The 70,546-nt window shown below is 53.0% G+C and overlaps 1 protein-coding gene and 2 long non-coding RNA genes across 4 annotated transcripts; 2 read left to right on the top strand and 1 right to left on the bottom strand.

Annotated features, from left to right (window-relative positions):
* Positions 1 to 3,343: 3,343 nt before the first annotated feature.
* On the bottom strand, positions 3,344 to 6,098 carry LOC130266408 (uncharacterized). The gene is made up of 3 exons (XR_008842877.1): positions 6,007 to 6,098; positions 5,200 to 5,320; positions 3,344 to 4,094 (listed from the first exon to the last, which is right to left on the bottom strand). It is a non-coding gene; the product is annotated as an uncharacterized LOC130266408 (long non-coding RNA).
* A 5,244-nt stretch (positions 6,099 to 11,342) lies between these two features.
* LOC130266406 (zinc finger protein 501-like) lies at positions 11,343 to 64,383 on the top strand (the record flags this gene model as incomplete). Its single annotated transcript, XM_056515680.1, has 4 exons — positions 11,343 to 12,486; positions 16,004 to 16,088; positions 16,259 to 17,217; positions 63,823 to 64,383. Coding segments are annotated over exons 2-4 (1,578 nt in total), but the record flags the coding sequence as incomplete, so codon positions are not given.
* On the top strand, positions 36,534 to 39,903 carry LOC130266407 (uncharacterized). 2 transcript variants are annotated; one of them, XR_008842876.1, is made up of 3 exons: positions 36,534 to 36,684; positions 37,411 to 37,476; positions 38,966 to 39,903. It is a non-coding gene; the product is annotated as an uncharacterized LOC130266407 (long non-coding RNA). The 2 variants fall into 2 exon arrangements; XR_008842875.1 differs by having other exon boundaries at positions 37,363 to 37,476.
* Positions 64,384 to 70,546: the final 6,163 nt, after the last annotated feature.

The following is a 70,546-nucleotide window of genomic DNA, read 5'->3' as shown; positions in this document are numbered from 1 at the left end:
CACCCTAAAATCAGAGCCCTTTGTCTCATGGGCGTCATGCCAGCTGCTCACTGCCATATTTTGGCATCCAAACTCACCTACCCTCCCGGCAATTCTCACAATTGGACCCTGAATTTCCAAATATTCCCTAAGGCGACCCCAGGAATTTCCTGTAGAGAACCCAAACTTCCCATGCTTGGACCCAAATTTGCCTATAAAGACGACAAAAATTCCTTATGAGATCATCCAAAATTCAATTTGAGGACCCCAACATTGCAAAAATTCTCAATAGAAATCTAAAAATTCCCATGTTTGTACACAAAATTAAAAAAAATAAATTCCTGGTGTAGACCCCATCATTCTCTCAGAGTGCCTTTAGGGAAAACCCAGTGCCCCGAAATCCCCTATAGACAAGCCCAAATTCCCTATACAAAACCCCTAAAAACCCCAAGGGCGGTAAAGCCCCCTCCAGGGTCCTATAGCTTCCCTATGGACCTCCTAAATCCCCTGTAGGGACCCCGAAGAGTCCCCATTGCCCTTTGCAGACCCCCAGAAATGCCGCAGGGGTGTAAAGCCACGCCAGTCCCCTACAGATCCCCTATAGATCCCGTATATATCCCACACAGATCCCCTTTAGATCCCCTATAGATCCCCTATAGATCTCCTACAGATCCCCCCCCAGCCCCACCGCTGCTCTCAGACACGCTGCAGCCGGGCTGGGGACCAGCAACAAAGATGGCGGTGAAGCACTTTTGGGTGTTCTGAGCATGGGCGGGGTGAATGCGCCAGGAGATGGGCGGGGCTTAGAGGGAAATGGGGCGGGGCAAACACAAGGGCTCGGTCCGAATAAAAGAGGAGAGGTTAATGATTGACAGGGGCTGTAAGTGTATTGGGCAGGGCTAATAAACGGGCAGAAACCATGGGGAAAGGAGCGGGGTTAGAAAAGGGCAGGAACTGTGAGGGGAAAGGGGCGGGGCCAAAGGGCTGGGCGGTCCCTAATGGGCCTGATTTGGCCTAAAATCACCAAAAAAGCCCCCCAAATGCAGCCTAAATCAACCAGGTTTGCCCAAAAAAATCAGCTAAAGGGACCTCAAATCCACACAACAGTGATCTAAAATCATACAAATTTGCCTAACATTGTCCAAAAGGGCCCTAAAATCCAGTTTAAAATCCCACTTTGGCATAAAATCAGCCAAATGGGCCTAAAATCATTGGAAGCAAGACCGAGACCACCACCAGAACCAGCACCAGCATCAATACTGAGACCAACATCAGAAAGGAGACCGAGACCAGGACTGGGAACAGAATCAAGACCAGAACTGAGACCAGCACCACTCCAGAACTGGAACTAAGACTGGGACCAACAGCGAGACTGGGCCCTGAATTTCCACTGGGACCAAGACTGAGACCAGCACCAACACTGGGATGGGCACCAGAAGAGCTCCAGGACTGAGACTGAGAGCGACACTGGCACCAGAACTGAGACTGGTACCGCTCCATGATTGGGTCTGAGAGTGAGATTGGCACTGGGAACACTCTGGGATTAACACTGGCACCAGTACCAGCACTGGGACCAGAACCATGCTGAGATTGAGACCAAAACTGAAAACGAAACCAGCACCAAGACTGGCACCGCTATAGGACCGTGACTGAGCCTGAGACCAGAACCGCTCCGGGACCAGACTCAGCACCAGGAGCGCTCCAGGACTGCTCCAAACTGAGCCTGAGACTGGGACCAGGACGGAGACCGACACCGGGAGCGCTCTGGGACCTCCTTGTTCACTGTGGGGAGTTTTGGCTGCGCCCCCACACGGGACTGGGCAGGACTGGGAGGGACCCTGGGAGGGGCGGGACCGTCTCAGTTCACATCGTTCTGTAGCAGCCACCCCAGTCCATATGGTCCCAGTGTGTACAATCCCAGTCCATATGGTCCCAGTTTGTACAATCCCAGTCTGCATGGCCCTGATCCATCTGGTCCCAGCCTGTGCTGTCCCAGTCTGGAGGATCCCAGCCCCCATGATCCCAGCCTGCATGGTCATGCATGGCTCACACTGCCAGGATCTGGAATTCCAGTTCCCAGCATGGAAAAATTGTTCCTTCTCATCCTGGTTTTGGTTCTCCAGTTTGAGATTTCCCGGCCAAGGCACCCATTTATGTCACAGCTTTAGCGTCCCAATCTTGCTCCTAATCCTATTCCAAATCCCTATATCATTCCCCTTTTTATTCTCAATCTTCTTCCTGTTCCCCTTCCTGATGCCGTCCCCAGTCCTGTTTCTGGTCCTGATCTAATTCCTATTCCCATTCCAATCCTAATCCCATTCCTGTTCCCAATCCCTATCTCATTCCCATTCCCAATCTCGTTCCCCTTTCTGATTCCGATCTCATTCCCAATCTCGGTACCTTTTTCCCAATTCCAAACCTTTTCACATTCCCAATCCCTCTTTCATTCCCATTCCCAAGCCTGGTCCCATTCCTGATCGTATTTCCATTCCCAATCCAGGTCCCATTGCCTTTCCCAATGCCGTTCCCAATCCCCTTTCCCATTCTCAATCCTGTTCCCAATCCCCAATCCCAATCCTTTTCCCATTCTCAATCCTGGTCTCATTCCTGTTTCTAATCCCTCATTCCTAGTCTCGTTCCTATTCCAAATCCCTAACTTGTTCCCAATCCCAAACCTCTTCCTGTTCCCATTCCCATTCCCAATCTCATCCCGATCTCATTTGCCATCTCGATCCCTTTCCCAATCCTGATCCCATTCTCATTCCCAATCCCTATTTCATTCCCAATCCTGATCCTGTTTCCAATCCTGTCCCCAATCCTAATCCCTATTTCATTCCCATTCCCGATCCTGTTCCCAATCCCGATCCTGCCACTGTTTTCAGGGAATCATTTTGATCTCAACCTCTACCCCTCAAAATTGGGGGTCAAAACCCCCAAACGCTAAATTTGGGATCAAAACCCCCAATTCCCAAACTCTGGGGTTTGAAATATTTTGGGTGTCCAGCCGCCCTGATCTCAAAATTCTGGGGTCAAACCCCCTCATCCCAAACCCTGGGGTGTCAACACCGCCAAACTTTAGGATCAAACCTTGCATATCCCCAAACTTTGGGGTCAAACCCACCAGACCCCAAACTCCCCTCCAAAACCACTCCACCCTGGGGGGCACAGCAGGGGTCATTTGGGGATTATTTGGGGTTGGTTTGGGATTGATTTGGGGTTGATTTGGGATTGATTTGGGGTGAGGGCAGGTCCAGATGCAATGTCTGCAGAGAGACCCTGGGTACAATCCTGGGGGTGGGAAAAACCCCAAAACCCCATGGGAAACCCCCAAAACACCTGAGGAATTCTAAAAAGGGGATTTGGGGTTGGTTTGGGATTTAATTGCTGTTGATCTGGGATTTATTTGGGGTGGGGGCAGCGCCAGGTGCAATGTCTGCAGAGACCCTGGGTACAATGCTGGGAAAAACCCCAAAAACTCCTGGGAGACTCTAAAAAACGGATTTGCAGTGGAAAAAGGAGATTTTGGGGTAAAAGGGGAAGGATTTGGGATGGAAAAATGAGATTTTAGGATGGAAAAGGAAATTTGGGGGAGGAAAAGAGGGTTTTGGGTGGGTTTTGAGGATTTGAGGTCAGGATTTCGGTGGGAAAAGGGGATTTGGGATTGAAAAAGGAGATTTTGGGTGAGAAAAGGGAATTTTGGATGGACAGGAAAGGATTTGGGGTGGGAAAAGGAGATTTTGGGTGGGAAAAGGGGATTTGGGTTGGGAAAAGGAGATTTTGGGGTAGGAAAAGGAATTTGTGATGCACAAGATTTGGGGTATGAAAAGGAGAATTTGGGGTCTGAAAAGGACATTTGGGGTGCACAAATGTCACAGCCCGAGGTGTCTCCTTAGCCCCGAGATCACCTCAGGAGGACATGCAGTGGTTCAAATCCTGGTTTTCCCAAAGCCGCCGATGAGAGATTGCAGCAGACGGTTTCAGAGGCTCCAAGGATTGTTCATTGTTTCCTGTCTCAGGAACTCTTTGCCCGGCTGACAGCGCTCTGTCCAGCCGGGCATCCAGGATGGATCTGCCTGCTGAAGGCAGGGCTGCTCTTGGATAGTCTGCATGACCTGCTAAATGTTTATAACAACTTTCCAATACAATACAACTTTGTTCAACAGTCCAGCTCTGTCCCCATCCACTCTGAAAGTGCCAGCATGTCACCCAGCATGGATGACACGGAGAAGGAGGAGGAAGAAGTATCCACACCCCAAATTCTCCATTTTGGCCACGTGTCCCTTATCATGAACATCCCCAAAAGTCTATTTATCTACGTTCTAACAGTCTAATTTACACTGTACTAATTTTGGTGGCTTGTTTCCATTCCCTCTGTGTTGGTAATTTCCCCCAGGGGTTTGAATTCAGCGCCTGAGACACCTGGGTGTCACTCAGGGGTCTTTGAGACCCTCGCCAGGGGGGTTTGAGACCCCCAAGGAGGCCAGGGGAACACCCAGGGTTCCCACAGGAGGGATTTCAGGGGATTTTGGGGGAATTTGGGCAGATTTCAGGGAATTTGTGGAGGGATTTTGAGGGATTTTGGGAGATTTGGGGAAATTTGGGGGGATTTTGGGGATTTCAGGGGATTTTTAGGAGATTTCAGGGGGATTGGGGAGGATTTGGGGATGGTATGTGGAGGATTTGGGGGGATTTTGGAGAGATTTTGGGGTTTTCAGGGAATTTTGATGGATTTTGGGGTGGATTTGGGGGGATTTTGGAAGATTTTTGGGGGATTTGGGGGGATTATGGGGGGATTTCAGGGAATTCTTGGGTGGATTTTAGGGAGATTTGGGGGGAATTTGGGGGGAATTTGGGTGGATTTCAGGGAATTCTTGGGTGGATTTTGGGGAGATTTTGGGGAGATTTGGGGGGAATTTGGGGGACTTCAAGGGGGATTTCGGAGGGATTTCGTGAGGGGATTTGGGGGTTTTGAGGCAATTTAGGGGAGATTTTAAGGTTTTCAGGGGATTTTGAGGGATTTTGGGAGATCTTTGGGGGTTTTGGGAGAATTTGGGGAGATTTGGGGAGATTTCTGGGGGATTTTAGGGGATTTCAGGGAGTTTTGGGGGATTTTAGGGTTTCTCCAGATCCCCCCCAGATCCCCCCAGCCCCCGCAAAAACCCCTCCAGACCCCCCTAAAACTCCTCCCAGCCCCCTCCCCCCCGAAGCCCCCAGACTCACTGGGGCCCGTCCTGGATCAGGCGGGCACGGGCCGGTGGAACAGGAGCCACTTCCAGGGACCCTGGAGAGTTTCTGGGGAGGGAGCACCTTGGGCACCCCTCCAAACTGAGGGGGGATCCCCCTGCCCCCAAAACCCCCCAGATCCCGGTCAGGGTGGGGCTGGGACCCCCCCCCCAGGAACCCCAAATCATCCCTGGGACCCCCAAATCTGCCCCGGGCCCTACTCCCCCCCCCCCCCCCCCCCCCGAGAACCCCAAAACCCTCCCAGGACCCCCAAACCTCCCCTGGGACCCCCCCAGGAACCCCAAAACCCCCTAGACCCCCCCAAAATCCCCTCCAGACCCCTCCCAAAAACCCCTCAAGGACCCCCCAGGACCCCTCCCTAAATGCCCTCAGAGCCCCCTCAGACCCCCCCCAAGCCCCCCAGACGCCCCCAAAATCCCCCCAACCCCCCCAAACCCTCCAGCCCCCCCTTAGAACCCCCCACCCAAAACCCCCCAGACCCCTTCTAGGACCCCCAGACCTCCCCAAGACCCCTCCGCCAAGTGCCCCCCAGAGCCCCCCTCAGACTGCTCCCCAAAACCCCTCTTAGGAACCCCAGACCCCCCTCAAAACCCTCCAGAACTCCCCAGACGCCCCCAGACGCCCCCAGGACCCCTCCCCAAAACCCCCTAAAACCCCTTCAGACCCCTCCCCCCAAACCCCCAGACTCCCCCAAAACCCCCCTGAGCCCCTCCCCAAATGCCCCCCAGACCCCCCTTTAGCTCCCCACCCCCCACCCCTCACCCCGCCCCGCCCCTCCCGTACCTGTCCCTGCGCCGCCTCAGCAACTCCCGCAGCCCCTCGTCCTCTCCCGGCGCCTGCCCCGCTCTCTGCAGCGCCTCCCTAAGCGCCCGCCCGGGGCCACTCCCGCCTGGCTTCTCATTGGCTGCAGCGCGCGCGGGAGGCGGGTGTTGCTGAGGGGAGCCGTGCGCTGATTGGTTGGTTCGGGGAGAGGCGCGCCGCTATTGGCTGGGAGGAGCCCGCGCACGCGGCGGAAAGAGCGTGAGGGGAGAGCGGCTGTGTAGGAAGCTGAGGTAGGGCTGTGGGGAAAAGCGGGGAATTGGGGGGGAATCTGAGGGGAATTGAGGGGAATTGAGGGGTCTGAGGGGAACTGAGGGGTCTGAGGTGGGTCTGGAATGAATTTGGGGGAGTTTGGGGGGAATTGAGGGGTCTGACGTGGGTCAGGAGGGAAGTGGGGGGGTTTGAGGAGGGGTCTGAGTGGAATTGAGGGGTCTGGGGTGCTTTTTGGGGGGGGTGCTTTGGTGGGAAATAGGAAATCTGAGGTGGAGTCGAGGAGACATGGAGGAATTTGGGGGGAATCTGAGGGGATTTGAGGAGTCTGAGGTGCTTTTGGGGAGGCTTTGGGGGGAAACGGGCGGATTTAGGGGATCTGATGGGAATTGAGGGGTCTGAGGTGGGCCTGGAATGGATTTGGGGAATTTGGGGGGGGGGTCTGAGGGAAATTGAGGGATCTGAGGTGGGCCTGGAATGGATTTGGGGGAATTTGGGGGGGGGGTCTGAGGGAAATTGAGGGATCTGAGGTGGGTCTCGAATGGACTTGGGGGAATTTGGGGGGAATTGAGGGGTCCGAGGTGGGACCGGGGGGGAAATGAGGTGCTTTGGGGGTCTCTGAGGGGAACTGAGGGGTCTGGGGAAGCTTTGGGGGGAAATGGGGTATCTGAGGTGAAGCCGGAGGGACATGGGGGAATCTGGGGGGGTCTGAGGGGAATTGAGGGGTCTGAAGTGGGTCCCGAATTAATTTGAGGCGATTTGGGAGTGTCTGAGGGGAATTGAGGGTCTGAGGTGCGTTTGGGGAGGCTTTGGAAAACTGCCCCGAAACACCCCAAATCTCAGAGCAACGCCCCAAAATCCCTGAGACACGCCTCAAAACTGCCCCTGAGTACCTCAAAATACCCTAAAATCCCGGAGCAATACCATGAAGATCTTGATCGCCAAAAAGTGACCCAAACCCACCTCAAACACCCCCAAACCCGAAAAAAATGGGCCTGGAATACCCCAAAATTCCAGAGAAATGCCTCAAAACTGCCTCTCAATACTGCAAAACTGCCCCAAACCACCCCAAATCCCTTCAGGCTGCCACAGAATCGACTAGAAACACCCCAAAATCCCATAGAAACACCCTAAAATCCCTCCAAACCACCCCAAAATGCCTCAAAGCTGCCCCCAAATATTCCAAAATTGCTCCAAACCACCAAATATCTCAGAACACTACCCCAGAAATGGTCCTGACCCTGCCCCAAACCTCCCACCTGCCCCCACTCCCCCGGGTAAGTTCAGCTAGGACCAAATCCTCCTTTTTTATCCCAAATCTTTTTTTTTTAAACCACCAAATCCTCCTTTTTCCAACCTCAAAATCCTTCCTTGTGCACCCCAAATGTCCTTTCCAGACCCCAAATTCTCCTTTTCCCAGCTCAAATTCTCCTTTTCACGCCCCAAAATTTTTGTACATCCCAAATCCCTTTTCCCACCCCAAAATCTACCTTTTCCCACACCAAATCCCCTTTTTCCACCCCAAATCTATTCCTGTCCACACAAAATCCCCTTTTCCCACCCAAAATCTCCATTTTCAATCCCAAATCTCCTTTTCCCACCGAAATCCTGACCTCAAATCCTCAATCCCCCTCTAAATCCTTTTTTCCTTCCCCAAATCTCCTTTTCCCAAGCCAAATCCCCTTTTTAGGGTTCCCCAGGTGTTTTTAGGGTTTCCCAGGGGTTTTTTGGGTTTTTCCCACCCCCAGCATTGTACCCAGGGTCTGTCTGCAGACATTGCACCTGGACCTGCCCCCACCCCAAATAAATGCCAATCAACCCCAAATAAGCCCCAAATGACCCCTGCTGTGCCCCCCAGGGTGGAATGGTTTTGGAGGGGAGCTGGGGGTCAGGTGGGTTTGACCCCAAAGTTTGGGGATATGCAAGGTTTGCTCCTAAAGTTTGGGGAGGTTTGACACCCCAAGCTATAGGATCAGGGGGTTTGACACCAGAATTTTGAGATCAGGGCAGTTGGACACCCCAAATATTTCAAACCCCAGAGTTTGGGAATTGGGGGAGTTTGACACCTCAAGGTTTGGAGTCTGAGAGGGTCTGACCCTAAAATTTGGGGTCAAGGGTGTTTTACACCTCAGGATTTGGGGTTTGTAGGGGTTGATCCTAAAGATTGGGATTTGGGGGGGTTGGACAACAAATTATGGGGATTTTGGGGGTTTAACCCCAGCGTTTGAGAATTGCGGGGGGGTGGGCGATCTAAAATTTGAGATTTGGAGGTATTGACACCCCAGGGTTTGGGTTTTGGGGAGTTTTGACCCCAGAATTTGGGGATCAGGGGGCTTTAACCCCAAATTGTGGGATCAGAAGGGTTGGACACCCCAAACATTTAAACCCCAAGGTTTGGAGATTGGGGGTTTTGATCCCAAATTTGGCGTTTGGGGGTGTTTGACCCCAGGATTTGGGGGGGTTTTGACCTCATCCAGGTTTGGGGTAGAGGTTGAGATCAAAATGATTCCCTGAAAACAGCGGCAGGATCGGGATTGGGAACAGGATCGGGACTGGAATAAAATAGGGATTGGGAATGGGATTTGGATTGGGGACATGATTGGGAACAGGATCGGGATTGCAAATGGGAACAGGTCAGGATTGGGAAAGGGATCGAGATGGCAAATGAGATCGGGATCAGAAACAGGGATGAGATTGGGAATGGAAACGGGAACAGGTTAGGGATTGGGAACAGGTTAGGGATTGGGAATAGGAACGAGACTAGGACTGAGGGATCAGAAACAGGAATGAAATCAGGATTGAGAATGGTATGAGGACTGGCATTGGGGTTTGGGAACATGATTGAGAATGGGAACGGGATTGGAACTGGGAAAGGCCATAGGATCAGGACTGGGAATAAAAGCAGGATCAGGAATGGGACCAAGCTTGGGAATGGGAATGAAAGAGGGATTGGGAATGTGAAAAGGATTGGAATTGGCAAAAAGGGGGGTCGAGATTGGGAATGAGATCGGAATCAGAAAGGGGAACGAGATTGGGAATGGGAACAGGAACAGGAGTGGGAATGGGAATGAGATAGGGATTGGGAACAGGAAAGGGATTAGGATTGGAATGGGAATAGGAATTAGATCAGGATCAGGACCAGGAACAGTACTGGGAACGGTAAGAAGATTGAGAATAAAAAGGGGAATGATATAGGGATTGGGAATAGGATTAGGAACAAGATTGGGACGCTAAAGCTGTGACATAAATGGGTGCCTTGGCCAGGAAATCTCAAATTGGAGAACCAAAACTAGGATGGGCAGGAACAACGTTTCCTTGCTGGGAACTGGAATTCCAGATCCTGGCAGTGTGAGCCATGCACGACCATGCAGACTGGGATCATGGGGACTGGGATGACATGGACTGGGATCCTTTAGACTGGGACTGCACAGACTGGGACCAGATGGATCAGGGCCATGTAGACTGGGATTGTACAAACCGGGACCATATGGACTAGGATTGTACAAACTGGGACCATATGGACTGGGATTGTACAAACTGGGACCATATGGACTGGGGTGGCTGCTCCAGAAAAATGTGAACTGAGAAGGACCCGCCCCTCCCAGGGTCCCTCCCAGTCCTGCCCAGTCTTGTGTGGGGGCGCAGCCAAAACTCCCCGCAGGGAACAAGGAGCTCCCAGAGCACTCCTGGTGTTGGTCTCCATCCTGGTCCCGGTCTTAGTCTCAGTTTGGAGCAGTCCTGGAGTGCTCCTGGTGCTGATTTTGGTCCCAGTCTGAATCTTGATGCTGGAGCGGTTCTGGTCTCAGGCTCAGTCACGGTCCTATAGAGGTGCCAGTCTTGGTGTTGGTTTAGTTTTCTGTTTTGGTCTCAGTCTCAGAGCGGTTCCGGTCCCAGTGCTGGTACTGGTGCCAGTGTTGATCCCAGAGTGCTCCCAGTGCCAATCTCACTCTCAGAGCCAGTCATGGAGTGGTGCCAGTCTCAGTTCTGGTGCCGGTGCCGCTCTCAGTCTCAGTCCTGGAGCTCTCCTGGTGCCCATCCCAGTGTCGGTGCTGGTGTCAGTCTTGGTCCTAGTGGAAATTCAGGGTCCAGTCTCGCTGTTGGTCCCAGTCTCAGTTCCAGTTCTGGAGCGGTGCTGGTCTCAGTTCTGGTCTTGATTCTGTTCCCAGTCCTGGTCTCGGTCTCCTTTCTGATGTTGGTCTCATTATTGATGCTAGTGCTGGTTCTGGTGGTGGTCTCGGTCTTGCTTCCAATGATTTTAGGCCCATTTGGCTGATTTTATGCCAAAATGGGATTTTAGACTGGTTTTTAGAGCTCTTATGGACAATGTTAGGAAAATCTGGATGATTTTAGATCACTGTTGTGTGGATTTGAGGTCCCTTTAGCTGATTTTTTGGGCAAACCTGGTTGATTTAGGCTGCATTTGAGGGGCTTTTTTGGTGATTTTAGGCCAAATCAGGCCCATTAAGGACCGCCCGGCCCTTTGGCCCCGCCCCTTTCCCCTCACAGTTCCTGCCCTTTTCTAACCCCGCTCCTTTCCCCATGGTTTCTGCCCGTTTATTAGCCCTGCCCAATACACTTACAGCCCCTGTCAATCATTAACCTCTCCTCTTTTATTCGGACCGAGCCCTTGTGTTTGCCCCGCCCCATTTCCCTCTAAGCCCCGCCCATCTCCTGGCGCATTCACCCCGCACATGCTCAGAACACCCAAAAGTGCTTCACCGCCATCTTTGCTGCTGGTCCCCAGCCCGGCTGCAGCGTGTCCGAGAGCTGTGGTGGGGCTGGGGGGGATCTATAGGGGATCTAGAGGGGATCTATAGGAAACCTATAGGGGATCTATAGGGGAACTGTAGGGGACTGGCGTGGCTTTACGCCCCTGCCTCATTTCTGGGGGTCTGCAAAGGGCATTGGGGGCTCTGTGGGGTCCCTACAGGGGATTTGGGAGGTCCATAGGGAATCTATAGGACCCTGGAGGGGGCTTTACCGCCCCTGGGGTTTTAGGGGTTTTGTATAGGGGATTTGGGCTTGTCTATAGGGGATTTGGGGGCCACTGGGTAGTCTGTAGGGGATCTGTCGGTGACTGGGGGGGGCTGAGGATCTCTATAGCAGCTTTGAGTTTGTCTGTAGGAGATTTCGTGGTCCCTTAAGGGGGATTGGGATTTCTATATGGGATTTGGGGGCACTGGGTTTTCCCTAAAGGCACTCTGAGAGAATTATGGGGTCTAGACCAGTCAGTTTTTTTAAAATTTTGTATACAAATTTGGGAATTTTTAGGTTTCTATTGGGAATTTTTGTAATTTTGGGGACATCAAATTGAATTTTGGAGGATCCCATAGAGAATTTTTGTGGTCTCTATAGTCAAATTTGGGTCTAAACATGGGAAGTTTGGGTTCTCTACAGGAAATTCCTGGGATCTCCTTAGGGAATATTTGGGAATTCTGGGTCCAAATGTGAGAAATTCTGGGTGAGTATTTTGGGTGCCAAAATACGTCAGTGAGCAGCTGGCATGGAGCCTATGAGACCCAGGGCTCTGATTTTAGGTGATTTTGGCTCCCTTGGGGGGTTTCAGGCCAGTTTGGGTGTGTTTAGGTCCATTTGGGTGATTTTAGGGAAATCGAGGTGGTTCTAGGGTGATTTTAGGCCCATTTTTGTGATTTTTGGCAAAACCAGGAACTTTCTGGGTGGATTTTACGCACAATTAGGTGATTTATAGGCAACTTGGTGTGGGTTTTCAACCACTTTTGGCAGTTTGAGACCCTTTGGTGAGATTTCAAACCCATTTGGCTGATTTCAGGCCAAAGCTGATGAGTTTTAGGCTGGATTTTAGGCCCCTTTTTAAACAAAATTAGGCACATTTCGATGATTTTACATCTCTTGGTGTGGATCTGAGGCCTCTCTGGTTGATTTTAGGCCAAACTTGGTGGATTGAGGCTGCATTTGGTGTCTTTTATTGGTGATTTTTGGGCAAACCGAATCGTTTTAGGACATTTGTCCCCGCCCCTTTCCCCTCACAGTTCCCGCCCTTCCCTTGACCCCGCCCCTTTCCCCTCACAATTCCCGCCCTTCCCTTGACCCATCCTCTCCCAGTTCGGGTTTCGGAAAGGGGCAGGAGGAGGAGGGAGGGAGGAAGAGGCGGAGCCGCAGCAGAAGCAGGAGGGGACAAGGAAGGATTCGAGCGCCATCCCGGAGCTGCCTGAACTCGCAGCGCCCCCGGGACCATCGCCCCCCATCCCGCAGGTGCCCGGGGAGGGGGACCTTGCCCCAAATATCCCAGGGGGATCCCTGGGTTTGGGGATTTTTGGGGAGAATTTTTAGATCTTGCCGGGCTCCAGAGGCGCAGATGGCCATCGGGGGGACATCGGGGAGTCCCCGGGAGGTGTTTTTGGGGGTCCCGGTGGGTGCGGGCAGAGCCCAGTTGTGGGGCGGGGGGATGCGGGTCCCTGCAAAGAAAATTGAAAGCCTCTTAGGGCAAAGGCAAAAAAAGCCTCCTGATTAAAATTACAGAAAAATTTTGAAACATTTTCCAAGACCAATTTGGTCCAGTCTGTTCCCAGTTCTCCCAGCTGCCCCTGGCACAGTCCCAATCACTCACAGTACTATCACAGTTTGAGTCCAGTATGATGCCAGTCTCTGCCAGCGGGGTCCCAGTCACTCACACTTGCACCTAGTTGCCCCAGCATGGTCCCAGTTTTACCCCCAGTACACTCCCAGTCTCTCCCAGTTAGGTCCCAGTCACCACCCCTATGGTCTCAGACACTCCCAGTATATCCCAGTTGCCCTGAACAATCTCATAGTCATTCCCAGGCCCTCCCCGTTACCTCAGTGTGGTTCACTTGCCCCCAGTTTTATCCCAGTCGCCCCTGGAATAGTCCCAGTACCTCTCAGCATTATTTTGGGTTATTTTGGGTGCGGAGGGGAATGTTTGGAGAATGCAGAACTCGGAATCTGATCCCAGTCAGTCCCTATTATGATGCAGCTTCGCTCTTGCGATGTCCCAGGTATTCCCAGTTCCTCCCATTTTCATTCAGTGTCTTCCCAGCTCTCCCAGTTGCCCCCAGTATAGTCCCAGTCTCTCCCAGTACGCCATGGCCCCCAAGTGCTCCCTGTCAATGCCAGCATGACCCCAGTAGCCTCCAGTATAATCCGTGTGACTCCCTGTCTCTCCCAGTATATCCCAGTCACCCCCAGCATGTTGCCAGTCACTCTCACTTCTTCCCAGTTGCTTTCAGCATGATTCCAGTTGTTCACAGCCACTCCCAGTCCATCCCAGTATGATTCCAGTCACCCTCAATGTGATCCCAGTCTCACCCAGCATGGGCTCTCCCTGTCATCCCAGGATGATCCCAGTTGCTGCCAGCATTGTTCCAGTTGTTCCCAGTTCCTACCAGAATGATCCCTAGAATAGCCCCAGTCTCTCTCAGCATTGTCCCACTATCTCCCAGTTGCCCTCTAGTGTGGTTCCAGTCGCCCCAGTATGGTTACAGACACTCTCATTACATCCCAGGTACTCCGGTAAGGTTCCAGTTGTCTCAGAATGATCCCAATCTTTCCCAGATACTCCCAGCTGTCTCCAGCCAGATCCCAGTTTCTCTCAGCGTCCCATACTCCCAGTTGCTCCCAGTATGATCCCTGTTCTGGCCTCAGTCCCCTCAGCATGATTCCAGTACCCTCCAGTTGATCCCAGTTGCTCCCAGTGTATCCACATTTTCCTCCCGTCATGGGCCCAGTAGCTCGCAGTAAGCCCCAGCCAGGTTCCATTCCCACCCTCTTTAATTCCAATGGCTCCAAGGATGATCCCAGTACGACCTGTAGTCACTCCCAGTATGGTTCCATTAATCTCCAGTATGACCCCAGTCACTCCCAGATGCTCCCAGTATTCTTCCAGTCATGCCCAGAGTGAATCCCAGTCAATCCCAGTATGGTTCCAGATGTGACCAGCCCTTCTCCATCATTCCCAGTCTGACTGCATTATGATCCCAATTATTCTCAGATATTCCCATTACATTCCCAGTCACTCCCAGTACTACCCCAGCCATTTCCAGTAGGATCCCAGTACGACTCTGACATGGGCACAGCTGCTCCCATTATCATCCAGTGTGGTTCCAGTTGTTCCATTTCCCCTCACTGTAGTTTCAGTCTTTCCCAGTTCAACCCAGTTGTCCTCAGCTGCTTCCAGACTGATCCCCGTTGCTCACTGCATCTCCCAGTCACCCTCAGTGCAGTCCCAGTTCCTGCCACTATGATCCAGTATGATCCCAGTATTTCTGAGCATGGTCACAATTGCTCCCAGTTTCTCCCAGTGTGATCCCAGTTTCCCCATTTGCCCCTAGCATAGTCCCAGTAACTCTATAGATGATCCCAGTCCCTCCCCGCATGGTCCCAGTCATGTCCAGTTCCCCCAGTACAGAGTAGTAGCTGCCACTGACTCTCAGTGTCCCTCAGCATGGTCCCAGTTCTCCCCAGCGTGGTTCCAGTGAATCCAGTAAGGTCCCAGGCACTCGCAGAAGATCCCAGTTGCCCTGAACATGCTCTCATTCATTCCCAGTCACTCCCAGTGTCCTTAGGAAGGTTCCAGTTCCCCCAGTACAGCCCAGTCCCTCCCAGTGGTGCCACTCCTGGGATCCCCCACACGTCTCTGCAATCCCAGATCCCCTGAGAAGAGGCCCAAGTTCTGGAAGTTGCCCCGCCAGTGTTCCCAGCAAGCCCCAGTTTGGATCTGCTGACCCCTAGTTTTCCCAGTTTCCCTCTCCTTTTCCCCAGGCCGGGTTCTCCCTGGCCCCAGCGGGTGGGAGCAGCCGAGAGCCCCGCGCTGCCCATCCCAACCTGTCCCGGCTCCATCCCCACTCCTCCCGTGGGCTGCGAGGGCTTCGGGAACGGGGCACCGAGGGTGTTGCTGCTGCTGGAGGAGGGGGAGGAGGGATGGGATAGGAGGGATGAAGGAGGAGAGCGAGAAGTGAAGGAAATAGGGGAAGGAGGGGGAGACATGGAGAAGGAGAGATGGAAGAGGAAAGACAAAGGAGGATCAAGAATAGAAGGAGGAACAAGTTCGGGTGCTCCCTGAATTCAGAGGTCCCCATCCTTGGGATCATCGCCCCCGCAGGTCACTGGGGAGGGGGAGCTCGTCCCAGATATCCCAGGGGGTCCCTTTTCAGTGAAGGACAATGTTTGGAGAATTCACAACTGCAAAGCTGAGCAGAAAATGCCACTTGGGGGGACACTGGGGGGTCCCGGTGGCGGCTGCCAGCAGCGACAGCCTGGAGGAGCAGAGCCCTGTGTCCCCCAGGACCCCAAAATGGAGAGCCCAGAGAGGGGGGAGCGCCGCCATTGGCGGGACCCTCAACAGCCTGGAGAGGAGCAGGGGGGACTCCTTGGACTCCCTGCACCCCAAAGCAGAGAATAAGGGGAAAAGTGATCCCGGGATTCTAAAATCCCCCAGCATCCCTAAATGGGGAGAGGGAAGAGGGGGGATCTTTTTGGTTTGCTGGGACTCCCAGCAGCCTGGGGAGGGCAGGGACCAAGTAGATGGGGGACCCCCAATACAAGCATGACCCCCAGCACCTGGGACAGGGGGGAACCCTCGAACACCAAAGAGGAGGGACCATTACCAGGAACTCCTGGGAGGCATTTTCAGTGCTGAATGTTGGTGTTTGGGAGGTTTTGATGGACCCCAGATGCCCGGGGACTTCTAGAGATGAACTTTGGCAGGAGGAACCCCCAACACAACGTGCCCATCCCTTGTTTTTCCCCAAACAAGGATTTCCCAATTTTAGCCATTGGCCCGATGGAGGAGGAGGAGGAGGCTGCGAGGAAGAGGAAGATGGCCCGGGAGCCCCAGGCAGGTGAGGAGGAAGTCAGTGCCCCTTTCTCCCTCTGACCTACTCCATCTCCCAGCCCAGCATGGCCCCCTCGTACCGACGCCATCCTGTTGAGGATGCGCTGGGGGGATCTCCTTCCCCTTCCCTCTGGCATGGAGGCAAATCCCATCTTCTCCTTGTCCTTCCTCGCGCAGACAAGGAGCTGAGCATGGAGAGCAGGGAGGAGAAATCCCCGCGGCACAACCTTGTGGAAGAGGCCGTTTGCAGCGGCTCTACAGCGCAGGAATCCAACGGGGAGGAAAAGCCGTGGAGATACCGCACCAGGAGGGGCAGCAAACGCAGATCGCAGGGATCTGAGGAGGAAAGACCCAGCCTGGGTCGGGCAGGTGGCCGGAGATGGAGCCAGAGCTCGGACCTTGTCCATGAGCAGCTTCGTGATGGGAAGAAGCCCCACAAGTGCTCAGAGTGTGGGATGAGCTTCAGATGGAGGTACCTCCTGATCTGCCACCAGAGGATCCACACTGGGGGGAGGCCCTTCGAGTGTGGGGAGTGTGGGAAGAGGTTTCACTCCAGCAGCCATCTCCTCAGGCACCAGCGCACGCACACAGACGAGAAGCCCTTCCGCTGCCCTGATTGCGGGAAGGGATTCAGGGATAACTCCCACCTCATCTCCCACCGGCGCATCCACACCGGGGAAAAGCCCCACGAGTGTGAGGAGTGTGGGATGAGCTTTGGCCAGAGATACACCCTGATCCGCCACCAGAGGATCCACACAGGGGAGAGGCCCTATGAATGCGGAGAGTGTGGGAAGGGCTACATTGAGCGCGCCCAATTGATCCGCCACCAGTACATCCACACTGGGGAGAGGCCCTACAAGTGTGAGGAGTGTGGGAAGGGCTTCAGGCAGCGTGCCGACCTAATCCTTCATCAAAGGACCCACACTGGGGAGAGGCCCTATGAGTGTTCTAAGTGTGTGATGAGGTTTACCACCAGCTCCAAGCTCCTCCAACACTACCAGACACACACGGAGGAGAGGCCCTATGAGTGTCTTTACTGCGGGAAGGGCTTCAGGAAAAACTCCCACCTCATCATCCACCGGCGCATCCACACCGGGGAGAGGCCCTACGAGTGTGACGAGTGTGGGAAGAGCTTCTCCCATAGCTCAGCCTTGACCCAACACCAACGGAGGCACCGATAAGGGAAGCCCTGCGAGTGCCCCGAGTGCAGGAAGAGCTTCATGCACTGCTCCAACTCCATCCCCCACTGCAGGACCCACGATGGGCAGAGCCCTGTTGACCCACATTCCCTGGGATCCATGTTGGGAAGACAGCTGCCTGGTTATCCTTTTGTTTTGGCGTTGGTTTTTGTCTCTTCTCCATCTCTTTGTGCTCCAAAAGCCAAGAGGGACTGATCTGTCACCTCAAAACCTTCCAAATCCAAGTAAAAACACCTCAATTTTGACTCAAAAGGATCAATCCAACCTCAAAGTGCCTTGTTCACTCCTTAAAACCGCTCAATCCCACACGAACCTTACTGGATTCCAGAGCCAGAAGGGTGAGAAGGGGCTGGAAGGAGATTTGGAGAAGTAGGATCCAAATTTGGAGCGGTGGGATAGGGGTTGTGTGTGGTGTCTGGGTGGGATGCATTTGATAGTAAATAAAACTTTGACAATTCCTCATTTCTGTCCCATTCTCTTTCAGTTAGTTCCAGTTCTGTTTTCTGTGGCACCTTCTCATCTGATTGTGTTTGTGTCCTCATTTCTCTCCTGCCTCTCTCTGCCTGCTCTGTTTCTCTCTCAGGGTCTGCCTCGACCCAGGGCAGCTCCCACCAAAGACCCTGCTCGATTAAATTCCCAGTGCAGGAGCTGCAGCAGCCATTGGTGAAGTTATGCAGGCTGGCAGTGAAATGTCCCTGTAAGATCTTGCTGCACTTGGCTTTTGGCCCCTTCTGAAGAGCTTTGCCTTCAAGGGCAGGAACATCTTTTCCTGGCTGGGAACTGGAATTCCAGAGCCTGGCAGTGTGAGCCATGCAGGACCATGCAGACTGGGATCATGGGGGCTGGGATGACATGGACTGGGATCCTCCAGACTGGGACTGCACAGACTGGGACCAAATGGATCAGGGCTATGCAGACTGGGATTGTACAAACTGGGATCACAGGGATTGGGATTGTACAAACTGGGATCGCATGGTCTGGAATTGTGCAAACTGGGACCATATGGACTGGCATGGCTGCACCAGAATGATGCAAACCGAGATGGTCCCTCCCAGTTCTGCCCAGTCTTGTGTGGGGACGCAGCCAGAACTCCCCACAGTGGATGTGGAGGTTCTGAAGCGCTCCTGGTGTCAGTCTCTGTCTCTGTCAGTCCCGGTCTCAGTCTCAGTTTGGAGCAGTCCTGGTGCCGATTCCTGTCCTGGTCTGAATCTCGATCCCAGAGCCACCCTGGCCTTGGTCTCAGTCTTGGTCATATACTGATGTCAGTCTTGGTGCCAGTGCTGGTTCTGGTTTCAGTCTCGGTCTTTGTTTTGGAATGGTTTCAGTCCCAGTGTTGGTGCTGGTTCCAGTGTTGATCCCGGTGTGCTTCCAGTGCTAATTTCAGCCTCAGGCCCAGTCCTGAAACAGTGCCAGTCTCAGTTCTGCCGGCGGTGCTGCTCTCAGTTTTAATTCCGGTGGTCTCCCTGTGCCATTGCTGGTCCCGGTCCCAGAGCCGTCCTGGAGCGCTCCCACTCCAATCACAGTGTACATCATGGTCTCAGTCTTGGTCCCAGTGCCAGTCTGGGGACAGTTTCTGTCTCAGTCCGAGTCCCTGTGCACGTCTTGAAGAGGTGCCACTCTCAGTTCCGGTGTTAGTTCTGGTCCCAATCTTGATCACCATCCTGGTTCTCATGATGGTCTTGGTGCCGATCCCAGGGAATTTTATTAATGATTGAAAGACAGGGACTACTGACTCATGATCAGAATCCAAATTTTTTTTGGGCTACATTTGCTCTATAAGCAAATGGTAGGTAGGCAGTTATTTTTTTACTACATTCATTGGGTTAAACATCACCCAGACAAACTTTACATTTCTCCTTATTTAGTTCAATCTTCTTTCCTGTCGCCAGCCTCAATCCAATCTTCTTGTAATCGTCAAAGTTCTGTTTGTTCTTGCCAAGGCATCCTGGTTATCAAACTGCAAATGCCAATTAAATCCACAGCACTCTCTGTCTCTGCTTCCACAGTGCTGGTCTCAGTCTGGGTCCGACAGCAGTGCGAGTCTCATTGCCGGTGCCGGTTCTGTTTTCAGTCTTGGATCAATGTCGGTCTTGGTCTTGGTTTTAGAGCGGTCCCAGTCCCAGTGCTGGTACCAGTGCTGGTGTTGTTCTCAGAGTGCTCCTAGCGCCAATCTCAGTCTCGGTTCTGGTGCCAGAGCAGTGCCAATCTCAGTTCTGGTGCCGGTGCCAGTCTTGGTTCCAGTCCCAGTGCAGTTCTGGATCTCTCCTGGTGCCAGTCCCAGTGTAAGTGCTGGTCCCAGTCTTGGTCCCAGTGCAAATTCTGGGCCTGGTTTCAGTCTCAGTCTGTGTCCCAGTCTCAGTTCCAGTTCTGAAGCGGTGCTGATGTCAGTTCTGGTGTCGGTTCTGTTCCCAGTCTTGGTCTCTGTAATGAATGGGCAGGAGACCAGCTCCTTTTTCAAGGCCTTTATTGAAAATCAGCTCTGGATGGGGCCCGAGGAGTCACGCACAGCGCTGCTGCTCCTGATGGGCAATGCAGAGGAGGAGTTCAGCTTTGCTGTGCAGCAGAGCCAGGGCTTCCATCCTTGGGAGAGTCCCTGGGGAGATATTTGGTGGCTATTGGTCTAGGGGTGTCATGGCGGGTGAGTGCTGTTCACGTCATGGTGACAAGGGGAAAAACCTCTGGTGGGTAATTTCATCTTCTTCACTGTTTTCTCAACCTGGGAGTACCATTTTTTAGTCTCAGATGTTTTACTGGCTCGTTGTTTTTAGGGGTTTTTAGCATTGAATGCTATGGTATACTTGCTGTTGCACCATTTTGGAGGGGGTAGTGGAGGTGGGCGTGGATCCAAGAGTGGGGATGGGGGAAGGGACAAACAGCTGGGAGCATTAACAATTTACAAAGGCATAAAACATTAACAATAAAGAGTCAACACAAACATCAATTATAGTCAACTGGGCAGGCAGACATCAACAGCACCAACTGCTGGGTAGACACCTTGTAGGGAAAAATTTGCATTTGGGGATTTATTCCCCACAGTGTCTGTCTCCATTCTGATTTTTGTCTCATTCTTGGAGCTGTTACCAGTTTTGGTGCTGGTCTTGGTCTTGGCCCAAAATTTTTAGGCGCGTTTGGGTGATTTTATACCAAACTGGGCAGTTTTAGACTGGATTTTGCACCCCTTTTGGACAATGTTAGGCCAATTTGGATGATTTTAGACTCCATTTGTATGGATTTGACCTCCCTTTGGCTGATTTTACACCAAACCTGGTGGATTTAAGGTGTATTTGAGGGACTTTTGGGTGGTTTTAAACCTAACCAGGCTTTTTTTGGATTAAGCGGCCCTTTCGCCCTACGGCCCTTCCCCTCACAGTTCCCACTTTTTCCTTGACCTCGCCCCTTTCCCCTCACAGTTCCCACCCTTTTCTGACCCAGCCCCTTACCCCTTCGTTTCTGCCCATTTATTAGCTCCACCCCTTTCTATTCACAGCCCATGTCAATCATTATCCTCTTCCTTTCCTTCAGACCGAGCCCTTGTGTTCGCTCCACCCTTTTCCCATCTCCTGGCCGGTTCTCTCCCAGCATGCTCAGAACACCCATTAGTGCCTCCTGTGCGGTGCCATCTTTGCTCCCGGTCCCTCCGTCCGGCTCCAGCGTGTCCAAGAGCTGCAGTGGGGCTGGGAGAGATCTATAGGGGATCTATAAGGGATCTATAGGGGATCTATAGGGGATCTGGAGGGGATCTTTAGGAGACTGGCACGGCTTTAAGGCCATTGGGGGTTTCTGGGGGTCTGCAAAGGGGATCTGGGGGCTCTGTGGGGTCCATAAAGGGAGTCTGTGAGGTCTATAGGGGATCTGTAGGGGACTGGGGAGGGCTTAGTGTCTCCGTAGAGGATTCGGGCTTGTCTTTAGGGAATTTGGTGGGGTCCCTTATAGGAATTGGGATTTGTATGATGAGTGTGTTTAATGAGTGTGAGAGAGGTTTGTCCACAGAGATAGAATGCAGGAGCACCACCATAAAATGCGCTGGAAGACCCTTGAGGAAGGGATGCAGCAGCTGAGAGAAGTGGCAGTATTAGAGGTACTCTTTGGGAGGGATGGACAGCTTGACAATGACCTTGACAAGGTCAGGTGAACAGGGCAGATGCTGTGGAATCTGGCAACCCTGGGGCCATCTCAATATACCACCTTCATTGCAATGATTAATGCTGATAACTACCAAGAGACAGTGGGTTCTGTTGCCAGCAAGCTCAGAAATTTTGAGAGTATGATGAATGGTCCAATTCAGGCTCATGTCTCTGCTGTGGTCAAGAACCTCTAAGAGGAGATGAGGGAGGTGAGGGAGGAGGTGAGGAAGATCAGTGTGGCACCAGTACGAGTCACAGGCCCCCAAGTTAGAGCCCAATGCCCCCCAGCTAGGGAGAGAGGGTACACCCCAGGAGCAGACCTGTTCTTTCTGTGTGACCATGGGGAAGACATGGGAAAATGGGATGGGAAACGCACTGCTGTCCTGGCAGCACAGGTGCATCAACTCAGGGAGGGAAGTAGTAACCAAGGGAGTTCTACTAAAGTGAAGGTAGCCTCTACCTCCCATAACCAAGGTGCAGGATATTACAGTAGGTAGGATGGTCTGACAGATCCCCTGAAAGGAACCTCCAATACATTTGCCCGGGAAGGAAATTATAACCAGGGCTAGAGGGGCTCTGCCTCTAGCCAGGGGGAGGCGTGAGATGACAGAGAGTATTGGACAGTGTGGGTGCGATCATAGCCAAAAAACCCATAGAGTGTTAGTTGATACTGGTTCACAATGCACCCTGATACCATCAGAACATGTGGGGGAAGAACTTGCCTCCACTGGTGGGGTAACGGGGGGATCACAGGAATTGACTTGGCTGGAAGCTGAGATTAGCCTGACAGGGAAGGGATGGCAGAAACATCCTATTGTAACTGGCCCAGGGGCACTGCACATTCTAGGCATAGACTTCCTCAGGAACGGCTACTACAAAGACCCAAAGGGGTTCAGGTGGGCTTTTGGAATAGCTGCTGTAGCGACACAGAGCATTAAGCAATTGAACACTTTGCCTGGACTGTCAGAAAATCCATCTGCAGTGGGACTTCTGAAAGTGACAGAGCAACAGGTACCAATTGCCTACTTGACAGTGCACCGCCGGCAGTACTGGACAAATCGAGATGCTGTGATCCCCATCCACAAGATGATCCAAAAGCTGGAGAGCCAAGAGCTGGTCAGCAAAATGCATTCACCCTTCAACAGCCCCATCTGGCCTGTGCACAAATCTGATGGAGAATGGAGATTAACTGTGGACTATCGTGCATTGAATGAAGTGACTCCACTGCTGAGCGCTGCCGTGCCGGACATACTGGAACTCCAGTATGAGCTGGAGTCCAAGGCAGCAAGGTGGTATGCCACCATTAACATTGCCAATGCATTTTTCTCCATTCCTTTGGCAGCAGAGTGCAGGCCTCAGTTTGCTTTCACCTGGAGGGGCGTGCAGTACACCTGGAACCGACTGCCCCAGGGGTGGAAACACAGCCCCATCATCTGCTACGGACTGATCCAGGCTGCACTGCGAAAGGGTGAGGCTCCAGAACATTTGCAGTACATTGATGACATCATTGTGTGGGGGAACACGGCAATGGAGGTATTTGAGAAGGGAAAGAAGATCATCCAGATTTTGCTGGGAGCTGCCTTCGCCACTAAAAAGAGGAAAGTCAAAGGACCTGCCCGAGAGATCCAGTTCCTGGGAGCGAAGTGGCAAGACGGACGGTGCCAGGTCCCCACTGAGGTCATCAATAAGATCACTGCAATGTCTCTACCAACAAGCAAGAAGGAGACACAAGCTTTCCTAGGTGCCATAGGCTTTTGGAGAATGCACATCCCTGAGTACAGCCAGATTGCGAGCCCTCTCTACCTGGTCACCTGCAAGAAGAACAATTTTCACTGGGGCCCTGAACAACAGCAAGCCTTCGCCCAGATCAAACAGGAGATTGCTCATGCAGTAGCCCTTGGCCCAGTCAGGACGGGGCCAGAGGTAAAGAATGTGCTTTACTCTGCAGCCGGGAACCATGGTCTGTCCTGGAGCCTTTGGCAGAAGGTGCCTGGTGAGACCCGAGGCCAACCCCTGGGTTTCTGGAGCAGAAATTACAGAGGGTCTGAAGCCAATTTCACTCCCACAGAGAAGGAAATCCTGGCTGCCTGTGAAGGAGTTCAAGCTGTCTCAGAGGTGATTGGCATGGAAGCACGGCTTCTCCTGGCATCCTGACTGGCAGTGCTGGGGTGGAAGTTTAAAAGAAAGGTTCCCTCTACCCACCACAGCACCGATGCCACATGGAGCAAGTGGATTGCCCTCATCATACTATGCTCTCGTATTGGCAACCTGAATCGCCCTGGGATTTTGGAGATAATTACAAACTGGCCAGAAGATGAATAGTGTCGTCTCGCCGATGAAGAGGAGCAGGACCAAGTGACTCAGGCTGAAGAAGCTCCACCATACAACCAGCTGCCAGCAGATGAAACACTCTACACTCCTTTCACCGAGGGTTCCTGCCACATTGTGGGGATGAACCGGAAATGGAAAGCAGCCGTATGAAGCCCCACACGACAGGTTGCACAAGCTACCGAAGAAGGTGGATCAAGTCAACTTGGTGAACTCAAAGCTGTTCAGTTGGCCTTGGACATTGCTTAAAGAGAGAAGTGGCCAAAGCTCTATTATTACACTGATTCATGGATGGTAGCCAATGCTCTGTGCGGTTGGCTGGAATGGTGGAAAAAGGCTAACTGGCAACGTAGAGGAAAACCAATCTGGGCTGCTGATGACTGGAAAGACATTGCCACTCGGGTAGAGAAGCTACCCGTGAAAGTCTGTCATGTGGATGCCCATGTTTCTAAGAGTCAGGCTAATGAAGAACACCGACACAATGAGCAGGTAGATCAGGCTGCACAGATAGAGATGTCAAAGATAGACTTAGATTGGCAACACAAGGGAGCATTGTTCCTGGCTTGATGGGCCCATGATGCCTCAGGTCATCAGGGCAGAGACACCACCTATAGTTTGGCACGAGACCGAGGAGTGGATCTAACCATGGACAGCATCTCTCAGGTTATCCATGACTGTGAGACATGCGCTGCCATCAAGCAAGCCAAGCGGGTGAAGCCCCTCTGGTATGGGGGGCAGTGGTCCAAATATAAGTACGGAGAGGCCTGGCAGATTGACTACATCACACTGCCTCAAAACAGCCAAGGCAAGTGCTACGTGCTGACCGTGGTGGAAGCCACCACTGAGTGGTTGGAGACCTACCCTGTGCCTCACGCTACTGCTCAGAACACCATGCTGGGCCTGGAAAAGAAAGTCCTCTGGAGGCATGGCACCCCTGAGAGAACAGAGTCGGACAACAGGACCCATTTAAAGAACGGCCTTATCAACGCCTGGGCCAGAGAACATGGCATTGAATGGATGGATCATATCCCTTACCATGCACCAGTTGCTGGGAACGTTGAACAGTGCAACGACCTACTCAAGACTACCCTGAAGGCACTTGGTCGGGGAACCTTCAAGAATTGGGAAACAAACTTACCAAAGGCCACCTGGATGGTCAACACCCGAGGGTCCATCAATCAAGCTGATCCTGCCCAATCTGAACCCTTGCACACAGTGGATGGAGATAAAGTTCATGTAGTACACATGAAAGGCATTTTAGGGAAGACTGTTTGGATTAGTCCCACCTCTGGCATGGATAAACCCATCCGTGGGATTGTCTTTGCTCAAGGATTTGGTTACACTTGGTGGGTAATGCAGAAAGATGGAGAAACCCATTGTGTACCGCAGGGAAACCTAATCTTTAGTGAAAACTGTGTGTGAAGATTTAATTATGCAGATGGCACTAGAATAAGGGGTGGATAATGTGTTGGGTTGATGTGGCCAGAAATGTGTATTCTATTACCATCTGTTGAAGCCAGGTGGGGTATTGATTTCCATATCTCTGTGGCACATACTGTTTGCTAATGGGCCATCTTTAAGACGAGGTGAAGCAATCATCTTTAACTTTTCCACAACCCATCCTCCCTCCAGGAAGATATCACCTGCTGCTGAGCCATTAAGTCCCACTGTATGACTGATAAAATTACATCATCCCATTGGGAGATGCTCCAGCCAGGGGGAAGAACCAAGCCTTTGCTACTTAGATAAAAAATCTGAGATTTTGAACAGCAAATTATCCATCTTTCCACTGGATTCCAGAGGAACACCAGACCTTTCCACATCATCTCTGGACCTTCAGAGGAAAATTGCACTTTTCTACAGGACCACTGCTTCAGCTGAAGCACATCTGCCACTGCAGGAGGACTGTAGCCACCATTTAATTGGACTGCTACCAACACCCTGACTGACAGGGTGTCAGGTTGTATTCTGTCAGGGTTGGGATTGTTCTTTGTAACACTGTATTTCTATTTTAATTTTCCTAGTAAAGAATTGTTATTCTTAATTCCCCTATTTTTGCCTTAGAGCCCCTTAATTTCAAAATTATAATAATAATTTGGGGGAATGGGGTTTACATTCTCCATTTCAAAGAGAAGCTTCTGCCTTTATTGGCAGACACCTGTCCTTCAAACCAGGACACCAGCACAGGAAATATCAATGTTAGAGGAAAGATGTGTGCTAATGTGTTTACAAATCATTTGATGGGTGGAGGGATGGGTGTTAAGGTCTGTGAAATGGGTCATAAGATTTCTACTGAGTTTGGGCAGCAGGTTTGTTACCGGGCCTAGACAGCTTGGCTCCTGAAACAGCAAGGATCTGCACAAGCCTAAACTGCCGAACTTTGGGGGGAAATGCCAGATTCAAGAGGAAATATGGGGCAGGATGGTCAGGAAGGCTGTACCTTCCTAGTACCTCGGCCAATAGGGAAAGGAGGAGGGCAGTGTGTGGCCAGGCGTTTAGGATAAAAGGAGTCTGCACTCTGAAACCCCAAGAGAGAAAACCCCGTGGGTGTGTCCACAAGGGGGCAGCAATCCTCGGTGGGGGAGGGGTGCTGGAGTATCATGCTGTGTCTACAAATGGCCAGGACTACTCGGGAGGGGGACTGCAGTACCAGGTTTTGTAAGGGGGCAGCACTGCTTGGAAGGGAAGGGCTGCAGTACCATGCTGTGTCCACACGGGGGCAGAACTGCTCAGGGAGTGGGTGGCTGCTGTTCGGTCTTTTGTCCACAAGGGAGCAGCACTGCTCGGGGGAGGCTACAGTTCCATGCTGTGTATACCAGATGGCAGGACTTCTTGAGGGAAGTGACTGCAGTACCATGCTGTGTCCACAAGGGTCAGCACTGCACTGAGGCGGGGGGGGGGCTGCAGTACAGTGTTTTGTCCACAAAGAGGGCAGCACTGCTTGGAAAGCAAGGGCTGCAGTACCATGGGGTGTCCACAATGGTGCAGCACTGCTCGGGGTGGGGGCTTGCCATATCATTCGGTGGTTACAAGGGTTCAGCGCTGCTTGGGGGAGGTGGAGGCTGCAGTACCATGCTGTTTTCACAAGGGGGCACAACTGCTATGAGTTACGGGACTGCAGTACTGGGCTATGTCCACATGGGGGCAGCACTGCTCAGGGGGCGAAGCTGTATTACCATGATGTGTCCTCAAGGCGGCAGCACTGCTAGGAGAAGGCAGAGGCTGCAGTACAATGCTGTGGCCACAAGGGGGCAAAACTGCTCAGGGAGTGGGCAGCTGCTGTACAGTCTTGTGTCCACAATGGACACAAGCAGCACTGCTCAGGGGAGAGGCTGCTGTTCCATGATGTGTCCACCATATGGCAGCTCTTCTCGAGGGAAGGAACTGCAGTACCATGCTGTGTCCACAAGGGGGCAGCATTGCTCGGGGGGAGGGACCACAGTACCGGGTTGTGTCCAAAAGGGAGCAGCACTGCTCAAGGGGGGAGGGACTGCAATACCAGGCTGTGTCCACAAGAGAGCAGCACTGCTCTAAGAGGGGCTGGCTGCAGTACCGGGTTGTGTCCACAGAAGGGCAGCAGTGCCAAAGGTGAGGGCTGCAGTACCAAGCTCTTTCTGGAAGAGGTCAGCACTCCTCAGAAGGGAGGGAGGGAATTGTATACCCAGGCTGCGTCCACAAGGGGGCAGCACTGCTTGGGAGGGGAGGCTGCAGGACCAGGCTGTGTCCAGAAGGTGGCAGCATTTCTCAGAGTCTGAAAGGGCTGCAATACTGCCTTGTGTCCACAAGGGGACAGCACTGCTAAAGGAAAGGGGGGCCTGCAGTTCCAGATTGCATCCAGAAGAGGGGAGCACTCCTTGGGAGGGATGTTCAGGTGGGGTGGGGCTACAGTATCATGCTCTGTCCACAAGTGGTCAGCACTGGACCTGGTGGGTGGGCTGCAGTACCATGCTGTGTCCACAAGGGGGAAGCACTGTTGGAGAAGATGAAACTGAGGAATCTTGCAAATATGAATGCTCAGATTCTGGGAATATAGAAACCATGGATGAAATTGAAATGAAAGCCACGTTTGAGATACCAAGCCCTAGTTACTAAATAACCAGGTATACAATAGGATGGCTCACCGAAGCTAATCCACTCTTAACTAAACAATGCTTTTGGCCAGAGGGCAAGGCCAAAAGACACAAAAGACTGACCCGCACCCAAAGATTAGATCTTAGAGTTTAGAATGTCACATGCTATGCTAATGTAACATTTCCTATAGGCTGTATGTAAATGCTATAGAATTAGTATTTTGTATTAGATTGGTTTTTAGGGATTAGAATATTCATGATGGAAGTGGATTTATTGTGTTACAAACGGGAAGTCACTCTCCTCCTCTCTCCTCTCCTCTCCTCTTCTCTCTTCTCTCCTCTCTTCTCTTCTCTTCTCTTCTCTTCTCTTCTCTTCTCTTCTCTTCTCTTCTCTTCTCTTCTCTTCTCTTCTCTTCTCTTCTCTTCTCTTCTCTTCTCTTCTCTTCTCTTCTCTTCTCTTCTCTTCTCTTCTCTCTTTCTCTTCCTATCTTTACTCCTTGCTCTTCTTCTCCCACCTCTCCTCTCCTCTCCCTCTCCCTTTACCCAAATACCCTTTTATCCCATTACTCTTCTCCTCTTCTTCCTCTCTTTTCTCTCTTTTCTTTTCCTCTTCTCTTCCCCTCTTTACCTTCTTTACTCTCTCTCTTTACCCTCCTTCTTCTCTCTTTCTCTCCCCCTTTTTATCTCTTTAATCTGCACGTGGCTGTGCCGGGCAGCTCCTTGCAGACTCCCTTATAATAAACTGCAACTGTAGCTTTTAGCATTTACAGAGCGTCTGAGTCTTGTTCCTCGCGTCCACCCTGATACAAAGAGTCCAGGAGTCCCCCGCAGAGTGGCGCCCAACGTCATTTAAAGAACCAGCTCACCCGTTTTTGGTTGCGGGACGTTTTTTCCTGGACGGTAACTATTAAACCTACTTTTACCTACTTTCCTCGCTTGCCGTGAGCACAGCTTTGCGTTGGTTCAGCAACGTATTGGGCTGGAGCTCTTAAAATATTCTTACTGTCGAGAAAGCCGTGGAGTAAGGGGAGCCAAGCTTTGCACGGACTTTCTGACAGCCCTCGAGCACACAGTTACTGCCGGTCAGTACTGCCTGGAGCTCTCTGAGGGAACCGCCGCGGCACTCCCCGCCGTGGCATCGAGTTCAGCCACACGCTGCCTGGCGGTGTGTGAGCTGTAACTCAGTGGAGGGAGGTCCCGAGTCCGCTACGCCGTTGCACAGCGACGCATAGAGCGGTGCTCTGAGAGGGGACCGGAAATACAGTGTCTTCCACCCAGAAAGGACGCCTGGCCAGCGCTTTCGTGGGACTCCGGAAATTTTACACTGTATCAGCGGCAAACCGAGGTTAGTAGTTAAAAGTTAATATAAAAGTTAGTAGTTAAAAGTTAATATAAAAGTTAGTAGTTAAAAGTTAATATAAAAGTTAATAATGGGACAGACTCATTCTGCTCAAGAGAGAGACCTGTATAAGCAGTTGAAACATTTATTAAGTTCTCATCACCATGACCTGCCTAAGCACGAGTTAAAAAATCTTTTGGAGTGGACTTTACTTAATTTTCCTCATGCAGACCGTTCCGTAATTTTTACCGCAGATTTTTGGGAGAAAGTAGGGGTTAAACTTTTTAACCGCATTTCTCGCCGAGATATGGCTGTAGCAGAACTAGTCCCGGCATGTCGCGCGTTGCTTGAGTTGTTTGTGGACAAGTCCTCAGCAGCCACCTCCCCTCATGCCCCTGCGGTTCCCCCCTCCGTTTCTACAACCCCGATTCCCGCGGCACCGGTTCCCCTGCTCCCCCGAGTCCCGGCCGCAGCGCCTCCAACCCACGTGGTCCCAGAACTCGCTCCCCCAGTCCATCCATCTTCCCCGGACCCCGCGCCTCTCCCGCTGCTCCCGCCGCCCCGGCGGGCACCATCCCCCACGCCCCCGGGGCCCCTCCCCCCGCGGTTTCGGTAACCCCGGGCCCCGCAGCTCCGGTCTCCCTGCTTCCCCGAACTCCTGCCGCCACGCTTCTGACCCACGTTGCTCCTGCCCCTCCTCCCCCTGTCTCCGCTCCCGTATCCCCAAACTCCGTCCCCGTAAACCCACCCGCCGCGTCCGCACCCAATCTTGCTAATCTCCCTCCCGTCCCGGTAACTACGACCGTTCCTGTCTCTCATGCTTCCTCAGTAACCCCAAATCCCGCCCCTCCTCTCGCAATCTGCACTTTCCCCACCCCCGGTCCTGGCCCGTCCCCGTCCCTTACCCCCGCTCTCTCCGCCCCCGCGCCCGTCACGGCTTTGGCCCCGCCCGTTGGCTCCGCCCCTGCACGCCCACCCGCCAACGTCATCGCCTCTGCCCCGCCCCTCGCTGATGGCGTCACGCCGACCCCGCCCCCCTCCCTCGCTCCCGCGAGTCCCTCAGCCCCTCCCCCAATACCCGGCGCCGCCGCCATGACGCCCGTGGCTGCGGCTCCCTTCGTTCCCACCCCGTTGCAGACACACCGGTCCGCTAAATCCATAGTCCCTGCAGTTACGGCATCGGTGCGGTCCAGCGTCCTGACGGACCGGGCTGCGCCGCTCGGCTCCACACCGGCGCTGCCGGCGGCAGCACAGATGCTCCCCGTTCCCAACCCAGGAGCTGCCTGGCGCGGAGTGAGCCCGACGTCGGAGCTGGCCCGCGCCGATGCACCGCTGCCTGCGCGCAGCTTCACGGATGCGCGGAGCACAACGTCAGCGCTGACCGCGGTCCCGGAGTGCCGAGACGTGCCTGTCGCTCCCACGCCAGCGCTGCAGGCTCCGGCCAGCCCAGTCCTCGGGCAGGCGGTGGGGGACGCTCAGCCTGGAGCTCCCCCACCTCCTGTGCCGCCTCGAGCCACTGCGTTCCTGCCTCAGTTCTGTCCGGTGACCATCGCAGCTCACCCCCTGAACTCCCGGTGCTCGGCAGTGCCCCACCCCCAGTCGGCAGCGTTCACCGAAAAGCCGTCAGCAAGCAGCCCGCCACAATCACAGATGCCATGCCTGTCCACATAACACTGGACACGAACACCCCCCATGCCCACAACTCGCCAGCGCCTCCTGCATCTGCACTGTCCCCGTCTCTCCTATGTCCCAAAGCGTCCCTTCAGCAGTACCCCTCCGCAGCCCGCTGTCCAGTACTCTATATGCCTACCGCACCAAAGCCAGATCCACCGCCGGACTTATCCACTTCAGCCCTGTTATCGCAACCTGGCACACATATTATGCAAAACAGAGGGGGAATTGACGGCATTGCACCCTCCGGTTTTGGTTAAAAACTCAAAAACACCTCAAGAAAAAAATTGGAATTTTATCGTTTGCTCAAATGCATGTTAAATTTCTTCCTTTGTTTTAGTTTTTATAGTGAAACCTTATCTGTAAATCAACCTAAGATAAATGCCTGGGTTGCTTTAGCCAAATCCGCAAGCTATGATATCATCTGTCTATTTAACACATGTAAAAAATTTCACAAATTTGCTGCATAAAGTTATCAAACTATTTTGCAAAATTTAAAAAATTTGGCTGACCAAATTACAAAAAGTTACTACCTAGCTGAACAGTTTGTTCAAAGTTAAGGCTTTGCCTCTTGGCTAAAGAAACTCTGTTTAACTCTAAAATAAGTTTGTTTATTCTAGTAGTAATAATTGTAGTTGTAATATTTGTACCCTGCAAATACTAATCAAAGCAATATCCAATGTATTAATTGTTGAACAAAACGGGGGAGATGTTGGAGAAGATGAAACTGAGGAATCTTGCAAATATGAATGCTCAGATTCTGGGAATATAGAGACCATGGATGAAATTGAAATGAAAGCCACGTTTGAGATACCAAGCCCTAGTTACTAAATAACCAGGTATACAATAGGATGGCTCACTGAAGCCAATCCACTCTTAACTAAACAATGCTTTTGGCCAGAGGGCAAGGCCAAAAGACACAAAAGACTGACCCGCACCCAAAGATTAGATCTTAGAGTTTAGAATGTCACATGCTATGCTAATGTAGGATTTCCTATAGGCTGTATGCAAATGCTATAGAATTAGTATTTTGTATTAGATTGGTTCTTAGGGATTAGAATATTCATGATGGAAGTGGATTTGTTGTGTTACAAACGGGAAGTCACTCTCTCCTCTCTCTCCTCTTCTCTTCTCTCTTTCTCTTCCTATCTTTACTCCTTGCTCTTCTACCTCTCCCTTTACCCCAATACCCTTTTATCCCATTACTCTTCTCCTCTTCTTCCTCTCTTTTCTCTTTTCTTTTCCTCTCCTCTTCCCCTTTTTACCTTCTTTACTCTCTCTCTATACCCTCCTTCTTCTCTCTTTCTCTCCCCCTTTTTATATCTTTAATCTGCACGTGGCTGTGCCGGGCAGCTCCTTGCAGACTCCCTTATAATAAACTGCAACTGTAGCTTTTAGCATTTACAGAGCGTCTGAGTCTTGTTCCTCGCGTCCACCCTGATACAAAGAGTCCAGGAGTCTCTCGCAGTAAAATCCAGTCTAAAATCCCACTTTGGCATAAAATCAGCCAAATGCGCCTAAAATCTTTGGAAACAAGACCGAGACCAACACCAGAACCAGCACCAGCATCAATACTGAGACCAACATCAGAAAGGAGACCGAGACCAGGACTGGGAACAGAATCGACACCAGAACTGAGACCAGCACAGCTCGAGAACTGGAACTAAGACTGGGACCAAGACCGAGACTGGACCTCGAATTTCCACTAGGACCAAGACTGACACCAGCACCGACACTGGGATGGGCACCAGGAGAGCTCCAGGACTGAGACTGAGAGCGGCACCGGCACCAGAACTGAGACTGGCACCACTCCATGACTGGCTCTGAGAGTGAGATTGGCACTGGGAGCACTCTGGGATCAACACTGGCACCAGTACCAGCACTGGGACCGGAACCGCTCTGAGACTGAGACCAAAACTGAAAACTAAACCAACACCAAGACTGGCACCGCTATAGGACCATGACTGAGCCTGAGACCAGAACCACTCCGGGATCAAGATTCAGACTGGGACCAGAATCAGCACCAGGAGCGCTTCAGGACTGCTCCAAACTGAGACTGAGAACGGGACCATGACAGAGACCGACACCAGGAGCGCTTTGGGACGTCCTTGTTCACTGCAGGGCGTTTTGGCTGTGCCCCCACATAAGACTGGGCAGGACTGGGAGGGACCCATGGGAGGGGCGGGACCGTCTTAGTTCACATCGTTCTGGAGCAGCCATCCCGGTCCATATGGTCTCACTTTGTACAATCCCAGTCCTTGTGATTCCAGTTTGTACAATCCCAGTCCATGGGATCCCAGTTTGTACAACCCCACTCTGCATGGCCCTGATCCATCTGGTCCCAATCTGTGCAGTCCCAGGCTGGAGGATCCCAGTCCTTGTGATCCCAGCCCCCATGATCCCAGTCTGCATGGTCCTGCATGGCTCACACTGCCAGGCTCTGGAATTCCAGTTCCCAGCATGGAAAAGCTGTTCCTGTTTTGATTCTCCAATTTGAGATTTCCAGCCAAGGCACCCATTTATGTCACAGCTTTAGCATCCCGATCCTGTTCCCAATCCCTATCTCATTCCTGTTTTTATTCTCAATCTTCTTCCCATTCCCCTTCCTGATGACGTTTCCAGTCCTGTTCCTGGTCCTGAGCCCGATCTCATTCCTATTCCCATTCCAATCCTAATTCCATTCCTGTTCCCAATCCCTATCTCATGCCCAATCCCTATCTCATTCCCATTCCCTATCTGTTCCTGTTCCCATTCCCAATCTCGTTCCCATTTCCAATCTCGTTCCCCTTTCTGATCACGATCTCATTCCCAGTCTCGATCCCTTTCCCAATTCCAATCCCTTTCACATTCCCATTCCCTCTTTCATTCCCATTCCCAAGCCCGTTCCCATTCCTGATCCTGTTTCCATTCCCAATCCCAATCCCATTGCCTTTCCCAGTTCCAATCCTGTTCCCATTCCCATTCCCAATCCCCAATCCCAATCCCATTGCCTTTCCCAGTTCCAATCCCATTCCCATTCCCAATTTCCAATCCCAATCCTTATCCCATTCTCAATCCTGATCTCATTCCCGTTTCTGATCTCTCATTCCCAGTCTCATTCCTATTCCCAATCCCAAACCTGTTCTTGTTTCCATTACCATTCCAATCTCATCCCTGTTTGTGATACTGATCTCATTTACCATCTCTATACCTTTCCCAATCATGATCCCATTGTCATTCCCAATCCTTATTTCATTCCCAATTCCGATCCTGCCGCTGTTTTCAGGGAATCATTTTTATCTCAATCTATACCCTAAACCTGGGGGGGGGTCAAACACCCCCAAACTCCAAATTTGGGGTCAAAACCCCCAATTCCCAAACTTTGATGTTTGAAATATTTGGAGTATCCAACCGCTCTGATCCCAAAATTTGGGGTTAAAGCCCCCTGATCCTGAAATTCTAGGGTCAAAACTCCCCAAAACCCAAACCCTGGGGTGTCAATACCCCCAAATCTCAAATTTTAAGATCATCCATCCCCCTGAATTTCCAAACTCTGGGGTTAAATTCCCCAAATCCCCATAATTTGGTGTCCAATCCCCCCAAATCCCACACTTTGGGACCAACTCCCCCAAACCCCAAATCCTGAGGTGTGAAACACCCTAGAGCCCAAATTTTAGGATCAAACCCCCTCAGACTCCAAACCTTGGGGTATCAAACCCCCCCAATTCCTAAACTCTGGGGTTTGAAATATTTGGCGTGTCCAACCCCCCAGATTCCAAAATTTTGGGGTCTAAACCCCTGATCCCAAAGCCTGGGGTGTCAAACCACCCCAAACTTTAGGATCAAACCTCGCATATCCCCAAACTTTGGGGTCAAACCCACCTGACCCCAAACTCCCCTCCAAAACCACTCCACCCTAGGGGGCACAGCAGAGCTCATTTGGGATTTATTTGGGGTTGGTTTGGGATTGATTTGGGGTTGATATGGGATTTTTTTGGGGTGGGGGAGGTCCAGATGCAATGTCTGCAGAAAGACCCTGGGTACAATGCTGGGGTGGGAAAAACCCCAAAAAACTCCCTGGGGAACCCCAAAAACCCCTGGGGAACCCTAAAAGTAAATTTGCGGAGGGAAAAGTAGATTTTGGGGCAAAAGGGGAAGAAATTGGGATATAAAAATGAGATTTTGGGATGGAAAAGGAGATCTGGGGAAGAAAATAGGTTTAGAGTGGGGATTGAGGATTTGAGGTCAGGATTTCAGTGGGAAAAGGGGATTTGGTGGATTGAAAAAGATTTTGGGTGGGAAAAGGGGATTTTGGGTGGACAGGACAGGATTTGGGGTGGAAAAAACAGATTTGGGGTGGGAAAAGGGGATTTTGAGCGGGAAAAGGAGATTTTGGGATGGGAAAAGGAATTTGGGAGGCACAAAATATTTGGGATATTAAAAAAGAATTTGGGGTCTGAAAAGGACATTTGGGGTGCACAAAGAAGGATTTTGTGGTTGGAAAAAGGGAGGATTTGAGATTTAAAAAATGACTTGGGATAAAAAAGGAGGATTTGGTCCGAGCTGAACTTACCTGAGGGAGTGGGGGCAGGTGGGAGGTTTGGGACAGGGTCAGGACCATTTCTGGGGCAGTTTTCTGGGATTTTTGGTGTCTAGGGCTGTTTTTGAGAAATTTTGGAATATTTGGGGGCAGCGTTGAGTGATTTTGGGGTGGTTTGGAGGGATTTTAGTGTGTTTCTATGGGATTTTGGGCTCTTTCTAGATGATTTTGAGGCAGCCTGAAGGGACTTTGGGGTGTTTCGGGGCAGTTTTGGGGTATTGAGGGGCGGTTTTGAGGCGTTTCTTTGGAATTTTGGGGTATTCCAGGCCCATTTTTTCGGGCTTTGGGGGTGTTTCAGATGGGTTTGGGTCACTTTTTGGCGAAGGAGATCTTCATGACGTTGCTCTGGGATTTGGGGAGTTTCGGGGCAGTTTTGCCAAAGCCTCCCCAAATGCGACTCAGACCTCTCACTTCCCCTCAGACCCCTCGAGTTTCCCCCATGTCCCCCCGGCCCCACGTCAGGTACCCCATTTCCCCCCAAAGTTTCCCTAGACCTCTCAGTTCCCCTCAGAGAGCCCTAAAGCACCTCATCTCCCCCCGGCCCTACCTCGGACCCCTCAATTCCCCTCAGAGCCCCCCACATCCATTCCAGACCCACCTCAGACCCCTCAGTATCCCTCAATTCCTCAATTTCCCTCAGGCTCCCCCCAAATTCCCCCAAATCCTTTAAAGACCCACCTAAGGCCCCCTAAATACCCCCATTTCCCCCCAAAGCCTCCCCAAAAGCACCTCAGACTCCTCAATTCCCCTCAGATTCCCCCCAAATTCCTCCATGTCCCCCCGGCTCTACCTCAGATACCCTATTACCCACCAAAGCCCCCCACAAAAGCACCCCAGACCCCTCAATTCCCCTCAAACTCCCCCAAATCCATTCCAGACCCACCTCAGGCCCCTCAATTCCCCTCAGACCCCTCAAGTTCCGCTCAGATTCCCCCCAAATTCCCCCATTTCTCCCCGGCCCTACCTCAGCTCCTTCCTCAGCCGCTCTCCCCTCACGCTCTATCCGCCGCGCGCGCAGGACCCTCCCAGCCAATAGCGGCGCGCCTCTCCCCGATTCAACCAATCAGCGCAACGCTCCCCTCAACAACACCCGCCTCCCGCGCGCGCTGCAGCCAATGAGAAGCCAGGCGGGAGTGGCGCCCTCTGCCCCGGGGCCGGCCATGGAGAGGGCGGCCCCTCCCCCCGGCCCCTCCCCGGGCTCGGGCGGGCGCTGAGGGAGGCGCTGCAGAGAGCGGGGCAGGCGCCGGGAGAGGACGAGGGGCTGCGGGAGCTGCTGAGGCGGCGCAGGGACAGGTGGGGGAGGGGCGGGGTGGGGGTGGAGGGTGGGGTGCTAAAACGCGGTCTGGGGGGCATTTGGGGAGGGATCTTGGGGGGTTTTGGGGGAGTCTGGGGGTTTGGGGGGAGGGGTTTGAGGGGGTTTTAGGGGGTTTTGGGGAGGGGTCCTGGGGGCGTCTGGGGAGTTCTGGAGGGTTTTGAGGGGGGTCTGGGGTTCCTAAGAGGGGTTTTGGGGGGTTTTGGGGAGCAGTCTGAGGGGGGCTCTGGGGGGCACTTGGCGGAGGGGTCTTGGGGAGGTCTGGGGGTCCTAGAAGGGGTCTGGGGGGTTTTGGGTGGGGGGTTCTAAGGGGGGGCTGGAGGGTTTGGGGGGGTTGGGGGGATTTTGGGGGCGTCTGGGGGGCTTGGGGGGGTCTGAGGGGGCTCTGAGGGCATTTAGGGAGGGGTCCTGGGGGAGTCCTTGAGGGGTTTTTGGGAGGGGTCTGGAGGGGATTTTGGGGGGGTCTAGGGGGTTTTGGGGTTCCTGGGGGGGTCCCAGGGGAGGTTTGGGGGTCCTGGGAGGGTTTTGGGGTTCTCGGGGGGGGGGGGGGGGGGGGGAGTAGGGCCCGGGGCAGATTTGGGGGTCCCAGGGATGATTTGGGGTTCCTGGGGGGGTCCCAGCCCCACCCTGACCGGGATCTGGGGGGTTTTGGGGGCAAGGGGATCCCCCCTCAGTTTGGAGGGGTGCCCAAGGTGCTCCCTCCCCAGAAACTCTCCAGGGAAGTGGCTCCTGTTCCACCGGCCCGTGACCCCCCTGATCCAGGACAGGCCCCAGTGAGTCTGGGGGCTTCGGGGGGGGCCGGGGGGGGTTTAGGGGGGTCTGGAGGGGTTTTTGTGGGGGCTGGGGGGATCTGGGGGGGCTCTGGAGAAACCCTAAAATCCCCCAAAACTCCCTGAAATCCCCTAAATCCCCCCCAAATCTCCCCAAATTCCCCCAAAACCCCCCAAGATCTCCCAAAATCCCTCAAAATCCCCTGAAAACCTTAAAATCTCCCCTAAATTGCCTCAAAACCCCCAAAATCCCTCCCAAAATCCCTCCCAAATCCCCATTGAAATCCCCCAAATTCCCCCCAAATCTCCCCAAAATCCACCCAAGAATTCCCTGAAATCCCCCCAAAATCCCCCCAAATCTCTCCAAAATCCACCCAAGAATTCCCTGAAATCCCCCCAAAATCCCCCCAAATCCCCCAAAAATCTCCCAAAATCCCTCAAAATCCCTGAAAACCTTAAAATCTCCCTAAATTGCCTGAAAACCCCCAAAATCCCCTCAAAATCCCTCCCAAATCCCCCTTGAAATCCCCCTTGAAGTCCCCCAAATTCCCCCCAAATCTCCCCAAAATCTCCCAAAAATCCACCCAAGAATTCCCTGAAATCCCCCCAAATCCCCCAAAAATCTCCCAAAATCCCTCAAAATCCCCTGAAAACCTTAAAATCTCCCCTAAATTGCCTGAAAACTCCCAAAATCCCCCCCAAAATCCCTCCCAAATACCCCTTGAAATCCCCCTTGAAGTCCCCCAAATTCCCCCCAAATCTCCCCAAAAATCTCTCCAAAATCCACCCAAAATCACCAAAATCCACCGAAGAATTCCCTGAAATCCCTGCAAAATCCTCCCTAATCCCCTAAAAATCTCCAAAAATCTCTCCAAATCCACCCCAAAATCTCTCAAAATCTCCTGAAAACCCCACAATCTCTCCAAAATCCCTCCCAAAATCCACCCCAAACCCTTCCCAAATCCTCCCCAATCCCCCTGAAATCTCCTAAAAATCCCCTGAAATCCCCCAAATCCCCCCAAATTTCCCAAAATCTCTCCAAATCCCCCAAAATCCCTCCACAAATTCCTGAAATCCCCAAAATCCCCTGAAATCCCTCCTGTGGGAGCCCAGGGTGTACCCCTGGCCTCCTTGGGGGTCTCAAAACCCCCCTGGCAAGGGTCTCAAAGACCCCTGAGTGACACCCAGGTGTCTCAGGCGCTGAATTCAAACCCCTGGGGGAAATTACCAACACAGAGGGAATGGAAACAAGCCACCAAAATTAGTAAAGTGTAAATTAGACTGTTAGAACGTAGATAAATAGACTTTTGGGGATGTTTATGATAAGGGACACGTGGCCAAGATGGAGAATTTGGGGTGTGGATACTTCTTCCTCCTCCTTCTCCGTGTCATCCATGCTGGGTGACATGCTGGCACTTTCAGAGTGGATGGGGACAGAGCTGGACAGTTGAACAAAGTTGTATTGTATTGGAAAGTTGTTATAAACATTTAGCAGGTCATGCAGACTATCCAAGAGCAGCCCTGCCTTCAGCAGGCAGATCCATCCTGGATGCCCGGCTGGACAGAGCGCTGTCAGCCGGGCAAAGAGTTCCTGAGACAGGAAACAATGAACAATCCTTGGAGCCTCTGAAACCGTCTGCTGCAATCTCTCATCGGCGGCTTTGGGAAAACCAGGATTTGAACCACTGCATGTCCTCCTGAGGTGATCTCAGGGCTAAGGAGAAACTAGGGGCTGTGACATTTGTGCACCCCAAATTCTCCTTTTCATACCCCAAACCTTTTGTGCATCACAAATTCCTTTCCCTGCCCTAAAATCTCCTTTTCCCACACCAAATCCTCCTTTTCCCACCCAAAATCCTTACCTGTCCACCCAAAATCCCATTTTCCCACCCCAATCCCTTTTCCCACCCAAAATCTCCTTTTTCAATTCCAAATCCCCTTTTCCCACTGAAATCCTGAAATCAAATCCTCAATCCCCACCCGAAACCCTCTTTTCCTCCCCCAAATCTCCTTTTCCATCCTAAAATCTCATTTTTCCATCCCAAATCCTTCCCCTTTTACTCCAAAATCTCTTTTTCGCACCCCAAATCCACTTTTTAGGGTTCCTCAGGAGGTTTTGGGGTTTTTCCCAGCATTGTACCCAGGGTCTCTGCAGACATTGCACCTGGCGCTGCCCCCATCCCAAATAAATCCTAGATCAACAGCAATTAAATCCCAAACCAACCCCAAATCCCCTTTTTAGGGTTCCCCAGGGGTTTTTGGGGTTCCCCAGGGGTTTTTTTGAATTTTCCCACCCACAGCATTGTACCCAGGGTCTCTCTGCAGACATTGCACCTGGACCTGCCCCCACCCAAAATAAATCCCAAACCAACCCCAAATAAACCCCAAATCAATCCCAAACCAACATGAAATAAATCCCAAATGACCCCTGCTGTGCCCCCCAGAGTGGAATGGTTTTGGAGGGGAGTTTGGGGTCAGGTGGGTTTGACCCCAAAGTTTGGGGATATGGGAGGTTTGATTCTAAAGTTTGGGGGAGTTTGACACCCCAGGGCTTTGGTCAAGGGGTTTGACCCCAGAATTTTGGGATCAGGGATTTGGAGACCCCAGATATTTCAAATCCCAGAGTTTAGGAATTGGGGGGGTTTGACACTTAAAGGTTTGGAGTCTGAGGGGGTTTGATCCTAAAATTTGGGGTCAAGGGTGTTTTACACCTCAGGATTTGGGGTTTGGGGGTGTTGGTCCGAAAGATTGGGATGTGGGGGTGTTTGGACACCAAATTATGGGGTTTGGGGGGGTTTAACCCCAGAGTGTGGAAATTCAGGGGAAGTGGACGATCCTAAAATTTGGGATTTCGGGTTTGGGTTTTGGGGAGTTTTGACCCCAGAATTTGGGGACCAGGAGGCTTTAACCCAAAATTGTGGGATCAGAGGGGTTGGACACCCCAAATATTTGAAACCCTAACATTTGGAGATTGGGGGTTTTGATCCCAAATGTGGGGTTTGGGGGTGTTTGACCCCAGGATTTGGGGGGTTTTGACCCCCAATTTTTGGGGGTAGAAGTTGAGATCAAAATGATTCCCTGAAAACAGTGGCAGGATCAGGATTTGAAACAGGTTCGGGATTGGGAATGAAATAGGGATTGGGAGTGGGAATCGGATTGGGATTGGGGACAGGATTGGGAACGGGATCGGGATTGGGAATGAAATAGGGATTGGGAATGAGAACGGGATCAGGATTGGGAAAGGGATTGAGGTGGCAAATGAGATCGGGATCAGAAACAGGGATGAGATTGGGAATGGGAACAAGAACAGGTTTGGGATTGGGACTAGGAACGAGACTAGGAATGAGGGCTCAGAAAGGGAATGAGATCAGGTTTGAGAATGGAATAAGGACTGGGATTGGGGATTGGGAACAGGATTGGGAATGGGGATGGGAACGGCATTGGAACTGGGAAAGGCAATGGGATCGGGATTGGGTATGGAAACAGGATCAGGAATAGGAACAGGTTTGGGAATGGGAATGGGAATGTGAAAGGGATTGGAATTGGGAAAGGGATCGAGACTGGGAATGAGATCGGGGTCAGAAATGGGAACGAGATTGGGAATGGGAACAGGAACAGGATTGGGAATGGGAATGAGATAGGGATTGGGAATGAGATAGGTATTGGGAACAGGAATGGGATTAGGATTGAAATGGGAATAGGAATGAGATCCGGATCAGGACCAGGAACAGGACTGGAAACGTCATCAGGAAGGGGAACAGGATGAAGATTGATAATAAAAACAGGAATGAGATAGGGATTGGGAATAGGATTAGGAACAGGATTGGGATGCTAATGGTGTGACATAAATGGGTGCCTTGGATGGGAAATCTCAAATTGGAGAACCTAAACCAGGATGAGAAGGAACGACTTTTCCATGCTGGGAACTGGAATTCCAGAGCCTGGCAGTGTGAGCCATGCAGGACCATGCAGACTGGGATCATGGGGGCTGGGATCACAAGGACTGGGATCCTCCAGCCTGGGACTGCACAGATTGGGACCAGATGGATCAGGGCCATGCAGAGTGGGATTGTATAAACTGGGATTTCATGGACTGGGATTGTACAAACTGGGACCATATGGACCGGGATGGCTGCTCCAGAAAAATGTGAACTGAGAAGGACCCGCCCCTCCCAGGGTCCCTCCCAGTCCTGCCCAGTCTTGTGTGGGGGCGCAGCCAAAACTCCCCGCAGGGAACAAGGAGCTCCCAGAGCACTCCTGGTGTCGGTCTCCGTCCTGGTCCCGGTCTCAGTCTCAGTTTGGAGCAGTCCTGGAGAGCTCCTGGTGCTGATTCTGGTCCCAGTCTGAATCTCGATCCCGGAGCGGTTCTGGTCTCAGGCTCAGTCATGGTCCTATAGCGGTGCCAGTCTTGGTGTTGGTTTAGTTTTCAGTTTTGGTCTCAGTCTCAGAGCGGTTCCGGTCCCAGTGCTGGTACTGGTGCCAGTGTTGATCCCAGAGTGCTCCCAGTGCCAATCTCACTCTCAGAGCCAGTCATGGAGTGGTGCCAGTCTCAGTTCTGGTGCCGGTGCCACTCTCAGTCTCAGTCCTGGAGCTCTCCTGGTGCCCATCCCTGTGTCGGTGCTGGTGTCAGTCTTGGTCCTAGTGGAAATTCAGGGTCCAGTCTCGGTCTTGGTCCCAGTCTTAGTTCCAGTTCTCGAGCTGTGCTGGTCTCAGTTCTGGTGTCGATTCTGTTCCCAGTCCTGGTCTCGATCTCTTTTCTGATGTTTGTCTCAGTACTGATGCTGGTGCTGGTTCTGGTGTTTGTCGTGGTCTTGTTTCCAAAGATTTTAGGCGCATTTGGCTGATTTTATGCCAAAGTGGGATTTTAGACTGGGTTTTAGGGCCCTTTTGGACAATGTTAGGCAAATTTTGACGATTTAGATCACTTTTGTGTGGATTTGAGGTCCCTTTGCCTGATTTTTAGGCCAAAGCTTGTGGATTTAGGCTGCATTTAGGGCCCTTTTTTAGTGATTTTAGGCCAAACCAAGCCCTTTTAGGACAGCCTCGCCCTTTGGCCCCGCCCCTTTCCCCTCACAGTTCCCGCCCTTTCCTAACCCCACCCCTTTCCCTTCAGTGCCCGCCCATTATTTAGCCCCGCCCATTATACTCACAGCCCCTATCAATCATTATCCTCTCCTCTTTTATTCGTACTGAGCCCCTGGGTTCGCACCGCCACATTCCCCTCTAAGCCCCGCCCATCTCCTTGCACAGTCACCCCGCGCATGCTCAAAACACCCAAAAGTGCTTCACCACCATCTTTGCTGCTGGTCCCCAGCGTGGCTGCAGCGTGTCCGAGAGGTGCGGTGAGGCTGGGGGGATCTATAGGGGATCTGTAGTGGACTGGCGTGGCTTTACACCCCTGCCTCGTTTCTGGGGGTCTGCAAAGGGCACTGGGGGCTCTGCGGGGTCCCTAAAGGGAGTTTGGGAGGTCTATAGGGGATCTATAGGAGCCTGGAGGGGGGCTTTACCGCCCTAGGGGTTTCTGGGGTTCTGTAGAGGGGATTTGGGGTTGTCTATAGGGGATCTATAGGCAATCTGGCGGGGACTGGCAGGGGTATGAGGGTCTCTATATCAGATTTGGGCTTGTCTGTAGGAGATTTCAGGGGTCCCTTAAGGGGGAATTGGGATTTCGATAGGGGATTTGGGGGCACTGTTTTTTCCCTAAAAGCACTCTGAGAGAATTATGGGGTCTACACCAGGAAGTTTTTTTAAAATTTTCCATACAAGGATAGGAATTTTTAGGTTTCTATTGGGAATTTTTGAAAATTTGGGGACATCAAATGCAATTTTGGAGGATCCCATAGCGAATTTTTGTGGTCCCTATAGGCAGACTTGGGTCCAAACATGGGAAGTTTGGATTCTCGACAGGAAATTTTTGGGATCGCCTTAGGGAATATTTGGGAATTCAGGGTCCAAATGTGGGAATTACCAGGGAAGGTGGGTGAGTTTAGGTGCCAAAATATGGCAGTGAGCAGCTGGGATGAAGCCCATGAGACACAGGGCTCTGATTTTAGGATAATTTTGGCTCTCTTGGGGGGTTTCTGGCCAGTTTGGGTGTGTTTAGGTCCATTTGGGTGACTTTAGGAAAATTGAGGTGGTTCTAAGGTGATTTTAGGCCCATTTTTGTGATTTTTGGCAAAAGCACGCAATTTCAGGGTGGATTTTACACACATTTAGGAGATTTAAACGTGATTATAGACAACTTGGTGTGGGTTTTCAACCACTTTTGGTAGTTTGAGACACTTTGGTTAGATTTCAAACCCATTTGGATGATTTCAGACCAAAGCTGATGGGTTTTAGGCTGGATTTTAGGCCCCCTTTGAGACAATATTAGGCCCATTTGGATGATTTTACACCCCTTTGTGTGGATTTGAGGCCTCTCTGCCTGATTTTAGGCCAAACATGGTGGATTTGGCCTGAATGTGAGACCTTTTATTGGTGATTTTCAGCAAAACATATCCTTTGTCCCCGCCCCTTTCCCCTCACAGTTCCCGCCCTTCCATTGACCCATCCCCTCCCAGTTCGGGGTTCGGAAAGGGGCAGGAGGAGGAGGGAGGGAGGAAGAGGCGGAGCGGCAGCAGAAGCAGGAGGGGACAAGGAACGATTCGAGGGCCAGCCAAGAGCTGCCTGAACTCGCAGCGCCCCCGGGACCATCGCCCCCCATCCCGCAGGTGCCCGGGGAGGGGGAGCTCGCCCCAAATATCCCGGCGTGTTCCCTGGGTTTGGGGATTTTTGGTGGGATGTTTGGATCTTGTCAGGCTCCAGAGGGGCAGGTGGCCGTCGGGGCGTCCCCGGGAGGTGTTTTTGGGGGTCCCGGTGGGTGCGGGCAGAGCCCCGTTGGGGGGCGGGGGGATGCGGGTCCCCCCGCGGTGGGGGTTGGGCTTCCCGGGCCGGGCCCTGCGAGCTCTGCCGGGGCCACGTGGGGAGCGCGCGGGAGCGGCGGGGGGACAGCGGTTTTGGGGAGCCCCGGGAGAGGCGCGGCTTCCCTGAGCGGGAGCGCAGACACAGGAGAGCCCCAGAAGGGCAAAGCGGGGAGCCCGAGAGGGGGGGACCCCTGGCATTGCCGGGACCCCGGCGGGGGGTGCTGGGGCTGGAGGGGCGGCATGGCCGGGAAAGGGCTTCGGGGCTCCCGGTGCCGCCAGTGGCTGCTCCCAGCATGAGCCCAGTTGCTCCCCGCGTGTCCTTCCAGTTTCCTCGGCACTCCCAGCATGAGCCTGGTCACTCCCGGCCATTCCCATTGGAATTTGCCCCCAGCACGGTCCCAGTTGCTCCCATTTTCTCCCAGTGTCACCGAAATTCAGAGTGTTACAGATAAAAACGGGATCAAGCTGAATTAAATATCATTAAAATGAGCGATATTTATTTTGCGACCGAAACACGGTCCTCGATAGCCGCAATTAAAAAGGACAATGCCGAGCCCGGGGTCGGCATTGGGTGAACACACAATGATTGGAACTCTATAGCTCCGAATCCCCAAATGTTCATACAGCAGCTTTGGTTAGTCCAGTTTTTATACAGTCTTTCCTTGCCCAGAGCCGAGGATTTTGTCTTCTCTTGTCGTTCACCATATTCATGTACTTTTCTTTTACCGTGTTGTGATGGACAAAATATCCTGGGAGATGATGAATTCTGATGAAGGCATGTTCAGGTTTACAGGAAGATGGAATTGAGATGTTTTGGTTTACTGGAAACGGGCATTCAGATGTCTTTTTCTTGCTGGCTCTGATTACCTTAATTTTGGGTGCTTATCGGGCTCTTATCTTTTGGGTGTTCCCTGGACAGATCCATTTCCACCGCAGCTAGATCTATTATCTTGCTAACCCAGCTCTTCAGCCTTTCATGGAAGATACAGTGTTGCGATTCAGCAATCTGATCCTCCTTTTGCAGCTTTTAGTTTCTAAGTTTTTTATTACTTTTCTCATACAGACATTGCTTATTTTGCTTTAATTTGCAACTTTACACGAATTATATTATATACTACAAGAGAAAAAACAAAATCGTCCTGCAAAAATTTTAAATTTAGATTGAAGGCATTACTTTATTAACTGGGCAGGGTGTTGTGGCCAGGATGTAGCACAGAAATCTTCTCATCCACACATAACCCGTGTGTGCAGAGAGAATCATTCCATGACACTCCGTTGTTAGGAAATTTTTCAGTTCTTTTATACAGCCATAGAAATTAATTGGGTCAGTCTTATTTGGTCTCAAGTTGCAAACACTCAGTTCCCAATATTTGGTCTCCTTCTGGATCGGGATTTCTCCCCTTCTGATGTTAATTAGATCTTAATTCCCTGATTTTATCAGTCTTTTCAGAGGAGGTGTCTGCAGTTTGCCAGAGACAGAGTCTGGCATGGATGTTCCTGAGTGGCCACTGATGTTCTGTTAATGGCCGCTGATGACCCTTGAGCATTCCAGCTACTCCCAGTGTGTTGATGTGTTGAGTTCATCCAACCCCAGTTGGTGCAGCAATGCCCTGCAAAGAAAATTAAAAGTGTTTTCGGGAAAAGGCAAACAAAATATCTTGGTTAAAATTACAGAAATATTTTTAAACGGATACATTTTTCAACACGACTTTGGTCCAGTGTGTTCCCAGTCCTCTCAGTTGCCCCTGGCACAGTCCCAGTCATTCCCATTACTATCTCAGTATGAGTCCAGTATGAGTCTAGTCTCTGCCAGCAGGGCCCCAGTCACTCACACTTGCCCCCAGTTGCCCCAGCATGGTCCCAGTTTTCCCCCCAGGACATTCCCAGTCACTCCCAATCAGGTCCCAGTCACCACCCCTATGGTCTCAGACACTCCCAGTATATGCCAGTTGCCCTGAACAATCTCATAGTCATTTCCAGGCACTCCCACTTCCCTCAGTGTGGATTAGTTGCCCCCAGTTTTATCCCAGTTGCCCCTGGAATACTCCAGTGCTTCTTAGCATTATTTTCAATTTTTTTCCGGATGGGGTGGGGATTGTTTGGAGAATGCAGAACTCAAAAGCTGATCCCAGTCACTCCCAGTCATTCCCTATTATGATGCACCTTCCCCTTTGCACGTCCCCAGTTGCTCCCAGTGCCTCCCATTTTCATCCAGTGTGTTCCCAGCTCTCCCAGTCACCACCCACGTATAGTCCTAGTCTCTCCCAGTATGAGGCCATGGCCCCCAAGTGCTCCCTGTCAATGCCAGCATGGCCCCAGTAGCCTCCAGTATAATCCCTGTGACTCCCTGTCTCTCCCAGTATATCCCAGTCACCCTCAGCATGCTGCCAGTCACTCTCACTTCTCCCACTTGCTTTCAGCATGATTCCAGTTGTTCACAGGCACTCCCAGTCCATCCCAGTATGATTCCTGTCACCCTCAGTGTGATCCCAGTCTCACCCAGCATGGACCCAGCTGCTCTCCCTGTGATCCCAGGATGATCCCAGTTGCTGCCAGCATTGTTCCAGTTGTTCCCAGTTCCTACCAGAATGATCCCTAGAATAGCCCCAGTCTATCTCAGTATTATCCCACTATCTCCCAGTTGCCCCCAGTGTGGTTCCAGACACTCTCATTATATCCCAGTTTCCCCAGTAAGGTTCCAATTGCCTCAGAATGGTCTCAGTCCTTCCCAGTTCCTCCCAGTTGTCTCCAGCCCGATCCAGTTTCTGTCAGTGTCCCATACTCCCAGTTGCTCCCAGTATGATCCCTGTTATGGCCTCAGGGCCCTCAGCATGGTTCCAGTACCTTCCACTTGATCCCAGTAGCTCCCAATTTGTGCATATTTTCCTCCCATCATGGGCCCAGTAGCTCCCAGTACCCCCCCGCCAATTTCCATTCCCACCCTCTGTAATTCCAATGGCTCCAAGGATGATCTCAGTAGGACCTGTAGTCACTCCCAGTATGGTTCCAGTCATCCCCAGTATGACCCAAATCACTCCCATATGCTCCCAGTATTCTTACATTCATGCCGAGAGTGAATCCCAGTCAATCCCAGTATGGTTCCAGTTGTGACCAGCCCTTCCCCATCATTCCCAGTCTAATTGCATTATGATCCCAGTAATTCTCAGATATTCCCAGTATGATTCTGGTCACTCCCAGTATGATCCCAGCCATTTCCAGCAGGATCCCAGTATGACTCCTACATGGGCACAGCTGCTCCCATTATTAACCAGTGTGGTTCCAGTTGCTTCCATTTCCCCTCACTGTGGTTTCAGTCTATCCCAGTGCACCCCAGTTGCCACCAGCATGTTCCCAGTCACTCCCAGTTGTCCTCAGCTGCTTCTAGACTGATCCCAGTTGCTCACAGCCTCTCCCAGTCACCCTCAGTGCAGTTCCAGTTGCTGCCAGTATGATCCAGTATGATCCCAGTATTTCTGAGCATGCTTCCAGTTCCTCCAACTGTGATCCCAGTTCCCCCATTTGCCTCTAGCATAGTCCCACTCACTCCATAGGTGATCCCAGTCCCTCCCAGCATGATCCCAGTTTCTCCCAGTTTCTCCCAGTATAGAGTAGTAACTCCCACTGACTCCCAGTGTCCCTCAGCGTGGTCCCAGTTCTCCCCAGCATGGTCCTGATTTTTCCAAGTGTGGTTCTAGTGAATCCAGTAAGGTCACAGGCATTCCCAGTAGATCCCAGTTGCCCTGAACATGCTCTCATTCATTCCCAGTCACTCCCAGTGTCCTTAGGAAGGTTCCAGTTCCCCCAGTACAGACCAATCCCTCCTAGTGGTGCCACTCCTGGGATCCCCACCCCTCTCTACATTCATGGATCTCCTGAGAGGAGGCCCAAAGGATGGAAGTCTCCCCCAAGCTGTTCCCAGCAAGCCCCAGTTTAGATCTGCAGTCCCCGAGTTTTCCCAGTTTCCCTCTCTGTCACATCCCGAGGTGTCTCCTTAGACTTGAGATGACCTTAGGTGGACATGCAGGTGGTCTGGAACCCAGCTTTTTCCAACGCCCATCAATGAGAGACTGCTGGAGGCTGTTCTTAGAGGTTTTCATGGTTGTTTATTCTTCCTTATCTCAGGAATGCTTTGTCCAGCGAACAGCGGTCTGCTCGCCAGACGTTCAGGGCAGAATCTGCCTGGTAGAGGCAGGACTTATCTTTTATAGTCTAAATTACGTACTAGGTATTTACAAATTACCCCCAATACAATACAATCTTGTTACATGGTCCAGCTCTGTTCTCATCCAATCTAAAAGTGCCAGCGTGTCACCCAGCATGGATGACACAGAGAAGAACGAGGAAGAGGTATCCACACCCCCAATTCTCCATCTTGGCCATGTGTCCCTTATCACAAACATTCTAGAAATCTGCTAATTCTACATTCTAACAGTCTAATTTACACTCTGTTTATTTTTGCGGCTTGCATTTCTTCTCTCAATGTTGGTAAATTGTTCCAAGGAGCTAAATCCAGCCCTTGAGACACCTTGGTCTCATTCCAGGGTCTTTGGGGACTCCGCCAGGGGGTCTTAAAACTTCGAGGGAAGCCAGAGGAATACTCTGGACTCCCACACCTCTCCTTTTCCCCAGGCTAGGTTACCCCCGGCCCCAGCGGGTGGGAGCAGCCGAGAGCCCCGCGCTGCCCATCCCGACCTGTCCCGGTTCCATCCCCGCTCCTCCCTTGGGCTGCGAGGGCTTCGGGAACGGAGCACTGAGGGTGTTGCTGCTGCTGGGAGAGGAGGAGGAGGGATGAGAGAGGAGGGATGAAGGAGGAGAGCGAGAAGGGATGGAAATAGGGGAAGGAGGGGAAGACATGGAGGAGGAGGGATGGAAGAGGAAAGACAAAGGAGGATGAAGAATAGAAGCGCTCCCTGAACTCACAGGTCCCCCATCCATGGGACCATCGCCCCCACAGGTGACCGGGGAGGGGGAGCTCGGCCCAGATATCCCAGGGCGTCCCTGGGTTGGGTTTTTTTGAAGGGATGTTTGGAGAATGTAGAACTCCAAAGCTGGTGTCAGTCTCGGTATCGGTTCTGATCCCATTGTCAATCTCAGTCTTGGAGCAGTCCCTGAGTGCTCCCTGTGCTCATTCCAGTCCTGGTATTGATCTCGATCCCAGAGCAGTGCTGGTCTCAGTCCCAGTGGGTCTTACAGTCGCGCCAGTCTCGGTGCTGGTTCCAGTTCCGCTCTCAGTGTCAGTCCCGGAGTTCTCCCAGTGCTGGTTCCAGTTCCAGGGCAGTCCTGGAGCTCTCCTTGTGCCTGTCCCAGTGGCAGTGCTGGTCTTAGTTTTGGTCCCAGTGCAAATTTGAGACTGGTTTCAGTCTCAGTCTTCGTCCAAGTCTCAGTTCCACTTCTGGTGTGGTACTGGTCTCAGTTCTAGTGTTGGTTCTGTTCCCAGTCTTGGTCTCTGTAGTGAATGGGCCAGCAGACCAGCTCCTTTTTCAAGGCCTTTATTGAAAATCAGCTCTGGCTGGGGCCCAAGGGGTCGCGCACAGTGCTGCTGCTTGGGAGGAGAGGTTCAGCTCCCTGCGGCGCCTCACCACGGTACAGCAGTGACGGGGGTGTCACTGGGGATGGGGGCAGCTGTGGGTTCAGCAGAATCTCCTCGTCTGACCTTGATCTCGTTTCCATCTCTGTTGCTGTTTCCATTGCTGGCTTTGTCCTCTCTATCTTCATCTCCATCTTTGTCTTCATCTTTGCCTCCATCTTTGTTTTCATCTTCATCTCCATCATCAACTCCATCCCTGTCTCCATCTCCATCATCTCCATCACCGTCTCCATCATGTCCGTCTCCATCATCTCCATCCCCATCCCCATCATCTCCAAACATCTCTATCTCTGTATGCATCATCTCCATAATATCCAATCAGTGTTGCCATCTTCATTTCCATATCGTCTTCAACCCTCCCATCTCCATCATTTCATACCCATCTCCATCACCTCCATCTCCATCTCCGTCTCCATCCTCTCCAATCATCTCTATTTCCATCTCATCTCTGTCATCTCTATCACCTCCATTTCCACCTCCATCCCCATCTTATCTCCATCACCTCCATCTCCGTAATTTCTGTCTCCATCCCCATCTCCATCACCTTCATCTCTATCCTCACTCCCATCTCCTATAATTTCAATTTCCATTATGTCCATCACCTCCATCACCATCTTCATCATGTCCATATCCACTCCACCCAATCCCATTCCACAGATCGGAAAGCTCAAGGCCAAGCAGAACAAGCAGCCACCTGACACCGCTCCTGACCCACAAATTTTTGGGAGAACTCCCGGGAGATGCCGACCCTCACCAGCTGGAGCCGCACGTCGCCTACGTCCAGGCACGAGCTGCGGCCAGAGCGCCTCCAGCCCAAGCTTGACCGCATCCAGACTCTGACAACCAAGGGAGGACCCTCTGAGCCACCCCCGGCCACCCCCGCCGTCACCGCGGCCACCCCCGCCGAGCCCCCAGTGGCCCCCAAGTCCAAGCAGCTCGGTGAGGTCAGGTCGGTGCTGCCGGAGCGGCGCCAGGAGCGCTGGTTGAAGCGCCAGGAGTCCAGTAAGCTGGAACTGCCACGGCACAACTGGAAGAGCGGTAGGTGAGCGAGGCGACGCTATGGGGACACCACAGGGACACCGTGGGGACAGCAGGGAGGGGACGAGGCTGAGGTGACCTCACCATGGTCCCAAAGTGTCCCCTGCGGCAAAGCCACCTTGGCTGACATCATGGAGCAGCTGCAGGAGAAGGAGGCAGGCGGGCCCCTGCCGTCTTTGGTGAGTCCTTGGTGAACCCTTGGTGAGCCTTTGGTGGCTCCTTGGATTCCTTCTTGTGTCCCTTTGGATTCCACTCAGTGTCCCCTGAATGTCCCCTCCATGTCCCACCGGACATCCCTCAGTGTAGCCTCCATGTTCCCTCCATGTCCCACTGGAGATCCTGGAGATCCCCTCCATGTCCCCCTGGATGTCCGCTGGATGTCCCCTCCACGCTCCTCTGGAGATTCCTTCCATGACTACCCAGAGATCCCTCAGGGTCCTCTCAGTGTCCCCGCCATGTCCCACTGAAGATCCTCAGTGTCCCCTCATTGTCTCCTCCATGTTCCACTGGACATCTCTCATTGTCCCATTGGAGATCCCCTCAGTTCCCCTCTGGAGATCCCTTCATGTCCCCATCAGTGTCCCTTCCATGTCCCCTGGATATCCCCTCAGTGTCCCCTCTATGTACCACCCGCCACCACTCACCGTCCCCTCCTGTCCCCAGCCCCATGACCGCGACTCCCCTGCCCGTCTCCCCACTGGCCCCGAGGCTCTGCTGTAGAGGACCCCGAGGCCGGACCATCCGTGGGTGTGGGACCGGCCGAAGCTGTGGATCCGGCCACGCCCTAAGGACTCGGCGCAGGCTCCGGTGGAGCCGTGGCGCTCGCAGTCGGCACCGGCACAGGGCAGCGCACCACCGCCGCTGCCCCCCACGCACACGGTGACGCACGAGGGGTTCCTGCTGCGCAAGCACGAGCTCGATGACACCGGCAAGAAGGCGTCCAACAGGTCTGGAGGTTCTCCAGGGGTTGGGGTTCATGGGTGATGCATTGGAATTTGGGAGGTCATGAAGGGTTGTGGTTTATTGATGGAAGGAGTTCTACAAGGGTTGGGGTTCATCAAGGGTTGGGGTTAATCAATGGAAGGGACTCACCAAGGGTTAGGGGATCACCAATGTTCCATCAGAATTTGGGGGGCCATCAAGGGTGGGGGTTCATCAAGTGTTGGGGTTTATTGATGGAAGGAGTTCTACAAGGGTTCATCAAGGGTGGGGGTTCATCAAGGGTTGGGGTTCACCAAGAATTTGGGGTTCACCAACGGATGTGGGGCATCACTGGAAGGAGTTCTCCAGGGGCTGGAGTTCATTGATGATCCACTGGAATTTGGGGGTTCATCAAGAGCTGGGTGTTCATGAAGAGTTGGGTGTTCATCAAGAGTTGGGGTTCATCAATGTTCCACCAAAATTTGGGGGTTCATCAAGGGCTGGGGGTTCATCAAGGGCTAGGGGTTAACCAAAAGTTGGAGGTCCCTCAATGGAAGGCGTTCACCAAGGATTGGGGTTCACCAAGTGTCAGGGTCCACACCACATGCAGAGTCCTCATAGGTTCTTTTAGGGATCTCAAAGCGCAAAAGACACAGCAGGGGACAAAACCAGTTTACTTTTGCAAAAGATGCACTTTTATTTAGTGCCAACAAAATGCAATAGAGGGATGGAGAGAGAGAGACAGAGAGAGACAGAGAGAGACAGAGAGAGAGAAAAGGGGTTGGGATTATAGCTACCAGACGGGCAGACGATCCTCGTGGAACCAGCCAATAGATGTCTGTTGCCGTCCGGGGAGATCTCGGGGGTCTTTAGTTTGAGCATGTCTATTATACTCTTTTTCCAAGGCGTCGGGCGACTGGCCAAACAGGTGAGGACTTTCATGGACGCTTTGGGTTCCGTGGGGGGAACAAACCCACAACAAGCCCAAGCGAGTCCTTGTCGGCGAAACAAACACAGGGCACTCCATCTCTGACCAGTTCATTGTTCTCGCACCTGTGGGAGCCTTGTCGACTAAACACAGTTCAGTGCACCGTGACTATCCGTAAACCAGTCTCCTGAGAAACCAGTCCTGGTTCGATGGGCACCACCTGCGAACAATGGCTTGGCGTTCCTCCCATCCCTGGCCAGCGCCTTTAAACTGCAGTTTGAGGGGTCTTCTTAGGCCTCAGATGAGGGTCGTTGGGCAGAGCAAATGAGAGGCTCTTAGATGGACTCTTACACCAAGTGTTGGGGTTCACCAAGAGTTGAGGGTTCTCCAAGGGTTGCGGTCCATCAATGGTGGGATTCACCAAGGGTTGGGGTTCATCAGATCCACCACAGTTTGGGGGTTCGTCAAGAATTGGGGGTTTTCCAAGGGTTGGGATCCATCAATGGAAATGATTCACCAAGATCTGGGGTTCACCATGAATTGGAGGTTCTCCAAGGTTGGGGGTCAATCAGTGATGGGGTTCACCAAGAGTCAAGGGTCCATCAATGGAAGGGTTCCATCAATGAAAACTATGCAACAAGGGTTGGGGATTGTCCAAGGGTTGGGGTCCATTAATGGAAAGGACTCACCAAGAGTTGACGGTCCATCAATGATGGGGTGCACCAAGAGTTGGGGTTCACCGAGAATTGGGAATTTTCGAAGAATTGGGAATTCTCCAAGGGTCAGGGTCCATCAATGGAAGATCTTCAACAAAGACTGGGGTTCACCAAGAGCTGGAGGCTTCACCAAGAATTGAGGGTTCTCCAAGGGTTGGGGTCCATCAATGATGGGGTTCACCAAGAGTTGGTGTTCACCAAGAGTGAGGGTTCACCAAGAGTTGGAGATCTCCAAGGGCTGAGGGTCCATCAATGGAAGGGATCCACCAGATTTCGAATTTTGGTCAACCAACAAAAGCCACTGACTGAAATCCGCGATCCACCAACGCTACGAACATTCCAAACCAAAGAAAAATTTGTTTTGGGGTTCCACCCAACACCGTGAGCAGGTCCTGGGTGAACCTCTACTGCGTGCTGGCCAAGGGAGGCCTGGGCTTCTACGTGGCAGCGACTACAAGGAGAAGAAAAACGTCTTCAAGCTCAAGTGAGTGCCGGGCTGCGGTGGTTTTTGGGAAGCTGGTGTCGTTTCTGGGGGGCGTGATGTCACTTTTGGGATCTCATGTTGATTTGGATGGGTTCTGATGTGATTTTTGGCATCTCCTGTTGATTTTGGTGGGTTCTGGTGCCACTTTTGGGGTCCCTGATGTCATTTTTGGGATCTCATGGTGATTTTGGGATTTCTGCCACTTTTGGGGTCTCTGATGTCATTTTTGGGTCTGCTGTTGATTTTGGTGGGTTCTCATGCCATTTTTAGAGCATCTTATGTTATTTTTGACATCTCTGATGTCACTTTTTGGGTCCCTGATGTCAGTTTTGGGGTCTCATGTTGATTTTGGGGTGTTTGGAGCAAGTTTTGGCATCTGCTGTTGATTTTGGTGGGTTCTGATGTCAGTTTTGGGTCTCTGATGTCACCTTTGTGGTCCCTGATTTTAATTTTGGAGTCTCTGATGTCACTTCTGAGGTGTCTGATGTCGTTTTTCATGTCTCGTGTTGATTTTGGGGTCACATATTGATTTTGGGTTGTCTGACTCCACTTTTGGGGTCTCTGATGTCACTTTTGGGTGTCTGGTGTCATTTTTGGAGGTCTCATGTTGATTTTGGGGTGTCTGCCGCCATTTTTGGCATCTCCTGTTGATGTGGAGGGTTTTGACGTCATTTTTGAGGTGTCTGATGTCACTTTTGGGGTCTCTGATATAATTTTTGGGGTTCTGACATCTTTTGGGGTGTCTGATGTCACTTTTGGGTCTCTGACATCATTTTTCGGGTCTCATGTTGCTTTTCAGGTTTTTGATGTCACTTTTGGGTCCCTGATGCCATTTTTGGGGTCTCTGATGCCATTTTTGGCGCCTCTGATGTCACTTTTGCGGGTCTCTCATGCCATTTTTGGTATCTCTGGTGCCACTTTCGGGGTCTCCCGCTGCCTTTGGTGGCTCTGATGTCCCCAAGACCCGGTGGCCTCGGTGACACCGTCCCTGTCTTGCAGGACTGGCGACAGGAGCGAGTTCCTGCTGCAGGCCAAGGACGAGGTGCGGATTTGGGGGGGCCTGGTCGGGTTTTGGGGGGTCTGATGGTGGCTTTTGGGGGTTTCATTGGGATTTTGGGGGTCTGATGGTGATTTTGGGGGTTTCATGGTGATTTGGGGGTCTCATGTCGATTTTGGGGGTCTCATGGTGGTTTTGAGGGTCTGGAGTATTTTGGGGGCTCTCAGGGTGATTTCTGGGGTCTCGGTGATTTTGGGGTCTCATGGGGGTTTTTGGTGGTGATTTCAGGGGTCTAATTGTGATTTTGGGGTGGTGTAGGGATGTCTCATGGAGATTTTGGGGAGTCTTATGGGGATTCTAGGGTGTCTGATGGTGATTTTGTGGGTCTCATGCTGATTTTTAGGGGTTTCATGGTGATTTTGGGGATCTTTGTTGGGTTTTGGGTGGTCTCAGGGTGATTTTTGGGGGGGTCTCATGGGTGTTTCAGGGGTCTTTGTAGTGTTTTGAGGGTCTGATGGTGATTTTGAGGGTCTGATGGTGATTTTTAGGGATTTCACGGGGATTTGGGGGGGTTTCATGGTGATTTTGGGAGGGGTCTTTGTTGGGTTTTGGGGGGGTCTCATGGGAATTTTGGGAGGTCTCATGGGGGTTTTGACGGTTCTCAGGGTGTTTTTGGGGTGTCTGACCCCATTTTCTGTTATTCTAACCCCATTTTTTGGGTGTACCGGGGGGTGCAATGCCGTCAATTCCCCCTCTGTTTTGCATAATATGTGTGCCAGGTTGCGATAACAGGGCTGAACTGGATAAGTCCGGCGGTGGATCTGGCTTTGGTGCGGTAGGCATATAGAGTACTGGACAGCGGGCTGCGGAGGGGTACTGCTGAAGGGACGCTTTGGGCCATAGGAGAGACGGGGACAGCGCAGATGCAGGAGGCGCTGGCGAGATCTGCGCATGGACGGTGTTCGTGTCCAGTGTTATGTGGACAGGCATGGCGTCTGTGACTGTGGCAGGCTGCTTGCTGACGGCTGTGGTGGGGTGCTGTGGATCAGGAGGGGCTGGGAAGGACTGAGTAGCACTGGTGGGTACGGGCTGCGGAGTTGCATTCAATGGGACTAAAACGGGAGGCAGGATTGCGGCTGCAACGGGCGGCAGCGGTTGAACTGGGGCAGGATGCTGCATCAGGGCTTCCACCGGCGGACTTGGCTGCATGGCGGCGGCCGGCGGTGCCATGCGGGTCGCAGGCGGCGGAGCCGTGTGCGACGGGACCCGGGCAGGAGGCGGAGGCGGGGCGCAGGCGGGGAGGTGCACAGGGAACGTAGTTTTCACTGCTGACACGGAAGAGCAGCTGAACGGCGGCGCGGCTGCGGCCGTATCTCGGACGGAGGGTTGGGTGGGCGGCGGCTTCTCGGTGAACGCTGCCGACTGGGGGTGGGGCGCTGCCGAGCACCGGGAGTTCAGGGGGTGAGCTGCGATGGTCACCGGACAGAACTGAGGCAGGAACGCAGTGGCTTGAGGCGGCACAGGAGGTGGGGGAGCTCCAGGCTGAGCGTCCCCCACCGCCTGCCCGGGGACTGGGCTGGCTGGAGCCTGCAGCGCTGGCGTGGGAGCGACAGGCACGTCTCGGCACTCCGGGACGGTGGTCGGCGCCGACGATGTGCTCCGCGCATCCGTGGAGCTGCGCGCAGGCAGCGGTGCATCGGCGCGGGCCAGCTCCGACGGCGGGCTCACTCCGCACCAGGCGGCTCCCGGGTTGGGAACGGGGAGCATCTGTGCTGCTGCCGGCAGCGCCGGTGTGGAGCCGAGCGGCGCAGCCCGGTCCGTCAGGACGCTGGACTGCACCGATGCCGTAACTGCAGGCACTATGGCATTTGCAGACTGGCGTGTCTGCAACGGGGTGGGAACGAAGGGAGCCGCAGCCATGGGCGTCATGGCGGCGGCGCCGGGTATCGGGGGAGGGGCTGAGGGACTCGCGGGAGCGAGGGAGGGGGGCGGGGTCGGCGTGACGCCATCAGCGAGGGGCGGGGCGGAGGCGATGACGTTGGCGGGTGGGCGTGCAGGGGCGGAGCCAACGGGCGGGGCCATGGCAGTGACGGGCGCGGGGGCCGGGATAGCGGGGGCGGGGAGAGCGGGGGCAGGGAGAGCGGGGGCGGGGGCAAGGGACGGGGACGGGCCAGGACCGGGGGTGGGGAAAGTGCAGATTGCGAGAGGAGGGGCGGGATTTGGGGTTACTGAGGAAGCATGAGAGACAGGAACGGTCGTAGTTACCGGGACGGGAGGGAGATTAGCAAGATTGGGTGCGGACGCGGCGGGTGGGTTTACGGGGACGGAGTTTGGGGATACGGGAGCGGAGACAGGGGGAGGAGGGGCAGGAGCAACGTGGGTCAGAAGCGTGGCGGCAGGAGTTTGGGGAAGCAGGGAGACCGGCGCTGCGGGGCCCGGGGTTACAGAAACCGCGGGGGGAGGGGCCCCGGGGGCGTGGGGGATGGTGCCCGCCGGGGCGGCGGGAGCAGCGGGAGAGGTTACGGGGTCTGGGGAAGATGGATGGACTGGGGGAGCGAGTCCCGGGACCACGTGGGTTGGAGGCGCTGCAGCCGGGACTCGGGGTAGCAGGGGAACCGGTGCCGCGGGGACCGGGGTTGTAGAAACGGAGGGGGGAACCGCAGGGGCATGAGGGGAGGTGGCTGCTGAGGACTTGTCCACAAACAACTCAAGCAACGCGCGACATGCCGGGACTAGTTCTGCTACAGCCATATCTCGGCGGGAAATGCGGTTAAAAAGTTTAACCCCTACTTTCTCCCAAAAATCTGCGGTAAAAACTACGGAACGGTCTGCATGAGGAAAATTAAGTAAAGTCCACTCCAAAAGATTTTTTAACTCTTGCTTAGGCAGGTCATGGTGATGAGAACTTAATAAATATTTCAACTGCTTATACAGGTCTCTCTCTTGAGCGGAATGAGTCTGTCCCATTATTAACTTTTATATTAACTTTTAACTACTAACTTTTATATTAACTTTTGACTACTAACCTTGGTTTGCCGCTCATACAGTGCAAAATTTCTGGGGTCCCACGAAAGCGCTGGCCAGGCGTCCTTTCTGGGTGGAAGACACTGTATTTCCGGTCCCCTCTCTGAGCACCGCTGTATGCGTCGCTGTGCAACGGCGTAGCGGACTCGGGACCTCCCTCCACTGAGTTACAGCTCACACACCGCCACGCAGCGTGTGGCTGTACTCGGTGCCACGGCGGGGAGTGCCGCGGCGGTTCCCTCAGAGAGCTCCAGGCAGTACTGACCGGCAGTAACTGTGTGCTCGAGGGCTGTCAGAAAGTCCGTGCAAAGCTTGGCTCCCCTTACTCCACGGCTTTCTCGACAGTAAGAATATTTTAAGAGCTCCAGCCCAATACGTTGCTGAACCAACGCAAAGCTGTGCTCACGGCAAGCGAGGAAAGTAGGTAAAAGTAGGTTTAATAATTACCGTGCAGGAAAAAAACGTCCCGCAACCAAAAACGGGTGAGCTGGTTCTTTAAATGACGTTGGGCGCCACTCTGCGAGAGACTCCTGGATTCTTTGTATCAGGGTGGACGTGAGGAACAAGACTCAGACGCTCTGTAAATGCTAAAAGCTACAGTTGCAGTTTATTATAAGGGAGTCTGCAAGGAGCTGCCCGGCACAGCCACGTGCAGATTAAAGAGATAAAAAGGGGGAGAGAAAGAGAGAAGAAGGAGGGTAAAGAGAGGAAGAGAAGAGGAAAAGAAAAGAGAGGAAGAAGAGGAGAGGAGAAATGGGTTAAAAGGATATTGGGGTAAAGGGAGAGGGAAAGGAGAGCAGAAGTGGGAGAAGAAGAGCAAGGAGTAAAGATAGGAAGAGAAAGAGAGAAGAGAAGAGGAGAGGAGAGGAGAGGAGAGGAGAGGAGAGGAGAGGAGAGGAGAGGAGAGGAGAGGAGAGGAGAAGAGAGAAGAGGAGAGAAGAGAGTGACTTCCTGTTTGTAACACAATAAATCCACTTCCATCATGAATATTCTAATCCCTAAGAACCAATCTAATACAAAATACTAATTCTATAGCATTTACATACAGCCTATAGGAAATGTTACATTAGCATAGCATATGACATTCTAAACTCTAAGATCTAATCTTTGGGTGCGGGTCAGTCTTTTGTGTCTTTTGGCCTTGCCCTCTGGCCAAAAGCATTGTTTAATTAAGAGTGGATTAGCTTCGGTGAGCCATCCTATTGTGTTTATGGTAATTCAGTAACTAGGGCTTTCCTGTTCTACCTTCCCCAACAATTCCCAGAATCTGAGCATTCATATTTGCAAGATTCCTCAGTTTCATCTTCTCCAACATGTTTGACCCCATTTTCCATGTCCCTGACCCCATTTTCAGGGTGTCTCACCCCATTTTTCGGTTTTCAGGAGGACATGCAGGGCTGGCTGCAGGCTCTGGCCACCAACGCCCAGGAACACGCCGAGCTGGCCCAGTGGCAGCAGGGCCTCCTCACCACCTCCTCCACCGACGAGGGGCTCCCGCGGCGTGACCCCGACTGGCCCCGACGGAAGTGGCCCCCCCCAAAACCCCAAATTTGGGGTACAAGCTCCCCCTCAAAACCCCAATTGTGGGGTGCTGGTCCATCGAAACCCCGGATTTGGGGTCCAAGCCTCCCAGTTTTGGGGTCCTGAGCTTTGGATTTGGGGTCCTGAACCCTGGCTTGTAGTCCTGGTCCTTTCCAAAACCCAATTTTTGGGTCACAAACCCTAAGTTTGGGGTCCTGCCCCCACCAAAATTCCAATTGTGGGGTCCCAGTCCTTCCCTAACCCCGGATTTGGGGTCCTCAGCTCTGGGTTTGGGGTCCTGAACCCTAAATTTGGGATCCTGGCCCCCCCAAACCTCAACTGTAGGGTCCCAGTCCTCCCTGAGCCCTGGGTTTGGGGTACCAAGCCCTGAATTTGGGGTCCCAATCCTTCCCAAATCCTGATTTTGGGGTCCTCAGCTCTAGCTTTGAGGTCCTGGCCCCCACAAAACCCCAATTGTGGGGTCCTGACCACCTCTGAGCTCCAGTTTTGTGGTCCCAGTCCTGCCCAAACACTGGATTTGGGGTCCCAAGCCCTGGTTTTGGGGTCCTGCCTCATCCAAAACCTCAATTTTGGGGTTCAGCCCCCTTCCCCCAAACCCCAAATTTGGGGTTCTGGCCCACCTGAGCCCAAATTTTGGGGTCCTGGGCCCGCCTTTCCCCCAGCACAAGCCATAGAGATCCGGGGGGGCCCCAGCACCGCCATTGTACAAATGTAATAAAGCACCTGCTGCACCCCAAAACCGGCCTGACGCATTTGGGGGTGTGCTGAGGGGAATTTGGAAAGTCCTGAAGGGGTTTGGGGGTGTCTTGTAGGGGTTTGGGGTGTACTGGGGGGATTTAGGATCGACTGGGGGAGATTTGAGAGCGATTTGGGGAGGTTAGAATCGACTGGTGGGGGGTTAGGATCGGATGGGGAGGTTTAGGATCTACTGGAGGACATTAGAATCGACTGGTGGGGATGTAGGATCGACTGGGTGAGTTTAGGCCCAACTGGGGGGGTTTAGGATGGGATGGGGAGGTATAGGACTGGACCAAACGAGCTGGACCTGGAGCGATCCAGGTCCTGGTCCCGGTCCCTCTATTGGTGCTGGTCTCAGTCCCGGTCCCAGACCTGGATCTGGGCCCGGCTTTGGTTTCGGTCTCGGTCCCGGTTCTGATGCAGCTCTCGGTTCGGGTCGCCGGGGATTTTCGTCTCCTTGGCAGATTTTAGGCTGAATCTGGTGGGTTTAGGGCGGATTTTAGATCCCTTGCAGTGATTTCAAAATATTTAGGCGGCATTTCAGGCTTATCTGGATGATATTAGGCCAAACCGGGTCAATTGAGGACCTAGTGGCGCTTTGGCCCCGCCCCTTTCCCCTCACAGTTCCCGCCCTTCCATTGACCCATCCCCTCCCAGTTCGGGGTTCCGAACCGGGCAGGAGGAGGAGGGAGGGAGGAAGAGGCGGAGCCGCAGCAGAAGCAGGAGGGGACAAGGAACGATTCCAGCGCCATCCCGGAGCTGCCTGAACTCGCAGCGCCCCCAGGACCATCGCCCCCCATCCCGCAGGTGCCCGGGGAGGGGGAGCTCGCCCCAAATATCCCGGGGTGTTCCTGGGTTTGGGGATTTTTTGGGGGGGTGATGTTTGGATGTTGCCGGGCTCCAGAGGCGCAGATGGCCCTTGGGGGGACATCGGGGAGTCCCAGGGAGGTGTTTTTGGGGGTCCCGGTGGGTGCGGGCAGAGCCCCGTTGGGGTCGGGGGGATGCGGGTCCCCCCGCGGTGGGGGTTGGGCTTCCCGGGCCGGGTCCTGCGAGCTCTGCCGGGGCCACGTGGGGAGCGCGCGGGAGCGGCGGGATCGGCGGGGGGACAGCGGTTTTGGGGAGCCCCGGGAGAGGCGCGGCTTCCCTGAGCGGGAGCGCAGACACAGGAGAGCCCCAGAAGGGCAAAGCGGGGAGCCCGAGAGGGGGGGACCCCTGGCATTGCCGGGACCCCGGCGGGGGCTGCTGGGGCTGGAGGGGCGGCATGGCCGGGAAAGGGCTTCGGGGCTCCCGGTGCCGCCAGTGGCTGCTCCCAGCATGAGCCCAGTTGCTCCCCGCGTGTCCTTCCAGTTTCCTCGGCACTCCCAGCATGAGCCCGGTCACTCCCAGCCATTCCCTATTATGATGGAAATTGCCTCAGCAGGGTCCCAGTTGCTCCCAAGGTCATCAAAACTGAGGGGAAAAAACAAAAAGCACGTCCAAAATATTTAAATGTAGAGAGCCAAGACATTATTTATTATCTGGTCAGGATGTTGTAGCCTGAATGTAGCACAGAAATCTTCTCATCCACACATAACCCGTGTGTGCAGAGAGAATCATTCCATGACACTCCCTTTTTAGAAGATTTTTCAGTTCTTTTATACAGTCATAGAAATTAATTGGGTCAGTGTTCTTTGGTCTCAAGTTGCAAACACTCAATTCCTAGTATTTGGTCTCCTTTTGGATCCGGATTTCTCCCCTTCTGATGTTAATTAGATCTTCATTCCCTGATTTTATCAGTCTTTTCAGAGGAGGTGTCTGCAGCTTTGCCCGAGGCTGAGTCTGGGGTGGATGTTCCTGGGTGGCCACTGATGTTCTGTTAATGGCCGCTGATGGCACTTGAGCATTCCAGCTGCTCCCAGTGTGTTAATGTGTTGAATTCACCTGACCCCACCTGGTGCAGCAATGCCCTGCAAAGAAAATTAAATGTTTTTTGGGGCAAAGGCAAACAAAAACCCTTGATTAATATTATAGACATTTTTTAAACTGATATGTTTTCCAACACCACTTTGGTCCAGTGTGTTCCCAGTTCTCCCAGCTGCCCCTAGCACAGTCCCAGTAACTCCAGTACTATCCCAGTATGAATCCAGTATGAGTCCAGTCTCTGCCAGCAGGGCCCCAGTCACTCACAATTGCCCCCATTTGCCCAAGCATGGTCCCAGTTTTCCCCCCAGTTACGTCCCAGTCACCACCCCTATGGTCTCAGACACTCCCAGTATATCCCAGTTGCCCTGAACAATCTCACAGTCATTTCCAGGCAGTCCCAGTTACCTCAGCGTGGTTCCCTTGCCCCCCAGTTTTATCCCAGTTGCCCCTGCAATAGTCCCAGTGCCTCTCAGCATGGTTTGTTTAATTTTTTAATGAAGGGGAATGTTTGGAGCATGCAGAACTCCAAAGCTTAGCAGAAAATTCCTCTTGGGGGGACACTGGGGGGTCCCGGTTGCGGTTGACGGCAGAGGCAGCCTGGAGGAGCAGAGCCCTGTGTCCCCCAGGACCCCAAAGTGGGGAGCCCAGAGAGGGAGGAGCGGCGCCATTGGCGGGACAATCAACAGCCTGGAGAGAGGCAGGGGGGACTCCTTGGACCCCCAGCACCCCAAAGCAGAGAATAAGGGTAGGAGGGACCCTGGGACCCCAAATCTTCCAGCATCCCTAAATGGGGAGAGAGAAGAGGGGGGATCTTTTCGGTTTGCTGGGACTCCCAGCAGCCTGGGGAGGGCGGGCACCGAGTAGATGGGGGACCCCCAATAGAAGCGTGACCCCCAGCAGCTGGGACAGGGGGGAAGCCCCGAACACCAAAGGGGAGGGACCATTGCCAGGAACTCCTGGGAGGCATTTTCAGGGCTGAATGTTGGTGTTTTGGAGGTTTTGATGAAGCCCCGATGCCTGTGGACTTTTAGAGGTGGGCTTGGGCAGGAGCAATCCCCAATACAACGCTCTCATCCCTTGTTTTTCCCGAAACAGGATTTCCCATTGCCAAGCCGTGGCCCGATGGAGGAGGAGGAGGAAGCTGCAAGAAAGAGGAAGATGGCCCAGGAGCCCCAGGCAGGTGGGAAGGAAATCAGTGCCCCTTTCCCCCTCTGTTCTGCTCCATCTCCCAGCCCAGCACGGCCCCGGCTGTAGGACACCCCGCTGCTGACACCGACCTGCCAGGGATGCGTTGGTGGAATCTCCTTCCCCTTTCCTCTGGCACGGAGGCAAATCCCATCCTCTCCTTGTCCTTCCTCGCCCAGACAAGGAGCTGAGCATGGAGAGCAGGGAGGACAAATCCCCGTGGCAGAACCTGGTGGAAGAGGCTGTTTTCAGCGGCTCCACGGCGCAGGAATCCAACAGGGAGGAAAAGCCGCGGAGATCCCGCACCAGGAGGGGCAGCAAACGCAGATCACAGGAATCTGAGGAGGAAAGACCCAGCCTGGGCTGGGCAGGCAGCCAGAGATGGAGCCAGAGCTCGGACTTGGTGGTCCATGAGCAGCTTCGTGATGGGGAGAAGCGCCACAAGTGCTCGGAGTGTGGGATGGGTTTCAGATGGAGGTCCAGACTGATCCACCAGAGGATCCACACTGGGGAGAGGCCCTACGAGTGTGGGGAGTGTGGGAAGAGGTTTCTGACCCGCAGCCATCTCCTCAGGAACCAGCGCATGCACACAGACAAGAAGCCCTTCCGCTGCTCTGACTGCGGGAAGGGCTTCAGAGAAAACAGTGTACTCACAAAACACCAGCGCATCCACACCGGGGAAAAGCCCCACGAGTGTGAGGAGTGTGGGATGAGCTTCAGATGGAGCTCCAGCCTAATCTGCCACCAAAGGGTCCACACAGGGGAGAGGCCCTATGAGTGCTCTAAGTGTGGGAAGAGGTTTCCTACCAGCTCTGATCTCATCAAGCACTTCCAGACACACACGGAGGAGAGGCCCTACGAGTGTCCTGACTGCGGGAGGGGCTTCAGGCAGAAGTACACTCTCATCACCCATCGACGCATCCACATGGGGAGAGGCCCTACAAGTGTGAGGAGTGTGGGAAGAGCTTCTCCCACAACTCCACCTTGACTCAACACCAACAGAGCCACCGGTAAGGGAAGCCCCACGAGTGCCCCGAGTGTGAGAAGAGCTTTCTGTGCTGCTCCAACTTCATCCTACACTCCAGGACCCACGCTGGGCAGATCCCTGGTGACCCACATTCCCTGGGATCCATATTGAGTAGACACCTCCCTTCATTTTTCTCTCTACTCCTTCTTTTTGTTCTCCAAAAGCCAAGAGGGATCGATCTGTCACCTCAAAACCTCCCAAATCCAAGTAAAAACACCTCAATTTTGACTCAAAAGGGATCAATCCAGGTTCCCACCTCAGAGCAACTCAATCCCACACAAAACTTCCATAGCCGCCAGGGTGAGAAAGGGTTGGAAAGAGATTGGGAGAAGTGGGATACAAATTTGGAGCGGTGGCATGGGGATTGTGTGGGGCTGACTGTGTGGGATGTATTTGATAGTAAATAAAACTTTGACAATTCCTGATTTATGTCCCATTTTCTTTCCGTCAATTTCAGTTTTGTTTTCACTGGTACCTTCTCAGCTGATTGTTTTTGTGCCCTCCTTTCTCTCCTGCCTCTCTCTGCCCTCTCTGTTTTTCTCTCAGGGTCTCCCTTGAGCCAGGGCAGCTCCCACCAAAGACCCTGCCCTGATTCAATTCCCAGTGCAGGAGCTGCAACAGCCATGGGTGAAATTCTGAAGGCTGGCAGTAAAATGTCCCTGTAAGATCTTGCTACACTTGGCTTTTGCCCACTTCAGAAGAGCTTTGCCTTCAAGGGCAGGAACATCTTTTCCTGGCTGGGAACTGGAATTCCAGAGCCTGGAGGTGTGAGACATGGAGGCCCATGCAGGCTGGGATCATGGGGGCAGGGATGACATGGACTGGGATCCTCCAGCCTGGGACTGCACGACTGGGACCTGATGGATCAGGGCCATGCAGACTGGGATTGTACAAACTGAGATCACTGTCACGGTGTGACTTGGGTTTTGCGAATTTTAATGTATTTAATTTCGTTTTAGAGATAGGATTTAGGAATTGAGACAAGGCAGGTTCAAAACTTAAAAAGGTAGAATAAGAAATTTATTAATAACACAAAAAAAAAATTCAGAATAAGATTCCTAGATTGTTCCCTCTCCCTTCATTCCACATTTCTTACCAACAACACACAGAGAACACTTCAGTCAGTTATCCACCCAAATGATCATTTCAGTTCACTTAAGAGAGAAAAGTTCATTTTTCAGTTATGGCTTAGGTGGTGTCTTCACCTTCACAATCCACATCCACCTGGGAAAATATTGCAGATTATGACTCTCCTCCCATTTTTCCACAGTCCTTCCAGAGCTGTGCTATGGGTTATGTTACACACTTGGGGTATCACTTTTAATGGCAGGCTGCTGATAAACAAAATTCTCTTCATCTCCTTGTCTATCAAATTTCTCTGATCATATTCCTGTCCCAGAACAGAGAGAGTTCAATTTCCTTGAGGCAAAAAGTCTTCTACTCAAGTATCCAAACCTCCCTAAGTATATTTCACAGTTTAAAGGAATTTTAGTGTAGTCACACTCCCCTTAGGCCACAAAAAATGGTTTTCAGCTACTTATCAGTTTGCATCTTTTCAATCTCTTCCCACCAGGAACTTTATCTTCATTCTGCTGACCTCTGTAGTCTCCGTGCTTTCATTTCTTCTCATTCAGGGGAGCTCAGGAGATTGAGGCTCTTATCCAGGCATAAAGAAGTTACAATTGTATCCAGATCATGAAGAAACAACAGGGGCAGCTGGAGGCCTCTTCTGCCTCCTAGAGAGGCGAGCCCAGCTGAGCCGGCTGGGCTGGGGCCATGTGGCCGGTGCTGAGACCATGTGGCTGGAGCCAAAGCCATGCGGTCAGGGCCGTGTGGAGCCGGGGGGCCCCCAAGCCAGGGGCTCCCCGCAGAGCTGGTGCTGGCCCGGGGCCCCCGCTGAGCCCGGAGCTGGACCGGGGGCTGGTGCCCTGCCCGGAGGCCACCGCACCTCCGAAGGCCGGAAACCGAAAGAGCCAGAGCCAACCCGATCTACTGTGATTTGTGAAAGCGAAATAACTTTTCATTGGTTTTTTGAGCTGTCCATCACCAAATCATCTCTCTGATTGCTGCTAGCAGCTCACAGGGGAAGCTCCCAGAGATGGGAGAGCCCCTCCCACTCCCCAGCCTCATGGAGCCTTCCCTGAGGTGAATCCACCCCTCCCCCCAAACACGTGAAACCAACACACCCTAGCCCAGTCCCAGTTATTCCGTAAATGATCCCAGTCCCTCTCAGCATGGTCCTAGTCATGGCCAGTTCCCCCAGTATAGAGTAGTAGCTCCCACTGACTCCCTAGTAGCCCCCAGCGTGTTCGCAGTTCTCCCCAGCAGGTTCTCAACTGTTCCCAGTGTGGTTCTGCCTTCCCTGAGCAATGCCCCCCCTGTGGACACAAGGCAGCATTGCAGCCCTTTCAGACCCTGAGAAATGCTGCCGCCTTCCGGACACAGCCTGTTAATACACAAACCCCCCCCCCACCCCCTTTCCAGGGAGTGCTGCCCCTTGCGGACAGAGCTTGGTACTGCAGCTCCCACCTCGGGCACTGGTGCCCTCCTGTGGACACAACCCAGTACTGCAGCCCCGCCCCAAGCAGTTCTGACTCCTTGTAGACACAGCATGATACTCCAGGACAACCCTCCCTTGAGCAGTGCTGCCCCCTTTTGGATGCAAACCAAAACTGCAGCCCGTCTTGTCCCCAAGCAGTGCTGCCTCCTTGTGGACACAGTATGGCGCTGCATCCCCCCCCATTTTCCGAGTAGTGCTGCCCCATTTTGGATACAATCTGCTACTGCAGCCCCCCCTTTCGAGCCATGCTGCCCTCTTGTGGACATGGCATGGTCATGTAGATCTCCCCCTGAGCAGTGCTGCCCTGTTGTGGACACAACCAGATTCTATACCGAGCCTCCTCCTTGAGCAGAGCTGTCCCCTTGTGAACACAGCTCGGTGCTGTACCCTCCTTCAGCAGTGCTGCCCCCTTGTGGGTGTACCCTGGTACTGCAGCCACAGCCTCCCCCAAGCCCCTAAAGTGCTGCCCCCTCGTGGATACAGCCTGGTACTGCAGCTCACACTGTAAAACAGTGTTGCCCCATTGTGGACACAAGCCTGTACTGCAGCCCCCCCTCAGAGCAGTGCTGTCCCTTGTGGACACAGGTCGGTACTGCAGCCCTCTTCACGAGCACTGCTACTTCTTTGTGGATACTTATTAGTACTGCAGCCCCCCCCTCTTCTGAGCAGTGCTGCCCTGCTCAGGACACAGCCCAGTAATGCAGCACCCCCTCTCCCAAGCAGTGCTTCCCCCTTGTGGACACAGCATGATACTGCAGCCCACCCACCAGGTCCAGTGCTGACCACTTGTGGACAGAGCATGATACTGTAGCCCCACCCCACCTGAACATCCCTCCCAAGGAGCGCTCCCCTCTTCTGGACGCAATCCGGAACTGCAGGCCCCCCTTTCCTTTAGCAGTGCTGTCCCCTTGTGGACACAAGGCAGTATTGCAGCCCTTTCAGACCCTGAGAAATGCTACCACCTTCTAGACACAGCCTGGTCCTGCAGCCTCCCCTCCCAAGCAGTGCTGCCCCCTTGTGGACGCAGCCTGGGTATACAATTCCCTCCCTCCCTTCTGAGAGTGCTGACGCATTGCGGGAAGAACTTGGTACTGCAGCCCTCACCTTTGGCACTGCTGCCCTTCTGTGGACACAACCAGGTACTGCAGCCAGCCCCTCTTAGAGCAGTGCTGTACTCTTGTGGACACAGCCTGGTATTGCAGTCCCTTCCCCCTTGAGCAGTGCTGCTTCCTTTTAGACACAACCCATTAATGTGGTCCCTCCCCCAGAGCAATGCTGCTCCCTTATGGACACAGCATGGTACTACAGTCCCTTCCCTTGAGAAGTACTACTCTCTGGTGGACACATCATGGAACTGCAGCCTCTCCCCCGAGCGCTGCTGCTCCATTGTGGACACAAGACTGTACAGCAGCTGCCCACTCCCTGAGCAGTTTTGCCCCCTTGTGGCCACAGCATGGTACTGCAGCCTCCACCTTCTCCTAGCAGTGCTTCTGCCTTGTGGACACATTGTGGTACTGCAGCTCTACCCTCTGAGTACATCTGCCCCCATGTGGACATAGGCTGGTCCTCCAGTCCCGTAACTCTGAGCAGTGCTGCCCCCTTTTGTAAACAGCATGGTACTGCAGCCTCTTTTCCCCTCCAGTAGTGCTCCTATCCTGTGGACACAAACTGGGACTGCAGCCCCACCCTCCCCCACGACAAGTGCTGCTCCTGTTTAAGCATAACCCATTTCTGCAGCCCCCCCTACCGCAGGAGGGATACTTCCTTGTGGACAGTGATGGCTACTGCAGCCCCTCTCTCCCCTTCTGAGCAGTGCTGCCCCCCTCTGGACACAGCCCGGTAATGCAGCCGCCACCCCTCAGAGCAGTGTGGCTACCTTGTGGACACAGCCCAGTACTGCAGCACCACCCCTCCCCCACGCAGTGCTGCCCCCTTGTGGACACAGCACAGTAGGCAGCCCATCCACCAGGTCCAGTGTGACCACTTGTGGACAGAGCATGATACTGCAGCCGGTTCCCCCACCTTCCCCCAAAGAGTGCTCCCCTCTTCTGGACGCAACCCAGAAATGCAGGTCCCCCTTCCCTGGGCAGTGCTGCCCCCTTCTGGACACAGCATGGTACTGCAGCCGCACTCCCCTGAGCAGTGCTGCCTCTTTGTGGACACAACCAGGTTCTGCAACCTCCCCCCAGCCCCCTCCCCCCCGAACAGTGCTGTTCAGTTGTGGAAACAGCATGCTACTGCAAACCCCCTTCCCCCGAGCAGTGCTGAACCCTTGTGGCCACAGCAACCCCCTACCCCAAGCGATGCTGCACCATTGTGGACACCCCATGGTACTGCAGCCCTCCCCTTCAAAGCAATGCTGCCCTCTTTATGGACAAAACCCTGTACTGCAGCCCCCCACCTCCTCAGTGCAGTGCTGGCCATTATGGACACAGCATGGTCCTGCAGTCCCTTCCCTCGAGAAGTCTTTCCGTCTAGTATAAACACCACGTAACTGCAGCCTCCCCCTGAGCAGTGCTGCTCCCTTGTGGACAAAAGACCGCCCACTCCCTGAGCAGTTCTTTCCCCTTGTGGACACAGCATGGTACTGCAGCTCCACCCTCCCTGAGTGGTGCTGCCCCCATGTGGACACAGCATAGTACTGCAGCCCTCCCCTTGCAAGCAGTGCTGCCCCCTTTAAAACCCTGTACTGCAGTCCCCATCCCGAGTAGTCCTGACCCTTTGTAGACACAGCATGATACTCCAGCATGCCTCCCCCTCCTTGAGGATTGCTGCCCCCTTGTGGACACACCCACAGGGTTTTTTTTCTCAAGGTTTCAGAGTGTGCAGACTCCTTTTATCCTAAACTCCTGGCCACATGCTGTCCTCCTCTCCCTATTGGCTGAGGTACTAGGAAGATACAGCCTTCCTGACCAGCCTGCCCCATATTACTTCTTGAATCTGGCATTTCCCCCCCAAAGTTCAGAAGTTTAGGCTTGTGCAGAACCTTGTCTGTTTCAGGAGCTAAGCTATCTGGGCCCAGTAACAAACCTACTGCCCAAAGTCAGTAGAAATCTTACAACCCATTTCACAGACCTTAACACCCATCCCTTCACCCATCCAATGATTTGTAAAGACATTAGCACAAGTCTTTACTCTCACATTCATGTTTCCTGTGCTGGTGTCCTGGTTTGAAGGATAAGTGTCTGCCAATAAAGGCAGAAGTTTCTCTTTGAAATGGAGAATGTAAACCACACCCCCCCTCCGCCAAATTATTATTATAATTTTGAAATTAAGGGGCTCTCAGGCAAAGATAGGGGAATTAGGACTAACAGTTCTTTACTAGGAAAATTATAATAGAAATACAGTATTACAAAGAACAATTCCAACCCTGACAGAGTCAGAATACAACCTGACACCCTGTCAGTCAGGGTGTTGGTAGCAGTCCAATTAAATGGTGGCTACAGTCCTCCTGCAGTGGCAGATGTGCTTCAGCTGAAGCAGTGGTCCTGTAGAAAAGTGCAGTTTTCCTCTGAAGGTCCA

The sequence above is a fragment of the Oenanthe melanoleuca genome, unplaced genomic scaffold (genome assembly GCF_029582105.1).
Source record: "Oenanthe melanoleuca isolate GR-GAL-2019-014 unplaced genomic scaffold, OMel1.0 S035, whole genome shotgun sequence".
Taxonomy (NCBI): Eukaryota; Metazoa; Chordata; class Aves; order Passeriformes; family Muscicapidae; genus Oenanthe; species Oenanthe melanoleuca.
The sequence above is the reverse complement of the archived record's forward strand: the minus strand, read 5'-3'. Positions and strand labels throughout refer to the sequence as shown.